General features: G+C 33.5%; 6 protein-coding genes across 8 annotated transcripts; 1 reads left to right on the forward strand and 5 right to left on the reverse strand.

Moving 5' to 3' along the window:
- Window positions 1-9,936: 9,936 nt before the first annotated feature.
- LOC107877374 (major pollen allergen Ole e 10) lies at window positions 9,937-12,094 on the reverse strand. The gene is made up of 4 exons (XM_016724028.2): window positions 11,923-12,094; window positions 11,422-11,450; window positions 11,107-11,344; window positions 9,937-10,204 (listed from the first exon to the last, which is right to left on the reverse strand). Exons 1-4 carry the CDS (start codon window positions 11,969-11,971, stop codon window positions 10,179-10,181), a joined length of 342 nt encoding a protein of 113 aa, XP_016579514.1. The 5' UTR covers window positions 11,972-12,094; the 3' UTR covers window positions 9,937-10,178.
- Window positions 12,095-13,246: 1,152 nt separating this feature from the next.
- On the reverse strand, window positions 13,247-15,078 carry LOC107877375 (glucan endo-1,3-beta-glucosidase). The gene is made up of 4 exons (XM_016724029.2): window positions 14,916-15,078; window positions 14,288-14,316; window positions 13,960-14,194; window positions 13,247-13,529 (listed from the first exon to the last, which is right to left on the reverse strand). The coding sequence occupies exons 1-4, from the start codon at window positions 14,965-14,967 to the stop codon at window positions 13,504-13,506; spliced, it is 342 nt and encodes a 113-aa protein (XP_016579515.1). The 5' UTR covers window positions 14,968-15,078; the 3' UTR covers window positions 13,247-13,503.
- Window positions 15,079-21,455: 6,377 nt separating this feature from the next.
- On the forward strand, window positions 21,456-24,644 carry LOC107878555 (fatty-acid-binding protein 3, chloroplastic). Of its 2 annotated transcripts, XM_047415526.1 has the most exons (5): window positions 21,456-21,752; window positions 23,434-23,526; window positions 23,669-23,824; window positions 23,919-24,133; window positions 24,269-24,644. In XM_047415526.1, exons 1-5 carry the CDS (start codon window positions 21,551-21,553, stop codon window positions 24,425-24,427), a joined length of 825 nt encoding a protein of 274 aa, XP_047271482.1. In that variant the 5' UTR covers window positions 21,456-21,550; the 3' UTR covers window positions 24,428-24,644. The 2 variants fall into 2 exon arrangements, with proteins under 2 accessions (XP_047271482.1, XP_047271483.1); XM_047415527.1 differs by lacking the exon at window positions 23,434-23,526 and having other exon boundaries at window positions 21,458-21,752.
- Window positions 24,645-25,872: 1,228 nt separating this feature from the next.
- LOC107878556 (receptor-like serine/threonine-protein kinase At1g78530) lies at window positions 25,873-28,668 on the reverse strand. The gene is made up of 7 exons (XM_016725578.2): window positions 28,418-28,668; window positions 27,651-27,700; window positions 27,423-27,564; window positions 26,997-27,335; window positions 26,533-26,787; window positions 26,322-26,455; window positions 25,873-26,126 (listed from the first exon to the last, which is right to left on the reverse strand). Exons 3-7 carry the CDS (start codon window positions 27,556-27,558, stop codon window positions 25,935-25,937), a joined length of 1,056 nt encoding a protein of 351 aa, XP_016581064.1. The 5' UTR covers window positions 27,559-27,564; window positions 27,651-27,700; window positions 28,418-28,668; the 3' UTR covers window positions 25,873-25,934.
- Window positions 28,669-29,732: 1,064 nt separating this feature from the next.
- Window positions 29,733-40,870, reverse strand: LOC107878557 (SH2 domain-containing protein A). 2 transcript variants are annotated; one of them, XM_016725579.2, is made up of 12 exons: window positions 40,572-40,870; window positions 37,364-37,540; window positions 36,550-36,756; window positions 36,381-36,470; window positions 35,550-35,627; window positions 35,294-35,458; window positions 34,367-34,720; window positions 33,415-33,695; window positions 32,185-32,347; window positions 30,801-31,150; window positions 30,107-30,184; window positions 29,733-30,017 (listed from the first exon to the last, which is right to left on the reverse strand). In XM_016725579.2, the coding sequence occupies exons 1-12, from the start codon at window positions 40,707-40,709 to the stop codon at window positions 29,999-30,001; spliced, it is 2,100 nt and encodes a 699-aa protein (XP_016581065.1). In that variant the 5' UTR covers window positions 40,710-40,870; the 3' UTR covers window positions 29,733-29,998. The 2 variants fall into 2 exon arrangements, with proteins under 2 accessions (XP_016581065.1, XP_016581066.1); XM_016725580.2 differs by lacking the exon at window positions 40,572-40,870 and adding an exon at window positions 39,647-39,799.
- A 922-nt stretch (window positions 40,871-41,792) lies between these two features.
- On the reverse strand, window positions 41,793-47,573 carry LOC107878558 (peptide methionine sulfoxide reductase B1, chloroplastic; the record flags this gene model as incomplete). Its single annotated transcript, XM_016725581.2, is given in 5 exon segments — window positions 41,793-42,036; window positions 42,137-42,334; window positions 42,421-42,486; window positions 43,492-43,603; window positions 47,368-47,573. Coding segments are annotated over 5 exon segments (610 nt in total), but the record flags the coding sequence as incomplete, so codon positions are not given.
- Window positions 47,574-51,640: the final 4,067 nt, after the last annotated feature.

Consider the following 51,640-nt stretch of genomic DNA (forward strand, 5'->3'; position numbering starts at 1 on the left):
CATAAAGTCATTTTTTTTTTCAGATATAGATCAAATATGTAAGAAATATATTATTTTATCGCTTTCAGTTAAAACTATAGAATTACTTACTTTTGTATATGTTTTATGTTATCTCTTCAAGGATGTTGAAGGAGTTAGTGCTGATATTGGGCCTGCCACATTAGAATCTCTCATCGCAGTTGTGGAAAACCTGAAACCTGATATTGCTAATATTGGAACATCTATTATGCAGGTGAATTCAAGAAGTCATTTTTTCTCAAATTGCATGTCTTATTTTTCACACATGACACTACTACTACTAGCGTGTTAAACCAAATCTAACAATACATACTTATCATTTCATGTTAGGTTGATTATTCGAGTACACTTCTTGAATTAGCTCAAGTCGAGTTAGATGCCATATTGGAAGGTATTGCAGCACCAGTGGATGACCTTCCTATAGAAGTCGTTCCACCGTCAAAAGCAATTATGAATAAACACGACATCTCTGATAGTCAGCTTCCTCCAGATTTTCCTGATGCGGTTGTCGCGGCTCATCAAGCTGCAAAAACCCCTGCTAAGAGAATCAGGATGAGATCCAAAGTATTCATGTCTCCATACACAACAGAATATGCTTCTGGCTCTAAAGCAATTGAGGATCAAATAGGAGAACCAAAATAGAAACTCGCTTTTGATGATTTCCTAATATCCGACAATATGCCAAGAGGTGTAATTGAAGAGTACAAGCAGTGGGTGGAGGAAGGACTATTGAAGTTTCATACTAAAAAGTAAGTTTTTATCTATATTAAAATAAAATATTTTCCTCATTGAATGTATTATCTTTTATTTTTGTATACTAACAAATGTTATTTTTTCATAGAAAAATGAATGATGAGCACTACAAAGCAAAATTATCATCTCTTGAAGTTAATAAAATCGATTTTGTTGTTGCTTATGCACGAACAAAAAATTGATTTTACTTGATGTCTCAAAAGAATGCATGTTGGAACGATGAGTTATTTAAACTTTTTAATTTTATAGTCATTCTTTTTAACTTCTTGTGATATGTTGTATACATACGTATTCGTTTTAACTAATACAGAGGTTTTGCCTTCATAAAATAAGTTATAAATGAAGTATGTTTGTGTTAAGCTACTTCTGGGATGTCTAGTTTTATGAACCATGTTTTGCACTGCATGTGTGTTCATTTTTTACATGACCAGTTTAGGCATTTGACAATACCTATGTATATTTGTTAATACACATCACTGTTGATATGTTGATAGCTATGTTATTGCATCCTCAGATCACACAATTCAGTTTGTGTCTATGTTAACATATACATCACTATTAAGTCAGATAAATCATCCATATACATAAAAGTTTTAACACATTTGCTGAACGTTTTGACAACACCTATGTATATTTTATAATATACATCACTATTGATATGTCTACCTAACTTAGCAGTGATGTATATGTTATCATATGCATAAATGCTAAATATGTTAAAGGTTTGCAACTGTGAACGGTCCAATATTTTTAAACCAGCAGATATATCTCAACATATTTTATCTATATGCCTGATTTATCAAGATGTATATCTAGAATTATTTTTATTGTCAACATCTGATGTGTATTATATAGGACATAATGCATTTTATTTGATTTTTCCTATTGTAGCATATTGATGTCATTTTCTATCATTTGCAGAAGAAATCGAAATTAAGGAATGATCAAGATTACAGGTTCACAACAACCAACTGTTTTTTTCAAGAACTACATTGTGAAGACATACTTCAATTATTATGAAGATGATACAGATACAGTCATTACTAAACAGGAAGATTATGCTCAATCTGTTGACGTGGTCCTAAATGAAGATGCAATAACAAATATAATCAAGGAATATTGTATGCCATCTGGTTTACCATGGCACCAAGTTGATGAGGTGTATGTTCCTATCAATTGTAATGACAAGTTTCACTGGGTGTTAGTTGTTATTGCCCTAAAGAATAGACGCATACCGTCTATGATTCGTTGTCCAGTCTAAGAAATATGAAATCAATTAATGAGATTAACAAGTTGGCTGCGATGCTGCCAACTTACCTCTCCGACAATAAATTTTTTGAAGAAACATCACGTACAGATTAGACTAATCTTGAAACAAACAGGGATAAGACTACTCAAAGGACACAATTTTTGAATGAACATCCCTTTGAGGTTGAGTATGTCCAAGACATTATGCAACAAGAATGTGACAGTCTGTAAATTTACTTAACTATTATTTTTGTTCGGAATATTACTGTACATGTATTAATGTATTTACTTTTTTCATTGCTAGTAAATATTAAGTAATAACGTGTAAGTTTTTTGTATGCATGACAGGGATTGTGGAGTCTTTGTTGCTGGGTATGTTGAATACCTAAGTGAAGAAATGAATGTGCCTTCAGATGATTTTGAAGCAGAATATCATCGAATGCATTATGCCACACTCCTTCGAAAATATGGTATTCAAAAGCTCAGAAAATTTATGTTAGTGAAAATGATGACCCTCCAAGACCAAGGTCAAAAAATATACGAATTCTGGGTGAAAATAAAATAGTTAGCATTGAGTAATGAAGAACATTGTTAAGATTTTCTTTGTGTGCTCTTGAAATTTGTTGGGAATGTTCAAAGTATAAGTACTTTAGTTGTTTTGTATGGCAGAATACAATGACATTTTTGTTTTACACATGATAACATATACATACATATCTAACCTTTTATATGTGTATATACATAGTAAAGTTTACAACTTCTAATGTATGTTGAAAAATATACATAATTGTACAGAAACTACAATTTTTAAAGTGTGTACATGTTTTTATAAAGATGATACATTAGAGACCTTACGAATGAATACTGGCAAATATATATAAATTTACATTCAATTGCAGGTTATAAACTGGACTGAGCCACATATTAAAACTTCATACAATGTATATTATATCATATACATAAATTTTTTTTTAAAAAATAAAAACACAATAATAAATCAAAATGTTATTTTACAATTTAGTATTATCCACTTTATTTCAACGCACAAATAATAAAATAAAATATATCAATAAAGCTAATCCTGAATAATTATTTACACATAATTAATTGTTACTATTCATGAATATAGTGAAGAAAAAAGTTATTTCAACAATATATGTAAAACTAATAACATTTATTTTTTAATTTGTTTGTTTGTAACAATATATTTATATTTACAACTCAGATTTTTATAACGGCACTATGTATGTTTAATGATATACATTAACTAACATGTAATCTACATAATACATATATCTGAGAAAAACGCTATAAATACAGGTTATGTACGTTATATAATATACATAATTATTTTATTATTTGTCTAGAATATTATTTTATTTCTCTTTATAATTATAACAAAACAATAAGTTAACTCAACAGTAAATACAAAACAAATTACATTTATTTTTAGATTTTTATTTTTTCAAATATATGTATACATGTACAAATCATAGTTTTTACAACGGCGCTATATATGTTTTATGATATACATTACTGAATATAAAATCTAGATAACAAACATCTGAGTAAAACGTCACAAAAACAGGTTATGTATGTCTGATAATATACATAATTGTATTAATATACATAAATGTGTTAGTACTCTAGCATATTTCAAAGCATTAAAGAAACTATACCAGCGTCTACATAAACATCACATATAAGAGAGAGAGAGAAAATAACACTGAAATTTAACTGGAAACAAAGTAAAATTTATTTCAAAGAAAAAATAAAATACGAAAATATATCAGTTAATACTCTTCAAAAGTATAGCAAAACAATAAATTATTTCTCCTTTGAAAAAAAACTACATGAACGCCTAGTATGTCCTTCTTGCCTGCATCGTCCATAACGGTTTGTGCTTGAAGAAAGTGTTTCACTTGATTTCTTCTTCCGAACCTTCTTCGATCTTTCTGGAGGTTTTTTGTAAATCGGTGGCAACACTTCTTCCTCACTACTTGGAGCATCCCAGTCTTTCTTGTCTGGCATTGGAACGATTGGAACTTCATATGTCTTTACCAATGTATTTGGCTTGTAGTATTCTGAACAGTATTCTCCAAACTCTTTTACATGTTTAGACTTCAACACAGCTATAGCGTGAGCACAAGGTATTTGATCTATTTGAAACCTCGCACAGTTGCATGTGCCACTTTCTAGCTCAACAATGTATCTTTTCTCAGATTCATAAACCGAATATACATATATTGAAGAAGCCTCCACCTGAACAATAAAAAACAAAAATTAAATTAATTAATTTTTTTGGGAAATATAAATTTAAATAAACTTCTTTTCAGTTAAAAAAATACTACATATAAATGCATAATTTAACAAGTTAAAGCTTATACATACTGTCATTCTCAAAGTTTTCACACTGTTGAGAGTTAGAATTTCTTCAAATCGACGACCCAAAGTGGTACTTGTATAAGAAGTTATTTCACTGTTCTTACAGTTCCAAGAATCAAATAATATTCGAACCTCTTCTAAGAATTTATATATTGACAATCCTCAAGCCTCTACCAAACACCCATTAATACACTCAGCAATATTCGAGACCATCATCCTACCTCTGTTTACCAGTGAATGACATCTACTCCACTTTTCATATCCAGCTTCTTGTAAATATTTTTTCACTCTCAGATTAACTTTTTCAATCTTTGCCATCAAATAGTCAAAATCATCTTTCCTATAAACTTTAGCCATTGAATAATATAAATCACTGATACTTTCTTTGATCTTACGAAAGTAACTACAAATATTTTTTTAAAGATGCCGTATGCAAGCAAGATGTGGGACATTTGGATATACAACACTGACATCTTTTATAATACTTTTGTTCCTATCAGATACAACACATATGTTTTCACGTTCACCAAATGCAGCTTTGAACTGATTGAAAAATCATGTCTAGGAATTATCATTCTCACTATCCACAACCCCATACGCAAGCGGTAATATGCATCCTAAGTTACGAAAACACTATATTAGTACAAGAACAATAATTTTTTTTTTAAACAACTGGACAGCATCTTTAAATATGTTAACAAATACATAGATGTGTATGTTAACATATACATAGCTTGTGATATTTCTTTAAAATATACATAACTGGTGATATGATAATAAATACAATTTGGTGTGTTTTTTTTTAAAAAAAAAAATCAAAGAAAAATGTTCAGTAATTTTTTTCTTTAACAAAAACAACTTTTTAATATGAAATACAATGTATGTTAAAAAAAAAAAGAACAGAGTATGATGATTTTTCACATACCTGCACCATCAAGGGTACTTGCTGAGACGAAAGTGCCTTGATATGGTCCACTTAAATGTGCTCCTTCAACAACAACAACGGGTCTGCAATACTCAAACCCCCTAATCATGGGATGCAACGCTATAAACAGATACATGAACCGACTATCCCATGATTTATGCATTGCAACGTGTGAATTAGGAAATACATTTTTTAACATATAAATGTATCTCGGCATTTGTCTATAACCATTTGCAGGTCCACCTCTAAGCAACGATATGACACGCTCCTTTGCACGCCATGCCTTCATATAATTTATATCCACACCATATACAACTTTCATTTCTTTGATAATATCTTCGGGTGTGTACCTTCTCTTATGGTTAACTAGTTTTGGAGCAGTGAATTCATAAACAAAAGAAGTTGTTGCCAAAATATTCTACAGTACCCTGTCCCTCAAAGCGCATGTATGTTCAGGGTTAAATTTATGAATCATAAAAAGATTTGTTTTTTTGTAAGTAGATGCTTCCAAATTCCACTGACATTCCTCATTATAATATCGGAGGACATAGCTGAAATATAAAAAAAGATTCAAATGATTATAATTTGTATCATTTCATAAGTTTTAACGATTTGATTGCTATATACAATACAATAATTCATGTAATTAACACTAAAATCAAAGTATGTACATTATGGATTTAATAACACATCTAAAGGCATGTTACCAGTTATGTATATTTTTAGATATACATAATTGTTGTCCATTACCTCATCTGCTCACATCTACATTTTAAAACATATACAAAGCATAAAAAATGTATATGTAATTGACATAACTGAATTAATCTAACAAAATACATTAATCAGTTTGTCGTAGGTATGCACTTACTTTTCAGTAATAAATCTATAAAAAAAAAAAATCACATACACTACGTTGCATAAATATACAAAACTTAAAAACAGTTCTTCCAAAGACCACACTAATAATGTGTTTCTCGATTTTGTTTAGCAAAAAAAAAAAAAACAGATATTCGTTCAACAATATATAACATTGTTATTAAAAAAAATAATTTATAACATTCAAGATTTGATATATCAATAGTGTCCAGTATAAAAATATACGAATCATCTTTTTTTGTCTGATCTTTTTGCTCTAACATTGAATTCATTAGTCACCTTATATTTCTCCATCACTGAAACGAGCGTCTGTTTATCCTTATGCATCTGTTTCACCTTAACATCAATACTCTTGCTGTCACATATCAAGTTATTTATTTCAACCTTCGGGACATACAAAGCATATTGATTTTGTGTCTCAACTACAGATAAAGCCATAGCATCAGATTCAACACCTTCCAGGCAAACAACAGCTCCTGTTTCTCTATCGAACAATATGTCTTCTTGACATTTATCTGTAGTTGAAATACACAACGAATACATCACGAACGACGATTGTGTTTTCTTCAACTCGACATACAGTCGTACGTTATTATCGTTATAGATATGAAAAGGTGAATTATTGCCGTCGACAACATAACGTACATCAATATTTTTCCAAACTTCGTTAATGTTTAGTTCATCAGCAATCGACGAAATCAACCTCACATAATTTACTGATTTAGCTACAACAATCCCTTCACTTTTATAATCCACATATTCTGTTTGGGATCTCCATTTACCCGAGTACCTCAAAAGAATAGCAATATTCATCTTCAATAATGAGAAATAATTTGCTCTCTTTAGTAAACAACAAAAAACAGAGCTGAAATTGTATTTGATTTATGGTTTTGCTTCAGATTTGCGTTTGTATGTATTTGTGATATTCAAATTTTAAAATTCCGTTTATATTATATGATTTAAGGGATGCAGTAATCCACGTATTTAATTAGTTGCGCTATTTATGTCAATTAATGCTGGATATCAGTAACTTCCTTTTTTTTAAGGACTCTAACAGATTTCAATATACATAAGTTGTTATGTATATATCGTTTCAGGAATGTATATTAATAGAGAGATATAAAACTAATTAAAAAAGATGAAATATAATGTAATTAATTTTAAAAGATTGATATTTATGAAATTTACACTATTATTATTGCTAGTATATTTTTTTCAATTCACCTGTGCATTGTGGATATATTATACCAAGCTCTTGTGGACCAATTGATATACACGTCAATATCTTAGTAATTATTTTCTTTAAGAAAAAAACTCGGTCTTATCTCTTTTTTGTCATTTGTGTTCACTAGCCAGTTAACTGTTTCTTTACATGTCTCTATCTCATTTGGCTATCATGTGATTATGACCTATTGATTATTGTAAGCAATATGGCGGCTTAAATATGCTAAATGGATGAAAATTCATATATATATATATATATATAGTGGATATTGAAGAGCCCGTGTAATATATATTATTTTTTTAATCTCAATTTATATAATATAAATATAATTTTAATTTTTAATTATTATGATTTATAATATTATTTCTTCTATTTTAATTTAAGTGACACTGATATAATTTCAAAAGTTAACTTATGTGGCCGTAATATAATTTCGATAGTCAATCAAATGTTTTATGTTGACATATCGTTTTGTGTCTATTTTATGAAATATTATTAATTTTCTAATGCGATCGTAATAATTAATTAGGGATGATATAATAAAATCATGATTGAAGCAACGAAGAACTCGTGTCTTAAATGACTTATAATAACTAATTAGAAGTGATATAATAAAATTATTATAAAAAAATACTTGTGAAAAAAGTATAAATAAGCATCATAGAAGACATCAAGTTAATTTTAAAAATTAAAAGTTAACTTATTATTTTTTGTCAATTTTATATTTTTTATTAAATATTATATCTTTTTACCTATAGTAATTAATTTGGGGTAATATAGTCAAATTACTATTGAAGCAGCTGCAGCAGATAACACAAATCGGCATGTCGATTATTTTATATTTTTATTTGATATTACTAATTTTTAAATATTTAAATAACTTATAGTAATTAACTAGGGGTGATATAGTAAAATTACCATTGAAGCTGCTGAAGCAAGCAGCACAAGCAGGCATGTCGAAGACGCTTATTGCCACTAATTGTATATATAGTAAAATCAGGGATAATATAATAAAATTACCATTGAAGCAGCTGAAGCAAGCAGCACAAGCAGACATGTCGAAGACGTGCCTTCTTATTATCACTTATTATATATTGTAACTTATGAGATTACACTGAATCATGTTATTATTATTGTGTATTATTTCTAAAATTAGCTTATAATTGTGCCCTTTATTTGCGCTAAGATATGAAACATTGGCTTGCCTCCCTCCAAACACGTTGAATACTGACTTTATTTACTTTCAATAAATATTCATAATCTTAAATAATAGCTCTATGTACTTACTCTACATTATTTTCATTAAAAAGTGTGTGATTTTTTCGAACGAAGTGAAACAAAAGATATATATGATTAGGATGATCATCGTATGAGTTTGAACAAAACAAAAAAAAAAAACATATGTTAAAACTAATATTTGAAAGTTGCTAAGGTGTGTGGCGACATGGGGGGCTAAAAAAGAAAGAGAGGGATGGTCTTTTTCTGGCTTTTGACATAGCCGACCCTCAATGGGAGGCTCGCACAACCAACTATTAGTTCAGTAATAAAGCGCGCCTATGATAATTGATTTGATTACTTCGCACTATTTGTAGTATTAAATTGAAGGAGACTTTGATATACCATTATTTTTCCCTTTGGGATTGGGAAATTTCCCCATTGCATGGATCTTGTATTGTCCGAGAATAGGAAGTTGATTTAGCAACTTAGACACTTGACAAACTTAATTATAATAGGAAACTTCCATTTTAATTTTCAATATCTTTTTATTTTTGTGATTGTGGATAGTTCATATTTGTTTTGGTAAATCTGAATAGTATCTATCTATGTGATTTATCATTTATCTCATATGGATCATATTTTATTAACTGTTGAAGATTGGACTTTGGAGGAAGAGTGACAAGGAAATTCAAAAAATGTTGAAATGTCACTGCATATATATATATATATATTAAAATTGTTCTATAATAACATTGTTTGTCTCGGTAGTTTTAGTTGCTATAGCAAAATATTGTTGTAGAGAACATATAACATAACACGAAAGATCGATTCCACTATAAAACATGATTATTATAGACTGCAGTAAAACGTTATTACATTGGATGGATGACTATTATAGAAAAGCTTCATTGTATATATACAGTAATGAAATCTTTACATGTATGATATTCACACAAGTCCTAACAGTGCTTCGGTCAATTTAGCTTTTGGTGGCTTAATTGCATACGACTAATTGGACCTCCTACCTAAACCATTTGGTCCATTTCTTCTCTACTTTTTTGGCTTTGAAGCCCAATGCATTTTATTGATTGATTGGACCTCTGTTATTCCATAACGTTGCATGTTCTCCCCTTTAAATGAATTGTTCTTTTAACAATTGAAATCTACCTAGCGGGACGTAAGTTCTTTTAGAAACTGAAGTCATGCCTATGCATAACTAGTAGTATATAATTATGATACGAATTACGTCCCATAAGAAACTTGTTTGTTATGAAGAACCACCATGGACTATAAAGGAAGTAAGTATATTAATAAGTTGTTGAACTTGATTTTGTGAAGCATAAGAAGAAACTAATAGCTAAGAGATTGCACTACATTGTGCATGTTAATATGCTCACTAAACATGAGGAACACCAGAATAAAAAAAAAAAAGAAAAAGAAGAAGAAAAAGTAAGATAATTTTCTTGATAAAAAATTATGATAGTATTTATGTATCCTCATGATTAGTTGCTTCTCCTAATCATGACTTCATGCATAGATGCAGCTGCCATAACCTGCAATTATCAAAATTAAATTATTATAATAGATTCATAATATAAGAAATTAAGATAATGAAAAATAGTATCAAAGGTGAATCGAGGAGTCGTGATATTATTAAATGTACTCTTTGAACATTTTTTTCTTCATAGATAGATAGAACACATGTATAGTTTGAGACAAAAGCAATAGTTCCAGTTGAATTAGCAAAACTAAATCCACTCCAAGAGTCCAAGTATAACAAGGACATACTTGGATCAATCAAGATAACATCATACGCGAATCGCAGAGTCATGATATTACCATATGTGTTCATTTAAACTTTTTTTGCAAGTATAATTCTTGACAAAAGCAATAGTTCCAGTTGAATTCACAAAACTAAATACACTCTAAGTATAACAAAGATTTACTTGGATCGGTCAAGATAACATCATAGGCGAATCGAGGAGTCATGATATTACTATAAGTGTTCATTTAAGCATTTTTTGCGCATTTATAGTTTGAGACGAAAGCAATAGTTCTAGTTGAATTTTACAGAATTAAATCCAGTTAGTAAGTAGAACAAGGACTTACTTGGATCGGTTAAGACAACATTATAGGCGAATCGAGGAGTCATGATATTACTATAAGTGTTCATTTAAGCATTTTTTTTTACGCATTTATAGTTCGAGACGAAAGCAATAGTTCTAGTTGAATTTTATAGAATTAAATTCACCTCGTAAGTAGAACGAGGACTTACCTGGATCGGTTAAGACAACAATATAGGCGAATTGAGGAGTCATGACACTATTATATGCATGTGTTCATTTAACCATCTTTTTTTGCATAGGTATATACATGCATAGTTCGAGACAAAAGTAATAGTTTCAGTAGGCTCTACAAAATTTAAATCCGCCTCGTAAGTAGAACAAGGACTTACTTGGATCGGTCAAGACAACGAGACCAGAATTACCAAAACTGCAATCATAAGGCTTCCTTCCATTAGCTTGGTAGTACAAATTCATGGCAATAGAAGCATGGTTCATCAAATTGTTTGGTAAAAAACAAGGACCCCTCTCCCCAAAGATAGTGCAACCAAAATTACTTTTACATGCAAATTCCAAGTTTTGGTTAAGTACTATGTCCTCTGACGAAGGTTTAGCCACACACCAGGTCTTCTGCAAAACCAAATTATTTCACTTAATTAGCTTCTAATTAATCTCCATTAACTAACTCAGCTCTTCAATTAACTTACCTGTTCATCTGCTAACGTCAGAATCCCCGCTGAAACAAAAAAGATTTGAACATTTTAGTTAGTGCCGTATGAACCAGAGAGGCAACTCAACGTAGTTGCGTTGGTCATGTGGCCTAAAGCTAAATTTTATTAAGAGACCTATAACCTTATTTCACAAAAGCGATATACTTGGTTTCAAATCTGTGAATCAATCAAATATGACGAAAGAGGGTTGTTAATTCATGAAAACTGAGTTGAAAATGTATGGGGTAAATGTCAAAGTTAAAATCACTTGTAAATAATGGAGTAATTACATTAATGATAAGCTATGTATAACAACATTTTGGTGCCAAAGACAATGACTTCATCAGCCTAGCCTTACCCTTCAGACGCCCTACATAATTCGTACCAATTAGAAGGGTACTAGAGACTACATTGAACGTGGTCCATCAAAAACATTAATCGTACGTGATTACACTACAAGAAAAATGACTATTAACGGAACAAAAGATTGTCACTAACCTGAGAGGGACAAGAGCAGGAAGAAAAGGGTGAGAATTGCTTTAGTCATAAGTGACTATATATAAAAGAGTAACACAGAACTGTATGGTTAAGTTCGTATAACATGGAAAATTATAGATGTAAAGTGATTGTTGATGGTATGATGAAAATGTTCTGTTGATATAAGGAGAGAAAAAGCAGGTAAAAGTGGAAGCTTAAACGATACACAAAAAAATCCGGTATAAAAACTTATCCGTACTTGGTGTTTATATCAAAGTCAATATATACATGATATGTGTTTTACATAGATATTTCACCTCTGAATCTTAACTATAACAAGTTTACATTATTTGGTGTAAATATCTCCATTTCATGTTTGTAACCAATTGTGGGAATGTAATATCTACAGTCACAGCATTATTTTATTCTTGTTATAGCTTGCGTGGTCCTGACTTATGTCATTTAACTAACTGAACCATGTCAACAAGCAAAGGGAAAAACAAAGAAAAGAACAACTTTCATAAGATTTCATATATGGAAATTTTGCTTTTCCACAAGCAAAGGGAACAATAAAATTATAGGAAGTTAGTTAAAAACATCAAACATAATTGTGAAAATAAATTCCAAGTGATGGAACATAATGCTACAATTATTTTCATGAAGCGTGACTTAACAGTTAACAGATCAATTATAGAAAAGAAATTTGTTAAGAGGATGTCTCTGATAGAAGCGTTACTTTCAAAGTGAGATACGCAAATCAAAATTAGTGAGAAGCAAAAGTGAATATCAGACTTAGGTTCAATTCGGACGAGACATTATAGTATTCTTTGACTCTACTGATAAATTTCTAGCTCCACCATTGATGTCCGTTACGGTGCCTCAACTACTCCATCTATCAGTCTTTTAAAGAGATCTTTACACAGATAATTTATCGAATTTACTTTTCTATATGATATTCATGAATACTATATGAATTACATTTGTTAGCTATTTTTAGTTTTGGTGATCAGGTGGGCAGCTATATTTATGTTGGATCTTCTTTTATTTTTTGTATGGTACTTGGTACTGGTTACTTTTTCTTGCGCTCGAAATGCTTTAAACTTTTTTTATTATTCCTATGAAAATGTTGTATATGCAACATAACAATAATATATTCAGTGAATTTCGTAAGTGGAATTTGAGGAAGCTAGCTAAAATGCACATAGACTTTATTCCTAGACAATATAATATATAAATTACACATATCTACTTCATTAATTTTAATTTATGTGACACTATTTGATTTAACTCAAAATTTAAAGAATAAAGAAAGAGTTTAAAAATTTGTGGTATAAAATAAATCTAAGATAATTGTGTGAGTATCATTTCATTAAGAATAAAATGGAAGGACAAACGAAAAAGGAAAGCGTGTCACATAAATTGAAATAGCGAGAGTAAGTCGTTAAACTATGTTTCACTAAATATTTCACTACATTGTGCATGTTAATATGCTCACTTAAACATGCATATTACCAAAAGAAAAAGGGAAATGTGACAGATTTTTATTTTTTTTAAATGATAATCTCCTCATGAATTGCTTCTCCTAACCATGACTTAATGACTTCACTCATAGATGCAGCTGCCATAACCTGCCATTGTTAAAAAATGAGTTATTGATTGATTTATTATGAGGATACAATGTAAATATCAATTAAGTAAAGGAGAAACAAAATCAGAGGCAAATCAAGAAATGGTAAAATTTATATTTATTCATTTAAATGTATTTTTTTCCCTATATGTGATCCACATATAATGATATAATTGAATTCATTGCTTAAATGGTCAGGAGTCAGGACTACTGAAAAGAGGTCAACATAACCATTTTTTTCTCTTTTTGTATCAAAAAACCCGCCTTCGAATAAAACAAAGGCATACTTGATCCTCGATAAATTAACAAAATGAATTCATAAAAAGTATAGTATAGTTCAAATTGAACTCACAGAACCCGTTCTAATTAATTAGATCTATTTCCGAGCCCGTTCTAGTTTAGACTCCTCTCAGAGTAGAACAAGGACTTACTTGGATCGGTCAAGACAACGAGGGCAGAATTACCAAAGTGGCAATTCCAATGGTTCCTTCCTTTAGCTTGGTAGTACAAATTCATGGCAATAGAAGCATGGTTCATCAAATTATATGGTGAAAAACAAGGACAACCTTCTCTTAATATACTGCAATCCACATTAGAACATGCATAATTCAAGTTTTGCTTAAGTGTTGTCTCATCTGATGATGGTTTAGCCACACACCAAGTCTTCTGTAAAAACAAATTAGCTAGTGTTAACTACAATCCATTTCACTTAATTAATTAACTTATAACTAATGATGAATTCTTTAATAATGAACTTACCTGTCCATACACTAACGTTAGCATCCCCACTGAAACAACAAGATTTTAACCATTCAGTTAGTGTCATTAGAAGTTCAAACCACAGGCAGCTAAATGTAATTGACGGCCTAAAGCCAAACTATATTAAGAGACCTATTATAAATCTTAATTTTCACAAAATCGATATACTTGTTTAATTTCCTAATGTATGGATCAATCAAACATGACTGAAAAGGAAATAGTTAACTCATGAAAATTGAGTTGAAATTAGAAAGTGATATCCCTAAACATATGAAAAAAAAAAAAGGTAATGGTACTAACACTAACGAGATAAGAAAAATTTGCCGTTATTTACTCACTTATATAGCTATAAATAAAACCTCAATCAAAATTAAAAAATGCAATAATTAAAACCACCTATAAATAATGAAGTCATTACATAAATGATATGCTAATTGCTACATATAACCACCTTTTGGGGCCTAAGACAACAACTCCATCAGTCTTACTCTTGAGACACCCTTGATTCAAACTAAGAAGGGTACTAGAGACTACATTCAACATGGTCCGATTCGACAAAAAAACATTAATCGTACGTAATTCACTACAAGAAAAATGGTTATTAACGACATGAAAAATTGTCACTAACCTGAGAAGTAGGACAAGAGCAGGATAAAAAGGGTTAGACTTGCTTTAGCCATAAGTGACTATATATGGAGATTAAAACTAATTTTGATTAATCGAGAGAAAAACAGAACTGTGATTGTTAATGGTTTCTTTTTTTTTCTTTGGCAAATTGTTCAGTGATGAAGTGTTGTTTGGCAATTTATATAATATAAGGTGAGAAAAAGCAGGTAAAAAAGTGGAAGCTTAATGGGGGGGCAATAAAATCAATTGATTGATGGTGAGCCGTTACAACTTACGTTGAATCTTTTGGAATTAAAAAGGACACACAAAAAGTCCCCCCATATGGACTTGTAGTGCTCTTTAATTTTTTTCTTATATACAAATTGCATTTTTTATTTTCTGTAACCCTAGGAGTAAAGTGTTTTCTAATAATATTGATTCATACTTAAAGTTTGAATTCAAAATTTTTGATTTAGAATGTAGGAGTACTCACCGCTTCACTCCATCATGTCTAATGCTATTTAGCTACACTGAGCCATGCAAAAAGTGATTATGTACGTATGCATACGTTCGAACTTAAAATGTGATATTACGGTACTATTATTTTTAATTTATGAATAGAACAATTATGTCCATCTCATCAGTCTTTTTATTTTTGCTTGTATGACCAGAGGCGGAGCCAAAATTTCAACGAAGGGGGTTTCATATTTAAAAAAACTTAAGATTTCAACTAAGAGGTTCTATATTTAAAGAAAACTTAGTCGAAAGGGGTTCAACACCTACTATAATCACATAAAAAATAATTTTAATCATGTATAAATAATATATTTTTCGTCGAACGGGGTTCGGCCGAACCCCCGAACAGAAGGCTGGCTCCGCCCCTGCTTGTATCCGAAATGCTTATGCTTTTCTTTTAAAATTTCTCTCAAGGTGCTGTATATGCACTAATGCTAAGTTGCTAACTAAAAGTACTTCTAACGCATTTTGTAACATCACATGAAAAGGCCAAGTTATTAGATCTACATTCACTTTGTTTGGTCAATAACTTTATTCTCTACTTTTAGATTAAAGTTAAGTATGAATATTTCCGAGAAAAGAGTCAGAAATATACTTAAACTTTGGCGAAATTTGTTGTAACAGGCCTCAACTTTGCGGGAGTCCTATGACCCTCCTAGAGTATTTATTACCGTATTTCTATGACATATATTTATCTAGCTGGACCACTTGAGACTCTTATGCGTCAGTGCGCATGTCTTCACGCAATGGTCCAATTGGACAAATATATGCCATAGAAATACGGTAATAGATAGTTTAGAAGGTCATAGGACCCCCGCAAAGTTAAGATGTGTTACAACAAATTTCGCGAAAATTTAATTATATTTAGAACCTTTTTCCCAATATTTCCTAACAAATATAGAACAACTCTATTTAATCCAAAAGTATTAATGGTGGATGACCATTTGCACCATGTGAGTTTTGTACCCAAACTAATACAGCTTAAAAGTAGATTTAAGGAAAACAAAGCAACCATGTGCTATATTGTGCCTTGATCTAGACTACAAAAGGTTTGGAAATTCTCCTCTTGCAAATCTCAAGAAAGTTACTGTTTTCTTTCTTTTTAAAAGTTATATATTTGTTTGGTACGACGAAATTCACTAATTATTACAAAGATAATCTTATTTTAAAATAAAGTTTTCCCAAAAAAGTTACTCGTGGTGTTAAGTTATCAAAATATATTTCGAAAAGGAAAACATTTTCTTTCAAGAGAGAAGGAAAAATGAATTACTACCTCTCTTATATATGGATGGACAAATCACTTCTCATGACTAACTTTTAGTTTAACATTATTTGTTCGTTGGACATTGTGGTTGATCTTTAATCTGTTAGAATTATTTACTTTATGTGGATTTAACATGTATTCATTCGGATGGCATATGAGTCTGTATTCATTTTATGTTACTGGTGTAGTTTGACAATAGTGTAGGTCAGTGGCGAATTCAGGATTTAAGGATTGTGAGTGCTTAAAAAATTAAAAAATTAGAAAAAAAAAATCACCTCAATAAAATTTGAACCCCGGACGTCCCCTCAATGGAGGATCAACTTAAATGCCAGTGCACCCAATCTATTTTTATTTTAGTGGGTGCTTTTATATGTTTTATACCTATTTTCGTATATTTTCTATATAATTATACCTATTCTGCGTCGAGTATATTGGGTGCCGGAGCACCCCGAAAATATACTTAGGTCCGCCCCTGGCTTAGGCCTGTAGAAGACCTGTAAGCCAATAATGGGGATGCACTAGGTTAAGGCTTTAAAACCTACTGATTTAGTGTACGTGTTTTGCACGTGTGTCTCGCATCAATCAGTAGACTATATCTTAAAAGAACAAAATCATTAAAAAATAGCAACTGACGCTAAAATAAATGTTATATCTTTTTTAAAATAATATTCTTTGACACAATTATTTACTTAAGAGTTTTTACGTCTTGCAATTACAGATTTAATAATTGTAACTTTCATTAATTTTTAAAAATAATTAAATGATAACTATTTGAGAAAAATAATAATAAAAGCTTGATTTTATATTTTTTTAACTCTTATATAATTAATTTTCTTTTCTCTTTTTTGCGTATGAAAATAGTGCCTATTTCTGAATTTTATGAAGATTCCAGATCCGTATATTTAAAGCTGTGCAGTTAAATTTGAAAAAATTCTAATTATAAGTTGAAATAGAAACTAATGCATTCATCTATCCATCTTTGGCAGGAACATAACATTGTATTCGAGGCTCAATAATAAATAAATAAAATAATTTACAAAAGAACATGACTATTACTTTACGTAATTACCTTTTACCAAATTTTGAGCACCTTTTTAGAGAGATTTGATTTTGTAACCCTCAACAATATTTCTCCTGTGCCAGATTTAATTTAGTGTAAGAATAAAAGGATAAGCAAAATATTAATAACGATTAATGTATTCTTTGTTGAGACATCTACTTCTTATTATAGTAAAACCAAAAGGATGATACCTCCTCTCTGTGACTAATAAAAGAGGTCTTTAAAAGTGGATTGTTGAAGATATATAAAATAAGAAAACAGTTCAAATAGAAAAAGAAAAGAAGAAGCACTAGTCCTAATTAAACTTAGCTAGAATTAGAAGGTTTCCATGTTTAGGTTGAAGAGGTAAAAGTAATTTAATTTGTAGAATATTTATTTGAAGAATAGAGTAAAAAGATAATTTTGTCCGAACTTTTAATGGAAGGCAAAAAGTTTTCCCACTTTAATATATTAGAGATAGATTATAAATTATACATATAAAGAGTGTTTGTTATGAAGAAAAAAATATTTTTCAATTTTTTCATATTTGATTGGCTTAAAGGTTTTGAAAAAATATTTTTCAAATCAACTTATTTTTCTCAAATCTAAGAAAAAAATGAATTTCCGAAAAATATTTTCCAAAACTCTGTTTCAAAGTCACTCTCAAGTTGATATATTCATACAACTCTCAAATCACCTATCTCTACCCCCACCCCCTACTACCCTATCCAAATAAAAAAATATTTTAAATTTTTTTCTTACCTTATCCTCTACCTCAAAATCCAAATCCCCCCTCCCTCCCCCCAAAAATTATTTTTTTTAAAAATTTTTTCTTACCCTATCCCCCGACCCCCCACCCCCACCTACCAAACCCCCTCCCTAAAAGAAATTAAATTTTTAAAATTTGTTTTTTAAAAATTTTCAATTTTTCTACCCCCACCCTCATTCCCTACCCCAACCCCATCCCCTAATACCCCTCCCCCCCTTGTTTTAATTTTTTATAAAAAAATAAAATAAAAAATTCTTATCACACCCCCACCGCCTATTTTGACAACCCCCTCGCCCACCCCACCCCATCTATCAGCCCCTTAATTTTTTTGATTTGTTTTTTAAAAAAAATTCAAATTTTTTTTCTTATTCCATCCTTGTTATTCTATTTGTTCTCATTATTTTTGTTGAACATATATAAATACTTTTAAAAAAAATATATTTAACAAGAATATAAGTAAGAAACAACTTATTTTCTTATTTCCTCCTTCGTATTGAACACATCCTAAAAAAAAGTATTTTGTGGGATCAAAAATTATTTTTCTAAAATATATTTCTACTCTTTAGATAAACAATAAAATGTATTTTCTGAAAAATATTTTTTTATTACTAGAAAATATTTTCTAAAAATATTTTCCACTCATCAATCAAACATAAGAAAATAAATAAGAAACCAACTTGTTTTCCAGAAAAAACATTTTCTAGGAAAATATTTTCCTTCGTACCAAACACACATAGATTATAGATAGATTAAAAAGGATATTTTTAAAAAAAAAAAAAAAGAGTCTTAATACCTAATATGTTATGAAATATAAAGAAACAACAAGAATAAATAGAGAGAGAAGAGATTGGACTTCTTTATTTATGAGAAATCATCTTAGGGATTGAAGACTGAACAAAACCCCTCTATTTATAGAAAAAAATAATCCTAAATATATATTCTAGTAGAAATCAACTAGATCTTATCTATATTCTAGATATTCACTACGATGTAAATACATTCATAACATAATAAATTTAGAAGGAAAATATTTTTGTGTGATTTTTACGTCAAAAAATAAGAAAAGAGTCCCAAAACTAACAAAGTCTGAAGAAAAAAAATTGTTGTTCTTTTGTTATTTACCTTATACCTTATTTTAATTTTTGAGAAATAAAATCATTATTAACAACACTAGGATTTGTACCCGCGCGACTTTTATTAAAAAAATAAATCGAAACAATGTCTTTTAAAGGAACACTTCTCCTATTTTAAGTGTAAATCGATTCAAATAATGTGTGTATTCTAGTTCTAGCCAGAAAAGAGAATCATTAGAAAGAAAAAAAAAAAAAATCTCATCAAGGATTGAATATTTTAAAATACGATTATATTTTAGAAGATATTCTATTTTTGTTCTTTTGTAAGTACTAAATTCTTGAGTAGTGAAGAAAGGAAAATATTTTACACTACCTTCATGAATGTAACAAAACATATAAATGGTCTTCTTTTCTTAAGTGAAAACAATTAGGGATCGTTTGGTAGAGTGTATTGGAATGTTAATGCACGCATTAATTTAATGTGTATTAGTATTACCTTGTTTGATATACCTTTTTACCCTATGTATAACTAATGCAAGCATTAGTTATACACTCTATTATGTATTGAGGTGTGTATTACTAATACCTCAAAATCCATGCATTAGTAATGCAATGGATCTAATGCTTGCATCAACATGCTTAAAGACCCTATTACCCCTCAAAAAAATTTCCGCATTCTTTTCAACATATATATTGAGGGTATTATATAAAAAAAGAAAAAAAATTAAAAAAAATTATGTAATTCATATTTTTTTTAATACATCGAACCAAACACTGCATAAGAAAAATACAAGTATAACTAATGCAAGCATAACTAACACAAGCATTACTAATACAAACATTACTAATACACCATATTTTGTATTATTTTTATACACTCTACCAAACGACCCCTAAATGTATTGAAGTTGTAATAAAATTTGCATATCAATAAAATTTTAAAATTAATTTGAAGGTTTCCTTTCTACATAATTATTAAAGTGTTATCATCAGAGAAAAAAAATATTGGTATAAAATTATATTTCTAACAACAGAAAAAATTGTAATAAATCATATAAGTATTTTAAAAACTGCAAATGTTAAACTAATTGTCAAAATTTGATTTTTCTAAGGAAATGTAAAAGCAAATTCAAAAAATAGATAACAATAACTAATCTAACTATTTATTGTCTTAAACTAACACATGGCGTACTTTTATACTTCCACATGGCTTATTGTGGAATCTTTGTCCTCTCAGATATAGATTTCTGAGGCAAGGCTAGGTGGTATTACCATAAGCAGTCAGGAGCAAAGGAGAGAGATTCAGTCTTCGATTACGTGTTGTAATAACGGATAAAGGTACGCACTTTTCATATTTCGTTACTCTATAGGTATTCTTGGTTTATGCGAATCTTTATTGTGTTTCTCTGTTAATTTAACAGAATCCTGATAAAAAACTATTAGATGTACAAATATCAGTGGTGTTAGTTTTTCGGTAAACAATGTGAATAGAAAACAAAAAATAAAATTTATTTCTCAATGAATCAGCTTCATTTTTATGAAAATAAAAGGTTAGCTTGATTGAATTTTCAATAAAAAAACCAGATTAACTCCATTGATTTAGGTGATTATTTTTTTTAATTTTTCACTCGATGTTCGGTATCTGTATTGAAGTCTGACTAGGGCCATTTGGGGGGAGTGCTCCCTAACAAGAATTTTTCGATACTCAAAACTCAAATTTAAGACCTCTAATTAAAAAAAGAACAGTTTCGTTGCACCATAGTTTGGTGGTAATTTATGGTGTTTTCATAAGTGACAGCTCAGATTGAACTGCTAGTACATATAAATATGCCAACATAAGTTGCTGTTCGTGGGCCATATTATCCTTTATCTGCAGCAATATCTATGACATATACTGCATAACAATTAGTAAAATAAACTATATATTAGAACTGAAATTTCTCTGTCTTAATAATTTATATATATATATATAAAAAAAAAATACATTTTCAAGAAGATGACTGCAGCTGGAGCTATATCAGTACCACTTTGGATTTCAACATCAACACCCCCAACAAAGATCATTGCTTTTAATAACAAACTCAGAATTTGTTATCCTGTTAAACTTTCAAGAAATGGTAGTTATCCCTTATCTACATTTGAGAAAAATGGCCAATATGAACAAAGTTTCACACTTAAAGTTGCTTCTTCCTCTTCAGGTAATACAATTGATTCTTGCAAAAGTGTTGTTTTTTATCTACTAGTAGTACATATTAAGCTGAATTCTTGAACTTAAGTTGTTTACTAATTTTCAGGTTATGGGTATTCTTGATTTATTGTAACTTGTTAATTTTAGCAACTACTGATAAGCACAATAGGTGAATTTTCTTTTTAATAAATGTTCATACAAGTCCCACATTTGCCACAATTGAGAGAAGCAACCCTAAATAGTGGTGATATAATTGCACATCTCTTGTCAATTGTTAAATTTGCTTCATTAAGACCCTTTAATAAGTTTAATAGTATCCAAGGATGTGGCAATCATAAAATTCAGTTTTAAATGCCGCATGGGCGACAAAAACAGTAGGTGATTTCTTCCGGTCTGCCCAAACCTTGGTGAACAATGCATAAGCTGGCCTGGAGACTGCGATTGTAAAAAAAGAATGAAACAAGAAAATGCGTGATTGTGAAGTTGGTGGAGAGAATACTATGTGGCATTACTGCATTTAAGCTAATATTGTGTATCTGAACTCAGTTATGTTTTCTAGGGAAGTGGATAAGCAGGATACACTGTATGGACTGTCAGTAAAGGTCTTTAGCTTTGTAATGACATTTTTGAAGAGTCCGAGCAATACAGTCTGCGGGACATAATTTGCAGTTACCCCTATATTCAAGTCTAAAAGAATGTTCTCTGAATCAAAGATGGTGATAAAGAAATGGACCTTGGGCCTAACTCAACCTCAAAGGCTAGCTCATGAGGGGAGGATTGCCCAAGACCATATAAGGAGACCAAGGACCCTTTAACCCACCGATGTGGGACTCTAACAGATGGCATGGACTATGGAGGGAAAGATTCGATCTTGGCACAAATGTAGTGTTGCTGGTCTGTTTAGAGTTCTTCCACCTGATTTTATCCAGCATTCTATATTTGCTGGGTTACTATTGGAAGCTACTAGTTACCAATAAAAAGAAGATGGTATGGAAGAAAAGATTCGATCTTGGCACAAATTTACTTGAATTGCTGGTTTGATCAGAGTCCTTCACGTAGGATGGAATGAAGAAAAGATTTGATCCTGGCACAAATGTAGTTGAATTGCTGGTTTGATCAGAGTCCTTCACGTAGGATGGTATGACGAAAAGATTTGATCTTGGCAAAAATTTAGTCGAATTGTTGGTTTATTTAGAACTCTTCACCTACACAATTTAGTCGATCTGTTTTGGTTTCAACTACCTCCAGCATTCTTTTTTTACTGGTTTACGAATGAAAGTTACTAGTTACAAAAATAAAGATGGTATGGATGAAAGATTTGATCTTGGCACAAATGCAGTTGAATTGCTGGTTTGTTGAGAGTTATTCATCTACTTGAATTATTTGGAGATTAGACTCGCTCTGATTATATGTTAAGAAGGAAAAACTATCAAAAAGGTTGCTTAAACAATCTTTTAATCCACAGCTAACACGTAAATACTGCTCCATCATATTTTTTGATGTTGCAGTCGAGAAAGACAGGAGTCAACCTGCAAAATACTCTTTAACTTGCACTTGCTATTTTTAATCCTTCGTTTTGAAACAGATTGAGTGGATGAATGTTTCCGTTTTATGCCTTTTTGAAATAAATGAGGTCATATCTTTATGTTTGTTTGTGAGAGCTGACGAGTTGGCAATTTTTGTCAATTCAGTTGGAAGTACAGAAGAACCAGCAACTAAGGTGAAGTTTCAAAGATCATTGAGCCTACCTGGTTCCTCTACTTCATTGTCATTGCTTGGAACTGGTCAGCTGCAATAGAATATATAATCTTTTCCAAATAATTTGAGAATCAATTTCAATTAGCAATTTATCTGCTTCGAGTTCTTCTAGATCATGATAACGGTTGTGTTCTATGCTCATGTTTTCCTGCTTTTCTACAAATTTAGGATACAGGGAAAAGGTCTTTGCAATTATTGGTATCAAGGTCTACGCTGCAGGCCTCTATGTCAATGACTCTGTCTTTAGTAGGTTAGATGCCTGGCGAGGACGTTCTGCTGCAGAAATTCAGCAGGATCCTTCTTTGTTCAACAATATCTTTGAAGGTAAATGGGTGATGTTTAATTCGTGTGACTGGTGGGATGCAGCGGAGATGCGGTGTCATTTAGGGGGTGCTGAAATTGATTTTATGAATTGCAGCCAATCTGGAGAAATCGCTACTTATTGTGCTGGTCAGAGATATTGATGGTAAAACTTTCTGGGATGCCTTAGATGAAGCCATTTCTCCAAGAATCAAATCACCCACTGCCGATGATAAATCTGCTCTTTCCACGTTCCGTGATGTCTTTCAAGGGAAACCTCTTAAGAAAGAAACTTCCATATTCTTGACTTGGATTGACCCAACCAAAATGCTCGTGAGTGTGCAGTTTATTTATGTTAAGATTCTCTTCTGCCTAGATTATATCAACTCCAGGCATCAAACGTGGCTTTTGTTTCTTCTTAGCTTTCTTAATTCTAATTTGTTGCTCTATTGTATGGAAATCTTAAAGGTTTCACTCTCTTTTGACGGGATGCCTTCCTCGGTTGATGCGACAATTGAGTCTACAAATGTTGCATCAGCTCTCTTCGACGTATTTCTTGGTGGTGATCCAGTTTCTCCTACACTGAAAGCATCAGTGGCCAAAGGATTGGAAGCTGCGCTCAAGTGAAGCCCATGACGAGTTGGTCTTCCGGTTGACTTTTATTTTGCTGATTCACTAATCAGTGATTCAGTAGCATAGCTCCGTAGAACAAATTGCTCAAAGTTTTGTTAGGCTGCATTTGTTTTTATTAAGATTCATACGTCTGAATTTGAATGCATATCTGAATGATTAAAATGTTGCTTCAGATTTCAAATCTGAATGGGTAAGACTTTGTTTTTCAATACCTGAATATGCAAAATTTATTTATTTGCATATATAATAAAAAATATAATTTCAAATAAAAAATAATTATATATTAGAAAAATATTTGATTTAATACAATAAAGTTATTATTTGATTGAAGAAAAATATTTATATTTGTTAGTGGTAATGGAGATGGTTTGTAATGGTGGTGGTGGTGGTGGTAATGATTGATGATAGTGATTAGTAATGTTGGTGGTGATAGTTGTGATGATAGAGATGTTTGGTATTGTAGTGACTGTTATGATGGTGGCGATTGGTAGTGGTGGTGGTAGTGATGTGAAGTTGGTTGATGTTAGTAGTTGGAGGTGTTGATTGTGATAAAAATGAATGCATGATGGTTGACGATGTCTTGATGGTAGTTGGAAATGATGTTAGCTGTGATGGTGGAGATGATTATTATTAGAGATATATTGTAGCGATGATAGTGGTTGAAGCGATGGTAGAGGTGGCTACACCGGTGACGATGGTGGTGGTGGCCGAAAAATGTGTGGATATTGATGAAGTGTTAATGGTAGTTAGCGGTGACGCTAGTTGTAATAGATGGGTTGGTTAGTAGTTGGGATTGACCGAGAGTGGTTGATGATAGTGGTGGTGTTGGAGGTGTTGGCATTGGCGTTGGCGTGGAGGTGGTGGTGCAGAGGTGGTTAGTGGTGGTGACTGATGATTATGAATAGAGTGGTGGTGAATATTTTTCAACACAAGAATACCTCTTAATGATTAAGACTTAGTTTCAGATTTGAATGATTAAGACCTATTTAGACCTATTAAGAGTCAAAATCTTAATGAAAAACAAATGCACTTAATGGTCTGAAGTTTGAATCATTCAGATTCAGACCTCCATTAACTATATTATTAGTTGCTTTTGGACTGCAGTATTTATTTATTTTATTTCCTGTATTTTTTTTAAAGTTATTAGGAGGTAGTTAGTATGGTTAGCACCATGACTTTAAAGTAGGGCCATTATCTATTTCAATTTTTAAAAAAGAACACCTTATGTAACTTCTCTTTGATAGAAAGTAAAACTCTCTGCACAAGTTTCTCTCTCTCAGTGATTTTCTTCATTCTCCTGCTTCTTTTCTGTAGCAATCTAGATATCGTTTGCATAGTGTTATGTGCGATTTGTCTATTTAAAACTAACAAACTGCAAACAAATGAGGCCTTAGTTTCCGTGTATTCGGACCAAGAACAGGCATTATGCAGAATGAGTCTTAAAAAAAAAAAAATTATATTATTTCAGAGAAATTAGCATTGAAACAGAAAACCAAGAATCTCATGCCAAAGCATTTATCTTTATTTGCTCAAGCATTGTAACAACTTCAGCCATGGTCGGTCTTTTACATGGATCTGACTCAAGGCACATCAATGCAATGTTGAATACATGGTTAATTTCATCTATGGGAAACTCTTCTAAGTTTTTGTCAAGTACATACTCTTCCCTTTTCTCTTGAACAACTGTCTTCACCTGTAAAACAGAACGAGATTTAAGTGACCGAATTAATGATAGCTCGAAAACAGCTAAACTTTTGTGCACATTGTTGTGCATTGTCATTCTAAGATTGTTGAGACTTGCAATGTCATTGTTGAGACTTGCAATGTCCTTATTTAAAAGGGTAAAACCAGATAGCATGAAAAAGAAAAAGTTGGAGTACAAATTTACCCAAGTTACAAGCTTGGTTCCTTCCTCCAAAAATGCTTCATCTGTTGGCTTTCTCCCAGTTAGAAGCTCCAGTAAGACAACTCCGAAGCTGTAAACATCTCCTTTTACTGTTGCTTTTCCAGTGTCAAAATATTCTGCAGAAGACCATAATATAATCGACAGTTGTTCAAACACAAAATTTAAGTCTTCGATTGGCCTAACGAAAACATACCAGGAGCCAAATATCCAAAAGTTCCAGCCACCAGAGTTGAAACGTGCGTCTTATCTGGTTCCATCAGAGTGGCTAGTCCAAAATCAGATACTCGAGCCTCCATGTTATGATCCAACAAGATATTGCTCGACTTAATATCTCTGTGGATAATGTGAGGGATGCAATCATGATGCAGATATGATAATCCTCTTGCAGCTCCTAGTGCTATTTTGTATCTTGAAGGCCAATCCAAAGTCTTCCTGGCAGCAGATTTTCCTGCACATGATTCTAGCATTAGCAGAAGCTTAAATGGTTGACCAATCCTTAGCTATGTTGCTCTGGACTCTCCAGAAATATCTCCCGAGACAGGTTAGATCCTCCAAAAGTAGTGTATTTTTGGAGGATTTGACACAGGTTCGACAAAATTCTTGGAGAGTCCGAGCAGCATAGCCTTGGAGAATAAGAAACAGACATAGACCATATACCATGAAGTACTTCATCCAAACTTCCATTAGTCATAAGCTCGTAAATGAGAAGGTTATACTGAGTTGTACTGTAGTATCCATGAAGTGTCACTATATTCCGATGCTTTATGTCCCCCATTGCCTCCAACTCTCTTTCAAAACCTCGATCTTGTTCCGCGCTTATTCTGCTTAACCTCTTAATCGCGAAAGAAATTGATTCGTTCATTGTCAGTTTATAAACAGTTCCATAGCCTCCTGATCCTATAATATCTTTGTTGGTCAGCTTCATGGTCCTCTTCAAGAACACGTTGGACTTCAACGTGTTCATTTTCGGTGACTTAAACATCACTAGCTTTCCACCTGAATATGAATATGACAAAAACATAAGATATTCTTGATCCAACATATGGAAGGTTGAATCTTGAATGTTGAAACATCATATCATACCAGATAAGCTGTCTTGAACAACCATTTGCTTTCTCTTCCATCTACGGTAACATAGAATTGTCATAATGATCTTCGAGATAACAAAAGAAACCACACTTATTGTGACATAGAATGCAATAGCTTTAGAGTTTCCCATTTAGTGCTGCAAGTACTTAGGCCAAGTTAGAAACCAAATCACATCATTGTGTTCAGTTGAGCGAAAATGCAGGATAAGAAAACAGATGGTACCTGAATTCTTGATCGCCGTTAAGTCGAGACTTCCAGCCTCCCAGCTTTAACTGTGGAATTACGTAAAACCTTGTTAGATGAGTAGTACACCAGAAGAAAGGAACAACAGATTGCAAGCGGATAGGAGCAGTTTAAACTTCCTCTAAGCTTTTACTGTTATTCCTAGAGTAATTTTTATCCGTTTAGCAACGCCTTTTCACTCGGTGTGTTGAAGGTCACTAAGGCCAACTTTCATCCCTGCACGCTGGGTGGGGGTCTTGCACTCAAGCTTCCTTCTGCCTTTTCACGTGAAGGTCAATCTTAACACATGCTTAAAGAGCCTACATTCCACTTGCAGAAATACAACCACAACCTTAACTTGCACGTGATTCTACAACCGAAGCTATTCGTAGTCCCAACGGGACAATGTCTTCTTATAATAGTTAGCAATATTGAACAAGCAAGTCATTGGTCCAAAGGAAGAAAAGAACTGCCTTTTGAAAAGAAAAACAAGGAACTCGCCAGGCCTTCAGAAGAAAGGCGATATTGTTCGTGCCTCGGACAATCTGACTAATTCTATATGCAAGTACACAATAACTATAGGCATTGATGGAGCCACCTTAGGCGAAGAGTGGTCCGTTGCATACTCTTCGCCTGAAAATTATGTAGTGTACAAAGGTTCAAATTCCTAACTCCACCAAATAGGAGCTGTTTTGGTGCGAGTATAGAAATTAGAATGAAGAAGAGTTCAAATACACAAACTACAAGAACTTAGAATAGGAATTCACCTTAAAACTTTGTTGCAGGAAGGGCTCATTTTCTTGAAGCAACCAGCAAGAAGGGCCACCAGCAAATACTCTTTTGTCCAAAGATAATCATGAAGAGCTCTCAAATCAAAATCATTCAATGAAGTTAAAAAGATTTCAAGTTTTGGAGCATCTAATAATAGTGGGGTCCTAGTTAGTTCACCTGTCAGAGAAAGAACAGTATGAACAAGTCTCATGTGAATATGATTATTTTGCTTTTTCCCTAACTGATAAGGTCGATTTTAAATTTTCAATCATTGATATATATGTTGACAAAAACACAAGTCCTAGTTTACTATTCATGGTAAGTTCTGCCAACCTTTTATGTATGTGTGTACTTTTTTGTTGACATTAGTGTGATAGTGTCCCCTCCATGCGTTAGGTTGACAGCACACTCAAAAACACATACGTAAACTTATATTTGTTGAAAAAATTGACGTTTTACATTTGAAGAATTAAGGTGACACTCTGGACCTTTTAAGCCACGATCTAAAGATATCTTTTAAGTAAACTAATAATCGTATGAGAAAGTTAGAATGCAGTCTAATGTTTTGCCTATAAGGTAGAGAAATATATGAGTAAATTTGATACGAGTTTAACGTCGTCCAAAGGGTGATTCTCCAAGGGCTGTATTAGCACATCTTTAAACGTAGGAACAAAATCTAAATGGTGATCTAAAAAGGAATATTTGCATGAACGAACCTTTTTTCACTCAAATGCCAGACTTTTGTCACAGTTTGAACTCGTGACATGCACCTGGCCCACAAATCACGTGTTGTACTCTTACTACTAGGTCAAGGCCGGCTGGAAAGTGATGTATGGACAGTAACATTGAAACACATGAAATTTGACTTCCGATTGATATGGAACCAGCTGTGATTTTTCCATTTATGTGGATGTTGGGAATGTTATAAACATTACCAGGATTGCTTTTCTTGGAAAAAGTTTGAACTATCAAACACGCCATTGTCTTTTTGAGCCATATAACTCCAAAATGCTGCATGAATCATGTGAAGAGGTAGAAGCATTTAACACAAAAAGCACATCTTTTTGACTTTTGAGAGCGTTTAACTGTAAAATTAGGTGTGTAGCCTAGAATATTTTTATTGTAGTTGGGGGTTGTTCACACGAACAAATTATAACAAGTGACAATGTTAACGTTTGAAGAAATTCAATAGGCATTTTGGGCATGGTATAGTTGACATTTGGAAAACGATAGGCTGGATTACACTGAGTATGTTGTTCTGTTATTTCATTCTGTTGGTATTTGAAACTCATTGATTCGACTAATATGAAATTGCACATGAAACGCGTTCTCTACTAGGAGATTTTCAGCCAAACAGGAGGAAGTTTGCAGCAACTGTCACAGTTTATAAGATGTATCACAGCATTTACAATAACAAATTTGCTCAGACATTCATATATACAAAGTACAAAAACCCATCCCCACCCCCTAGTTTCTCCTCCTCCTTTGAACACTTGCTCTCTTTTTTCCTAGCTAGCTAGTAACACAGGTCCATTCATCTCTTTGACATGGCTATACAAGTATAAATCTTGACTGATCTACTGGCTTCTCACAACCCTGCAATTTCAAGATTTCCAACAATCACCTAAAGAAGAATAAATGAGTTGGCTGGATAAGTGAATAATCAAGAGAGTAAGAAGTCTTGCCTTCCGAGTCGCCTCAGCTCAGGCTGCTCAAGAAGCATGTCTTGCATTGACTTTATCGCTGTTCCCTTGGCCCCAGAACTACAATGGACAATAGAAAAGGACCCTCTTAGTGATACTGATATCAAATACTTATGTCTCACGCGTGGTGGGCCCCTTCCCGGACCCTACGCATGGCGGGCTCTTTAGTGCACCGGGCTGCCTTTTTTATGGCTCACGCGTATTCAAGAGATACATAAGCAATTGAAGATTAATCATAGTTCCTCCAAATGACTAGTATACTATCGTTGCCTACATGTAAGCTGTTAAATTTCAAAAGAATTCTGGCATCTACCACACAAATTTGTTCAAGAGAGATTTACCAGCATAACATTTCATGCTACATGTAGAACAACTTGACTAGTATTTGACACTGAGGTATCGTCAGTTAAACACGATTCTTAAAGGATTCCACCTGAGAAGGTGGATAATTTTCTGGTACACACTAAAGACGGTAAACTATAGGGACGAGTGAAGTATCTGTGACCTATTCTTGGTCAAAAGTTGATCGGAATAGAAATTAACAAAAATGGAAAGGAACACATTCTCTTTTTTCTCCCCCAACACCCTCCCAAATTTTCTTTCCCATAGAAAATCTTACAAGCCAACGGAACTAGGAAAGAATAAGAAAGAAAACAAAAAGAACATAGTGCATTACCTGTAAATGAACTCGTGGGACAAAAGCCTGTGGTGAATGGTATAGTCATTTCCAACATAAGTGATGACCAAATTACCAGCGTCAGGGTGGGGCCAGCTCCTCGATGTAGGAAACCGCAGTATAAAAGTACCTGGTTCTTGAAGAGCTACCAGATTTCGTAATGAAGACTCTGCTTCTTCCTTAGTAATGAACCCTTCGATCCACATGGGTGATGTTGAACCCCACAATGAAGAAATACATTTCTGAGACACTGTAAAAGCTACTGGGTACAGCCAACACCACAACTTTTCGAAGTTGTCTTGAGATACTAGATCTTGACAACCAGAGACTCTCCTCAGGAGGTTGAAATCCTGGAAGTTGTACAAATTCATCAGCAAGAGAAACAAATAATTTTGGGACTCGTAATATTGTCAAAACGATTTTCACTTTTCAGAGTCCTATATGCACAATGCCGATGAATAATAAGATTGTTATAAACACATTTGTCAAGTAGTAATATTTTCGGGGTAGTCTGATTTTTTATTCTATTGTGAAAGAACAAGTAATGCATGCCCCATTTACTACTGAAACATGGCTGGATTTACCCTCAATAAATGGAACAGAGTTATAAATTTGAGAAAGAGGGATAGAAAGGATGTCTTATCAGTACAACCAGATTACTCTAAAAATTGTGTACATGGCTAAATTATCCTTGTAACACTGGTAAGAAATATTGACCTACTACTGATGTAAACAGCAATAATCCCCCTTCACTTTCTTTTCCTAATGGTGGTGTGTATAGGACACCTTGCACGCAACTCAACTATTCCACCGGGAACCAGCTATCTCCCACCAGTACAGGTAGGTACAGGGTAACGCTGCCCCACCTAACCTAGCGTTTTTCGTCTTTGTTGGAATTTGAACCTTGATCTCCAAGATTTGCACATCCTTAGTACGCCATTTGGACGTTCATGCTGCCCGACATTACCAACACACCAACCAAAAATGACTTTGGAATAGAAAATTCTATGTGACAATTATTCTGTCCAGCAAAAAGGGTATTTGTTTCTCTTTTCCGTTTCCTTTTTACTTGCTCTAGTCTTAAGCAAAAAAAGAAATTCACCAAATCTTCCCAACACGATGATATTGCAAGTTAAAAAAGGAATATAGTTGGTAAAAAAGCTTCTCTTGCTACGGTGTCAATCATTCCATTGTGAGGCAAAACCTGTTTCTGGAAGTGTAACATGGACTTCCGAAATTGATAAGTGAATTTGGAACCTCAGAGAACGTGTGGTAATTTTCAAAAACTGCGGGAATGACGGCATAGTTATCTCTAAATAGTACTGTTTGAGGTAGTTTTCTTTTTTTTGGGACTATCTACCAGTTTAGAGAGAAAAAAGAGAACCTGAAGAGTTAGGGATCTGGTACGGCCAAATGTCATCTTCAGAAAATGCTCTTGAAGCCCAGACACCAAATTCTCCCAAAGGACATGGTGGTGGTTGTTGGATATTAAGTTCCAACATTTGATTCCCTCTTCTATTAGCCTCTTTGAAATTGATATTTGAAACCTAAAAAGGAAATGTGAAATACAAATTGAACTGCGAAAGTTTGCACAAATTGGTAAAGACAACAACATACAAGGTAACTAAATAGTGATGACAACAATAAAATGAAAATTGAAACCAGCAATGACATCTTGTTTATATCCTATGAACTAGTCCCTCCATTCACTTTTACTTGTCCACTTTGGACTTTGCATGCCCCTTAAGAATCAATGATTATTTTTGACATATTAAGAGACAATGATTAATATGAGTATTTTACCCCAGTACTCATATTACTCTTGGGTCGTGAGAAATAATTTGTGGAATAAGTATTTAATACAGAGGGTAAAAGGGCAGCCCGCTATGCACGGGGTCCGGGGAAGAGCCAAACCACAAGGGTCTATTGTACATAGCCTTTCCTTGATATGTTAAAACAGGAAAAAGATAATTCTCTTTTCTTGATATGTTAAAAGCGACAAGTAAAAGTGAATCTATTTTTGGAATACTGGACAAGTAAAGGTGAAAGTTAATGAACTACCGAGGAACAAAAAACTTGGGGAAACAGCTATGCCTTTGTGCTAGTCACTTTTCTACGACTTAATTTTCTCAGAAGCAGATCTTTTTTTTTTTTGACGATTTCTTTTACTTATTGGATGCCGATATCATTTAGGAATCACCCTTCTAGATTTCCTTCCTTTTTCCTTTTTCTTATGTCGTTTCTTATAAAAAGTAAGTGATTTCAAATTCTCAGGGAACAAAGATAAAGGAAAACGGGGAAAAGAAATCAGTGAAAACATACAACGCACAAAAACCTTCTGATTTCCTGGGTTATTCAATAAATCAGAATTGTTTTTCTGCTTGTGAAAGCACTGCTACTCCTTATAAATAGAACTAGTACTTATGCTCTATAAATTGATTTCATTCTTTCAGAATTTTAATACCCAAGAGGCTAATTATCCGTGGTGATATGAGGAAATAACAGCTCTAACTATAAAAGAAGGGAATCAATGCAAAAGTGGCACTAAGAACTAGATGGTGTTAATATACCACTCAAAGACACCTCATTAAGCAACAATATAAAGACAATATACCTGTGGTGTGAACATCCAGAGAATAAAGAGACTCTCTCGGCAAAGGTTGCAAGTTCTTCTTTAGCAGTCATTGTCATTTCCTTGAGAAGAAGACGCCTCTCGTTCAGATCAGCGAGGCAGTATTTAAAAACAACCAGATCAGAGATTGGGCCACTGTCATTTGGCAAGTCATCAATGGCCGAGTTTGTTGCTTCACTGTCCTCTGAATCAGAAGAGAAATTTTCTGCCCCATCCTGGCTTACTGGTCTTGCCACCAAAGAATTCTGATATGCATAGTTATCCTATTTCAATGCATGTTTTGTGAGAGAGTGATGATAATAACTAAGTTGACTAAAAGAAGTTGTTAAGAAGACAAGATTAACAGGCATGATTACGATTATGATCATGATTATGATTGCACCAGCAATAAATAGTGAAGAGAATTGCAGGTAGTAAAAGCAATATTCCAGATCATACATGCATAATAGGAAACACTTGTCGGTGTTGTCGCCAAATGAGAAGCTTTAGTAAACATTCCCGAGAAGACAAGAGTGGTATTCAGGGAAAAACACAAGTACCATCATTCCAAAAGCGAAAAGAGCAAAAAAGCAACAAGGTTCACGAGTGAAGCACACGGTTTACAGAAAACTAAAAACACCAAACATATATGAATTCAACACTGTAACAACCAAATTGCAATTAGAATAACCAAGTACAATATCCAATATACAATAATGTCAAATGGCAATGTTAATCCAATTCCTCACAGTTAAGATTCAAAGAACAGAATGTTTTCAAAACCAGCAATGACTTATATTTCACCCTTATTCATCCACTTAACAAGTAAGCTAACTATAAAAGGAGCAGCACCCATAAGCATGTATTAGTTACATCATCTAAGAAATAGTGTCAATACCATATCTACCACAACCTGCTACAAAAATAATAGGACGAGGCAGATGCTTAAAAATACCTCAGAGGTCCAGGAATGAGATCTTGATCCACCATTTGGTTGCTGAACATCCTTAAAATTTGCACATAGTTTCTCTTGTCCTAATTTGACCCGCTTTGATGATGGACTTAATTTTGCTTCATGTACAATACAGGGCAGGTCAGAAGATCCATCCTCCAACACAGGAGATTGAGATCCATTCAGTAAATGGATCCCTAAAGATGATTTCCTCAACATTAGAGAGGTTGCCCGGGTGCTGCGAATGCGAGAAATACACCGAATTGGTCTGGAAAGTACCTCGAAGAAAGGATATTTACCCATTTTTGGAATTTCAAACCTAATACGAAAAAGCCTGTTATCGCACTTGGATGAAAGCTGCAATTGAGACAAAAGATCAATTTTCTAAATGGTTTTAATAGAAAGAAGCACTATCAAAGTACCAATAGCATTAGTATGTTTATTCATCTCCAAGCATAACTGTCACTTTCCGTGAAAAAGTGAACTACAACAATGCATTCAACTTAATGTTGTAATAATCTTCACACATGACCACCTACATAATATGGTGCACAAGTAGACAATTCCACAGATTATAAAATAGGATGATTTTTACAAGACATAATATATCAATTTTGATGTGCTCCTCCCATAGAATATTTATACTTTAACCTGGTGGCACAGATTGGCAGAGTTCAATGTAAAATTTGCAATAGCTATGATCACATAAAATAACTCAACGGTAGAGGAAACAAGCATTTGACAACTATTCACCAACATAATGCTTGCCTCATTAATCCCAGATCTTCTTTGCAAGTGGAGATTATGTGTTTCCTGAATAAATATACGTTCTCCAAAGCAAGTATTCTCTAATTCAAGATTGCAACCAACAAACAATTCTGACCACTTTGTCTTGCAGGTATTAAAAGAAGAGATACAACAATCTAGTACCTGAGATATCTTGAGCTTAAATGAAGCACGTCCACTGATTATTCTGTTTGGTCTATCGGAAGAAGCATATTCAATTCCATCATAACTTGTAAGAAGGGGTGCATCAGCATCAACTGGCTTCTCAACCGGTGTTTCATTATCGGAATACACAAGCGAAGCAATAACCTTTGAAAGCATAACATATACACATAAGAACAGTTGCAGCTAACTTAAGGGCTTCACTAAATCTTTTTAAATAGATAAATAAATGACAAACCTCCGCTTCTTCAGTCACGGGACGGCTAAAGTTATCCATCAGTGTTACATCTAAAGAAAAGTTTCTCCGACAGGAGGCCTGCTTTAAACATATAGTTAAAGCCTGCTTTAAACATATAGTTAAACGAGTAAAAAAACTCATATCAAATAACATAAACAAATAAATACCTCAGTAAACTCCCTCTTGCTAGTTCAGTGGGTGTTTAGAAGGGTTTATAGCTTTTGACTTATAAGCTAAAAGCCATAAGTTTTCTCCTTTTTAGCTATGGCTTTTGGCTTTTAGCTTAAAAACAAAGGGTTTAGAAGTACTTTTTCATTTTACCCAAACATTAAAAAAGTGCTTAAAACTTAAAAGCCATTTTAGCTTAAAAGCACTTCAAATAAGCCAATCCAAGCAGGCTCTTAGTCTCTATGAGAGCATCAATTTTGCAACCGACAGCGTTTCACCATGTTTAGCTCAGAATATTGTTGCTCTCTCTCCCTCTCTCTCTATGTGTTTTTTTTTGAGTGTGCGTATGCACACCTTCTCATCCCGACTCCCAATCCATGATATATGGAAACCTATGTCAAAGTTTGAAGAATTAGGAGAGCTGAGAGAATTTTCCCTTGTTTTTGGTGGGCAGAGGATTCCTTTGCGCAACACAAAAGGACATGACTCTAACACCGTTAGTTTCTATTTAGTTTAGGGGCTAAAATCACACGCTTTCTTTAATTAAAGGTTTTAGTGTGCTTGGTCTAATAACATTAAAGCTGGTACAAGACAATAATTTAAGGACTAAAACTACTATTTTCCCTTTTCCCAATGAATTTCAAAGCAGTATATATTTTTTACCTTTCCACCAACAATGCTCCAAACACCATCACTGTCTTCTTCAATTTCATAGGCGCTTGAATTATCAATAGATAGTTGTACTGGAGGGTCCTGATAGGTGCACATAGCAGAAACTAGTAAATACATGAGTAGACACAATCTCCGTAAAATTAATGACAATGCTGTTTACCTTGACATAGTGATTTTTGATAGTTGATACTACAGGAAAGAGCTCTGGATTGTGCACATAACCATCCAGCTGAGAATCCTTTCCACTAATGCAAGTTAAAGATATTCTAGAATTGACTGGTCCCGTATCGTTAGTGAGTGAGGAAGCCAAAGACTTCTCGCCAACAATTTTCCCATCAAAGTAGAGGTGCAAAAGATCTTGTGTGACCTGAAATGCTCCAATGATAAGTGTTGCTTATACAGCCATGAAACAAAACAAAGTCACCGAGAATCTGGGAGTCAGCGAAGAGAAGATAACAACCTTATGAGATCTTTGGACCTGTATTACCTCTGTTCCATACAAGGAACATCTTATCAAAGATCTTGTCTTTTGCATTATAAATTCAATTTTACCAACACATCATGTCACACCAACAATTATACCAAGTATAGTCTTGTTTGTGCTGTCAGAACAAACATAATGATGTCACACTAGTCCAGTATGTCGGAAGGGAACCAGTGACGCAGATGACTCATGGAGTTATTGGATAATGAATTCTCTAACAAATCCAGCTTTGCTAACTTTTGGGGCAGAAAAACTTCATTCGACAATTGTTTTCATTTCATTTTCAAGAAGTGAAAAGCGACTAGGCATAGCATAGGCCAGTCTTTTAGTGTCTCTATTCTAGTGACGACGTCACGACGTACAAAAAATGTAACTATAAAGTAACAATGGCCACTGCGGATAACTAGTTTAAGAGTATATAAATTGCAAAACATCCATCAAGTGCTAAGAATGTAATTTGGAGGAATTATGGCAAGTCCAAGTTGTTTACCTCACATCCAACATGAACCCATTTCTTCGTAGGAAAAGCACATTCAGAAGTTGCATGTGCAACTTCTCTCCAGGAAGTAACATTTGAACAGTTTGAAATTAGTGAAGGGAAAAGTAAAATTTTCTTCTTCTCATCAAGTAACAGGAAAGGAGCATGGGATGTGACATCTGGATGCTCCTGCATAATTGACAAACATCATCAAACATATCAAAGAAAAATGGTACAAAGGAACAACTATATCTTGCAGAACATATTCAATAGAGTGATCATAAAGATTTTTAAAAGCCTTTTCCTTGATTTCACTGGAAACAAATAGAGGATATGGCTAGGTTTATGTCTTTGACGTGGAGTAATTGCAACTCTCAAAAAATCTATTCTTTAGTAGGAAAACATGATTTGCAGACAACTATATGTGATCACAAATTCAATTACCAAATATCAAGAGCTAATGCAGGCACACAAAGTAATGATGAAATAATGTATAGGCTTCAATAAAGACAGTACTAGGGTAATCCTGAACACAACACAAAGAACACTTCTGCTAAGTTGCAAACCTACCAAATGTAAAGAAATGAATCTTCGCCCTAACTCAACCCCAAAAGCTAGCTCATGAGGAGAAGATTGCTCAAGACCATATAATAAGGTCTTTCCATCTCTAAGTGAACGATGACGGACTCAACACTTCGCGAACACTTAGAAAACTAGAAAACTTTTTATTTTTTACTTGTAATTTAAGTTTAACCCCCGGCCGCTCAAGACTGGACATCTGGATCGTGGACAATATAAGATGGGGGTCCAACATCGGTAAATGATCCTGCATTTGGTTGGAGGTATTAGTTAGTCCCGGCATTATTTATCCCACCATTTATACCATAGTGATGGGATAAGGTATCCCATATACATGATGGATAACTTATCCTGGCATAACTTGTTCCCAATCAAACGACCCCTAATTATTAGAGAAAGAGCACACTTTTATTATTTAATTATATTCTCAACATCAAAAAACTGAACTTGGGAGGGTAACATCACAATAAATAAGATAAACATATCTTAAAGGCAAATAACCAGAGAATATGAACAATTCACATTAGCCTGAAGAAAAACATTGCAACTTTGCCAATTTCTAACCTATGGAAAAGATACAAAGTATAAATCTTAACACAAGAGTGAACCTAAATCAGCATAAAGAATGTAACAGCCATAAGAAGGGGTAACCAAAGGAAAACCCTGATAGAAACTAGGGTGCAGAAGAGATAGAGAATGAGATTTTACTGGTTAAAGAAAGTGCAAGGATCTTAAACACTATATTAACCAATAACCAAGTCCGTATGGAGTGGACAAATCTCCAAATACAAGGACAATAATAATATTTTTCTTCCTGTCCAGAATTCTTCTACATACATCTATTTAAACTAAAACACAAGATAACTCCTAACACAGATAGATAGTTACAGTTATTGCTGTAGATAACTACTGGTAACTACTAAAATACTAACTGCTGCTAATATAGTTTATCTTATTTGAAACCAAGAAACTAATATGGATTATCTCCACACGCTAAACCAAGAAACTAATACGGATTATCTCCACACGCTAAAGTAGCAGTCTTATCAAACCCCCACCCCTATCCCATCTCATCCCCCATACAAAGAACACAGATGAAGACGTGTTGAAATTAAGAAACTAACTAGTAAGGCAGCAAATACCCCTTTTCACCTTTCTTGAAGCAAAAAAAAGGAAAAAGGGAAAGAACAAAAGGAAAGAAAAAGAACACCCACAGCCACAAAATTCTGAAAAAGAAAAATCTTTAATCTTTGTCACTCTCCCAAACATTCAGACACTAACTAGTAATGAGCAAAATACACAAAACTGAGACACATATATACATCAAAAAAGAACTAAAAACAGCTACGAAAGAGTTTTCAACAAGCAAAAAAGAAAACCTGCTGAAGGATTGTAGAGGGTAAAGTTGAGGCATCATTCAAGTAAAACCAAAAACACAAAGAGAACCTATTTGTAACCTCAAAATCTTTGAATTCCACATGAACATCTCTCAAAAAAGCAATAATCTTGAACACCCATAGAAACCTTTTTCACTTTTCTTGAAGAAAAAAAAAAGCAAAAGCAAGAACACCACAAGCACAAAATCCCAAAAAGAAACAATCTTTAACTCCCAAACATTCAGACACTAACTAGTAATGAGAATAAAGCAGCAAATAAACAAAAATATCTGCACAGAAAAAACTGAAAAACATCTAAGAAAGAGTAAAAATACTAAACCTGATGAAGGATTGTAGAGGGTAAAGTTAAGGCATCACTCAAGTAAAACCAGAAACACAAAGAGAACCTATTAGTAACATCAGAATCTTTGAATTTCACTTGAATATCTCTCAAAAAACTATAATCTTGAACACCCATAGAACCCCTTTTTCACTTTTCTTGTACCAAAAAAGCAAAAAACATGAACACCCACAAGCACAAAATCCCAAAAAGAAAGAATCTTAAATCTCTTAAAGCAGCAAATATACAAAACTTAGACAAATATATACACCAAAAAAGAACAGAAAAACAGCTATGAAAAAGTTGTCAGTAAGCAAAAATAGTAAACCTGATGAAGGATAATAGATGGTAAAGTTGAGGCATCATTCAAGTAAAACCAGAAACACAAAGAGAACCTATTAGTAACTTCAAAATCTTTGAATTCCACAAGAACATCTTTCAAAGAGCTATAATCTTGAACACCACTTTTCTTCAAGAAAAAAGCAAAAACAAGAACCACGCACCAGCACAAAATCCCCAAAGAACCAATCTTTAATCTTTGCCACTACCTCAAGCATTCAGACACTAACAAAACTAAGACAAAAGAACAGCTATGAAAGATTTTTCAGTGAGCAAAAAAGAAAACCTGATGAAGGATTGTAGATGGCAAAGCTGATGTATCATTCAAGTAAAACCAGAAACACAAAGAGAACCTATTAGTAACTTCAAAATCTTTGAATTCCACATGAACATCTCTCAAAGAGCTATAGTCTTGAACACCCATAGAACCGCTTTTCACTTTTCTTCAAGAAAACAAGAAAAAACAAGAACACCCCCAAGCACAAAATCCCCAAAGAACCAATCTTTAATCTTTGTCACTACCTCAAGCATTCTGACACTAACTGGAAAAAAAAAAATGAAAAACAGCTATGAAAGAGAAGCAAACCTGATGAAGGATTGTAGAGGGTAAAGCTGATGCATCATTCAAGTAAAACCAGAAACACAAAGATAACCTATTAGTAACTTCAAAATCTTTGAATTCCACATGAACATCCCTCAAAAAGCTATAATCTTGAACACCCATAGAACCCCTTTTTTCACTTTTCTTCAAGAAAACAAGCAGAAAATCCCAAAAAGAAACAATCTTTAACGTGTTTTAGCAGTTTTTAAGGCAATGGGGGTTTGTTAGTTTATGTTGACGGCTGTTAATTAACAGTTAGGTAGTAGTGTTGTCATCGGCAGTTCAGCTTCTAGTCTTTTACAGTTCCCCCCAAATTGAAGTATTTGGGTAGAATCCTCTGTGTTGCGGACTCGGGTATGTTTAAATATTGATGAATGAGAATGTGACACGTGGTGTTTGGTTTTCCCAGTCTAAGTCAACGTAAAAGTCTTCTTTTTACTTCCAAGTCTTCTTCTTTTTTTTTTTGGGTTTATGAAATTGTGTTACTATTTAGTATTTACAATATGAAAATCTAAAGACTTCAAGTTCAAGAAATAATTTACTTGCTAAAAAGTTGTAGGTACATAGTGATTATAAATTTATATTTATAAATATTACTTGACTTGTATGTGTAATATAATGAGGCAATGTACAATGTTATGGCATAGGATCTGAATCTAGGACTTTCCTCACTAAACGTAAATTTATAGGAGTATGTAAAACAAATATTTGATTGGAATTCATAAAATGAAATGGCCCGATGCTAAAAATTGAAAACCATTATGATTGAATTTGCATTCATAGAGATTAAATTTTAGATTCGCAATATATGACCTTGAGATCATTTTCTTTGTATTTTCCCTAGTTATAGGGACATGGTTTGTCACAACACTCTTTGCTATATTCTTGGCGTATGCTTTTACTCCCTTTGGTCCAAAATAAATGAATTGTTGAACTACCTAATTCATGATATCAAGCTTGCCGCGTCTAGATAGATATAGCATCTATCGGACACTTCTCACCCTGTCTTCTAAAAACAACCATTGTTAACGAACCAAACAATCCATTCATCCACCAATACATCGCGAACAACCACAAGATAACTTTTCCCCAAATGTACGAGAGCCAATAAAACCTATGAACAATTGAACATAAAATAACAACTTAACAGCATATTCAGTGTAGTCCCACAAAGTAAGGTCGAGAGAGGATAGAGTACACGCAGAATACAAACATGTAAGACATTTACATAGAGTATGCTAAAAATGTGTGAATTTGACCAACTTATACATCGTGTATGTTTGAAGGTATCAGAAGAAATGAACTTAACATATCACACAGAAGAAGCAACATTATTCCTTCATATGAATAACTCTGCAGCTTGATTGATATCTTCACTTTCTCATGAAATCAATACCTTTTCGTATTCTACGCAGCATATTTCTACTTTGGCTTCAATTTCAGGGCAGCGCTGCACGTATAAGCAAAGTTTTTAATCTCAAGTAAATGCGAATGAAAAAGTTTAGAGCAATTGAGAATGAGCATAACTAGCATTAAAGGGAGTAATGTACCTATTGATGCAGTAACGCTTTCCAGTAGGCGGAGGGCCATCATCAAATACATGCCCAAGATGAGCATCGCAACCTGCACAGAGAACTTCTTGACGAGGCATGAAAATGATAGACAAGTCCATCTTTGACTTCACATTGTTGCCTATGGGCTGGTAGTAAGAGGGCCACCCGGTTCCACTATCAAATTTGGTAGAAGATCTGCAACAAGCAATATTGAATTCCAGATTTCACATGGTAACAAAAGTAATGGTTGAGCAATAATCAAATGCAAGGAGAATGCGTACTCAAATAAAGGAGTATCGCAGCAGATGCAGTGATATGTTCCGGGGGTCTTAGTGTTCCAGTACTCCCTGAAAATCAAAACAACAAAGAGATCGGTAAAACAGACAGCGAAAAAAAATTTATAGCACCGTGTTTACTATCCCAACGAATGGGCACTAAGAAGCAATGGGATTACATCTCATACATAAGCAATGCAATCATGGTACATCCTTTAATATAATATGAACTACAATTTGATAAAGTTAGAATCTTGTTTGTACACACAATGTTTAATTTAGACCTTCCAGTTAACCACATCATTTTTGTGGCAATGATCATTGGGCATTGAGAGTTGAATTCTATGCTGAACTCGTGGTTGAGATCACTTTGGGGAAGATTCTCAAAATTAGCATAGACTACAAGGGATAATCTAGTTCCTGATTCCTGCTTTAAGGAAGACTACAAAACACATAACTCAATATGCTGACTCCAAAGTCCAAACCCTTGTCGTCTTCTCCTCAAAATGTGTAAATAACAAGCAAGAGGAAAAAGAGAGCAAAATTAAGTATGTTTAGTGGTCCAGTATTCAACACAGATTATTGCAAGACAATAGGAAATGAGAAGGTTTTAGAGTCTAGTGGGTTTGTGAAAGATCTAATAGGCATTGTGATAGTTGTCGCAGGCAGCTGAAACTGGAATACCAAGATTGTTGTAGAAATTTTAAATATCTGATCAGACCAAATATATACTTCCCTCTAAATACTTCTCCTTCTTTTTCCGTTCTGGTGTTTAGAAGTCTTAAGTCTACTGTTTCCCCTTAATAGTAGGTTTTACAAATGGAAACCTTCAACAACAAAAAGAATCTGCCGCAAAAATAAAATCTACACCCCAAATCATCAATCTTTTTCTTCTAAAATCCAATTCCTAGTATTTGATCAATCCGCAACACAATGGTAAGCATCAGAATATTAATTGCCAATATTCGAAGATTGTTTCTTGAAAGAACATCCTAGTATTATTGAACTCTACTGACAAGAAAAAGACAGAAGATCCACTCCAGCGAAAAAGAAGAGATGAATGGAAAAAGATCATACCCAGTGAATGCCCGTTCTGTACCCTTTTGCCGTGTAATGTAAAATTGTTCATTTGTTAGCTGCTTCTTCCACTCCTCATCGCTTATAGAGCTATAATCTATTTGACTGGACCCTGCACAATGATGATCATTTTTTATTTCATGGTAAGATGATTCATATCTCCGAGAGCTCCATGCTTTAACTATTTCGGCAACATCCATAAGATGAATGGACAAAACTGTTTTCCAAGGCTTATTTTATGCCAAACCATTTGGAGACTACATAAAATCCAATCAGCCTAAGGGGTCCCTTAATCTTAGTACAATCAAGTTCTATTAATCTCAGTACCACAAAGTTCTACAATTTGAATATTTTCATGTTAGTGTGGCATTCCAACTGCTAATTCTGGCACAAAATTTTCATTTTCCAATTCCAAAATTCTGTTATAACGTTTCTTGAATATTCCACCGAGTAGTTGCTACTTTCACCAGCATGAGTACAGGTTGTTTTTCAATTTCCAAAATAACTTGTTGCAAATTTTGTTTATCTTACTTTCCTTTTTAGTCCATTTAAAAAAAATGTCTCTTTCATTTTTTAGCAACTCTTAATACTAACTTTTCACACCACAGGATAAAAAAGCATTTTGGATCGGCCCAGGATTAAGTGGGGTAGCTTGACTTTGGCCGGTGCTTTGGAGATAGGGGAGAAGTTGATGACTATGGGGGCTTGGGAGAGTAGAGGGGATGCGGATAGTATGTGGAGACGACTGCTAGTGGCATCAGGAAGACAGCTAGAGAGGTGTCGAGTGTCTCGAGCACCGGGTGGAATGGTGGTGGCACGAAGAAGTTAAAAGGAAGGTGGAGACTAAGAAGGTGGTCTATGCAAAGTTGGTTGAGAGCAAGGAAGACAAAGAAAAATCGACGAATAGGGATGAGTATAAGTTAGCTGGGAAAATGGCTAAGTTAGTAGTTACGGCGGCTAAGACAACAGCTTTCGAGAGCTTATATGCGGCTTTAGAGGAGAAAGACAGGGATAAGAAGTTGTATAGGCTTGCCAAGTCTAGGGAGCAGAGAGCTCGTGACCTTAACCAAGTGAAGTCCATCAAGGGAAGGATAGCAAAGTGTAGATATGTCTTCATTAGGAAGAGGTGACGGGACTTTTAAATGATGAGGGGGACAAAGGGTTCGTGCTGGGGGACTTGAAGCACTCAGAGAGGTGTCATTATGGTTATTGTAGGCGTATCAAGTTTGAAGAGGTCAAGGGTGCTATTTGTAAGATGCGTAGGGGTAGGGCAACTAGGTCAGATGAGAACCGATGGGTTGTTGGAAGAGCATTTGTGGGGTAGGTATGGAGTGGCTGATATGGTTGTTTAACATCATTTTTAGGGCGGTAAAGATGTCCGAAGCTTGGAGATCGAGTACGATGATTTCATTATATAAGAACAAGGGGAACATTAAGAGGTGCAACAACTATAAGGATATTAAGTTGTTGAGTCAAACTATTAAGGTTTGGGAAAGGGTGGTAGAGTTGAGGTTGAGAAGGATCGTGACTATCTTCGAGAATCAGTTTGGTTTCATGCCAGGTCGCTCAACTACTGAGGTCATTCACCTCGTAAGGAGATTAGTGGAGCAGTTTAGGGAGAGGAAAAAGGACTTACTCAGAGTGTTCATCTCGAGAAGGCGTACGACAAAGTCCCCAAGGAGATTCTGTGGAGGTGCTTAGAGGATGGAGGTGTATCTGTGGCATACACTAGGTAGATTCAGGACATCTACGATAGAGCAAAGACGCGTATGAGGATGGTAGGAGAAGATTCAAAGCACTTTCCCGTTTTAAGAGGGTTGCACTAGGGATCGACTTTTAGCCCCTTTTTATTTACCTTGGTGATAGATGTTTTGACACTGCATATTCAAGGGAAGGTGTCTTGGTGTATGATATTTGCTGATGATGTTGTATTAATTGACGAGACCCAGAGAGGAGTTAATGATAAGTTAGAGGTTTGGAGATAGACCTTAGAGTCTTAAAAGGGTGTAGGCTGACTTGATAGTAAAGTTGTATTCTCAGGTCATTCGGAAAGGGATGATAGTTTCAAGTATCTTGGGTCTATGATTCAGGGGAATGGAGAGATTGACGAGAATGTCATACTAATCATATTGGTGCAAGGTGGTTGAAATAGAGACTCACCTCGGGAGTCTTGTGTAATGAGAAAGAGCCTTCTAAGCTTAAAGATAAGTTCTACAGAGTGGCAGTCCGACCAGCTATGTTCTATGGAGCAGAGTGTTGGCCAATTAAGAACTCCCACATCCAAAAGTTGAAGGTGGCAGATGTGAAGATGTTGAGATGGATGTGTGGACTTACCAGGATTAGATACGGTCAGAAATGAGATTATTCAAGAGAAGGTGGGCTTTGGTGGAAGACAAGATACGGGAAGTGAGGTTGTGATGGTTCAGGCATGTGATGAAGAGGTGCACGGATGCTCCAGTACGAAGGTGTGAGAGACTGGCTATGGATGGTTTTAAGCGGGGTAGAGGTAGGTCGAAGATGTATTGGAGAGAGGTGATTGGGCATGATATGGAGTAGTTACAGCTTACGGAGGACATGACCTTTGATAGAAAGTTGTGGAGGACGCGAATTAAAATAGAGGGTTAGTGGGTAAAAGTGAGTTCTTACTAGCAGGGAAGGGTGCTTTGTATGTGCCTTGCAATTTCTTGTTCGTGGTGCTTTGGTGATGTTTGTGATTTCGAATAGTTAGTTTATAGTATTACTCTGTGGGTGTTGTTTCTTTTAGTATCTAGTGGTGTGTTATCCCCATCTTGTTGTTTGTTTTTATGTCTTTTGTTTGTTATACTGTTATTTGTCCGTCGAAAAGAACTTCTCTACTTCATCTGTGCAGTGGTATGGACTGTGTGCACTTTATCCTCCCAAACCCCAATTTGTGGGAATACACCGGATATGTTGTTGTTGTTGTGTCAAATCATTTTTCAACCAATATCTACTCTTTTTTTTATTACCCTGGTGTCTGGTTCAACTTGTGCGCACCTCGACTAAATCCACGAGATACCTGCCACCTGCCACCTGCCACCTGCCACCTCCCACCCGTAACAAGTACCAAGTAACTTTATCCACCAAGGCTAGAACAGATGGAAAGAAATCACTTAGTGTTTGTCTCTGTTGGAAATTAAACTTGAGAACTCGTGATGTCTATACCACTTCATTCAACCACTAGGCCACACCAACCAATATTCATTCTTTCCCCATAAAAATATGAAAAATGGGATATTCTATAAGCAGTGGCATGCAAATATGAAAAATGGGATATTCTATAAGCTAATTGTTGCAAACTATGAGAGAATAAATCAGACAACAACGAAAATAGTACTAAAACCATAATATTACTATATGATTTGGTTAATTGACCTACATATAAAACCTAATATTAAAAAGCATAAAACTAAAATCATCCCTAAACAAAACTCTTTAAACGACTACATTTTTGTGACAAATCCTAACAGTGGGGTGGGGCAATGCTGGTTGAATCTTAACCCGCAAAATTTCAACCCGGCCCATCACATTGTCATTCCTACCTATCATCTATCATAAGTAGAACAACAACAACAACAACATCACAAAGAGCGTACACAAAGACCCTCGGAAACAGTCCAAAAAAGAATAACAGAAATACAGGAAATAACAGCTAGTAACACAACATTAACTACTGAAGCAATACTAGCACTACTAGTATAGAAGGATAATAACAAGACAACACACTGCTACCTCACAACCTCCTATCCTAATCTGCATCCTCCACAACCTCCTATCTAAAAATTTGCATAGGCTATATTTCAAAAGAACTTGCTATATATGATAAAAACTGAAGACTGATTGTTTAGTATTACAAACCTTGAGCACTATCTTGTTTCGAAGAAGAAGCTGAAGAGCCCATCGCACGAATTGATACTGAAATTCTGTTATTGGTTCCTCCAAAAGTTAGCGAAGACAACGGTTTGCTGTTAAATCCAAAATGGGATTTTGATGAAAACTTCAAAGCTGAGCTAAAGGAGGAGCTTGGTATGGTCCAAGAAGCCATGGACAATATACCAGAAAAATTGATTCTTGAATATGAAAAAAAATAAATTGCTGGCATTTTCTATTCATAGAGGAGATGTTCCCATGCTACGCAAGTCCAAGGAAAGATAATGGCTTCATCATCTTAAGCCGTTAAAGCTGTTGACCATTCTTTTTCTAAAGTATTTTAATTTAAGCTAATTTAACTAGTCTTTTAAGTCCATTCAAATACCCTTCATGTAATATTAAATTGTGTGATTATTTTAAATAAATTGCAAAAAAAAAATTTTAAATGTAGGTATTTATTTTATGTACATTTTAAAATTTATAACTTTTTTTATTTTTTTTAGCAATAACATGGTGAGTTAGATAATTGTCATATTTTCTAATGACTGTTTTTTCTTCGTGACCATGAAACAAATCGATGGCAATAAAGTAGTTAACAAAGCTTCACATTTGCATAATACCTATGGTTATCGTGATGTGATCACAATGACGATCTATCTAATGTTGGGATGTCAAATTATTTTTACATCATCAATCATTATCTCTATTTTTTTTTATTTTTTTGAAAAAAATGCTCTTGAATGAGAGTACATGTTCATTTATCTATTTTATATCTTCTACGGTATAGTCCTCCAAAAATAGCCATTTTATCTCTACAAAGTAAAAAATAAAATTAACCTTAATTATATCCTCCCACCAATTGTGAAATTTCAGGTAATGTTGTTATTTTTTTTTTATTTTCCCATCAGGTGTTTGGTAAGTATCTGGTGTTCGGTATCCGCATAAGAGCTTGACTAATTCGAATTCGCACCGTATAGGACCCCATTCAGAGAATAGCACGCTCCCTATCAAAAATTTTTTCATATTCAAGTCTCGAACTCGAGACCTCTGATTAATGAAGTTGTCTAGCTAAAAAATTAAATTTAGACCATGACCATCAAACTAGTAAGGGACAACTTTAGACCATGAACTTGCGCATAGGTGAATGTGCCTTCTATTGACTAGTGATGTTCTTTCAGTTAGCCGAAATAAAGGCCCATCTCTATCCACGTTAACTAATGAAGTTCCAATGGTAAGCGTTTGGTATCACAATTTTTTCGCTTTTTCCTCGAAAATTATTTTATGAAAATAGTAGTATTTAGTTATAAGAATTATTTTCACCTTAACGAAATCTTGAAATAGTGAAAATTGTTATAAGTGTATTTGCATTATAGTAAATGTTTATCAAGATCTACTTTGATACGGAAGTGTATTTGCATTATAGTAAATGTCTATCAAGATCTACTTTGATACTCCTTCCGTTTTTCAATAAGTGAATTGTTAGAGTTATTTCAGTGTTTCAAAATAAGTGAATGATTCACAATTCAAGGTAAATGTTGGAATTTTTTTTCAAATTTACTCTCCATTAAATGTGCATTGGGACTAATGTATCATGTGTCTTTGATTTTTGAAGACGGTAAAAATGGAAAAACATGATAAATTTATATCTTTATTTTTTTTCTTAATATGTGTGCCAAAATCCAACAATTAACTTATTGTGGAATGGAGGGAGTATCTATTAGGATTTGAAGCATCCGTCTTTTACTCAGACTAGGAGTAAATTTTTCCTATAAATAGAGGGGTTTTGTTCATTGCATTGACAATCTTATGATCTCTCGTCCCTTAAGAGAAAAAATAAGAATTACTCTCTCTATTCTTCTTTTTTATTCTTTCTTCTTTTATAACACGTTATCAGCACGAGACTCTGACAAACAAGGTGAGATTATAAATCTGAAGGATTTCAAGGTTAGAAATTCTTTATGTTATCTTTCTTTTGCTACTATTAATATAATTATTATTGGATTTGAGAAAAAATAATTGGTTTGGAACCATTTATATTTTAAATTTATTCCTAAAAAATAATATTATCAAAAAGGATGATAATATGTTGGGTTCAAGTCTCATCGATTCATGCCTAAGACGCATTTATACGGATAAAATGTTGAGTTTGAATCTCAATACACCATATTGATGATATTATGATGGCTAAGACAAAATAATGGGTGTTTAATGAAAAGTCATGAAATTCGTCCCATTGAATATGCTCTATTCCATGAAGTGAATGTGGTAGCAATATATGATAAGTCTGAAATATGACAACTTACTTCATTCTTGAGGTATATTTGGTAGCAGTGCATAATATGTCTGAAAGAAGACAAGTGATTAAATGCACGAATATACGCGTGGAGGGATAATATGATAATGATCATCAAAAGTGATGATATTTTCACACGCTTATATGATTATAAGATATACTAGAGAAGTTCCCTACATCATATATATGCCTCGATTTGCTTCTGAAGTAGCAAAATCTTGAAAGAGGTTATAAGCTATCATAATTTGATAGGCTTAAGGCACGATTATATTCCATTCCTGGGGAACGAGAAACTTATTAATGCAAACATGCACTTGATTGTGATTGTATCATAGCTCACCTCCCAAAGAGGTTGAATAATTTTAAAATCTACTTCTGAAATAGTAAATCTGAAATTTATTCATGTAATATTAAATCTGAAATTTACTAAAGAAAAAGTACATGTCATGATAAACTTGAAGTTTACTAGAATAAAAGTTCATAAATTGATATGAACGATTGTGACATCTCGAAGATGTTCATGTATTGAAGATCTAGAAGATTCTTCAAGAATTGTTTATATCGTTTGTTCTCATAATAAGTTGATTGGACCAACTAATATTGGGATTGTATCCCTTCAAAATCTAAAAAGAATAAAAGGTGAATAAGGGCTCGTTCACCTATCATGTGATATGTTGAAAAGATGCATCAATAAGATGATCACATGTACATTCATGGTCAACTTGCGTTTGACATTCATAAAGTTACTTGTTCAATATAAATTGAGCATAATTTTCAGATTGTGCAATCAAGAAAATTATCTTGATGATGATGGTTTGACATTGAATGCCTTTGATAAATAGCTAAACCATCGCTAATGAGAACAAAGCTTCATGTGTTGGTCTGAAATATGATATGTTGCATATAATAACACTTGTATGCATTAGACTAATATATTATGATTATTCCTTCCCTCTCAATTGGTTCAAGATCGGGAACCAATTATTCCATCTAGTAATTTTGATGTGCGGTATACGATTAATAAATATACTATAATGCACAATGATGGATTCCTCAAAGAAGTAGAGGATGTATGTTAGTTTTCCTAACATAAGGGGGAGATTATAAGCGTTATGAAATATGTTAGGAATTATCAGCATATCCTCATTCAAAAGATAATTCAAGTCAAATGCTGAAAGCATCTCATATTAAGCGCAAGTGCTCTTGTTTTGTGTTCCTAAAGGACAAAGTCTATGCATGCGTGAAGCGTGGTAGACTGATCGGTTCCAAATGAAATAGTCCTTGAAAAATAAGGAGCAAACAATCATAATAAGAAGACAATAAGCTCTTGAGAGCCTACGACATAACACTTCATGAAACCTTATGAGAGGTTCATGTACCTGAAAATAATAAAGTGATGAGATCTCAAAATGTTATGTCGCATTGTGAACCGATACGAAATGATATATCATCAATATCTTCGACACAATATTGGCACAATATTGTGAAAGATTACGAGGATCTGAATTCTACGTTTATTTAAGCATGCTGACGCAGAAACATTTATCAAGTGACATGAAAGGATGTATCTTGGTAAGTATAAAACTTATTTGATTTGCAGTCCAGATATTTGAAGATGTCACTCATGAAGTGTTGAATATTGTCACTTGACAAAACTTATGTGAAAACTTTTAAGGATTCAAACTGCTTGAAGCATATAAAAGTTTCTGGAAAACTTATTTATAATCCTTATAATGTATAAGCTTATTGCTTGAACATTATTGGAACTCTTGGAGAGTTTTCAAAGCAATAGATTATTTGCTGAAATTCAAAATATATCGAATTGGATTGGTTATGAAGTACCATATCTTAGTGTCATTGATGCACTCATGTACCTTGCAAATATTACAAGGCCTATAGCATTTTCAGTCAATTTGTTAGCAAGGTATATTTCTGCTCCTACTATGAGACATCAAAATGGGATAAAAT

Source organism: Capsicum annuum, chromosome 7 (genome assembly GCF_002878395.1).
Source record: "Capsicum annuum cultivar UCD-10X-F1 chromosome 7, UCD10Xv1.1, whole genome shotgun sequence".
NCBI lineage: Eukaryota > Viridiplantae > Streptophyta > Magnoliopsida > Solanales > Solanaceae > Capsicum > Capsicum annuum.

What these genes read in the sequence shown, in the direction of transcription:
- LOC107878557 (XM_016725579.2), bottom strand. Translation starts at nt 40,709, where the DNA reads ATGGGTGTTCAAGATTATAGCTTTTTGAGGGATGTTCATGTGGAATTC. An exon ending in GGGTTCATGTTGGATGTGAG is followed by an intron (nt 36,757 to 37,363) that starts GTAAACAACTTG and finishes GGAGCATTTCAG; the next exon opens with GTCACACAAGATCTTTTGCA. An exon ending in TCCCACGAGTTCATTTACAG is followed by an intron (nt 30,185 to 30,800) that starts GTAATGCACTAT and finishes TGTCCATTGTAG; the next exon opens with TTCTGGGGCCAAGGGAACAG.
- LOC107877374 (XM_016724028.2), bottom strand. Translation starts at nt 11,971, where the DNA reads ATGACTAAAGCAATTCTCACCCTTTTCTTCCTGCTCTTGTCCCTCTCA. An exon ending in CCTGCTCTTGTCCCTCTCAG is followed by an intron (nt 11,451 to 11,922) that starts GTTAGTGACAAT and finishes TTTTTGTTTCAG; the next exon opens with CGGGGATTCTGACGTTAGCA. An exon ending in CGTTGTCTTGACCGATCCAA is followed by an intron (nt 10,205 to 11,106) that starts GTAAGTCCTTGT and finishes TGATAATTGCAG; the next exon opens with GTTATGGCAGCTGCATCTAT.
- LOC107878556 (XM_016725578.2), bottom strand. Translation starts at nt 27,558, where the DNA reads ATGGGAAACTCTAAAGCTATTGCATTCTATGTCACAATAAGTGTGGTT. An exon ending in TTTGGATGAAGTACTTCATG is followed by an intron (nt 26,788 to 26,996) that starts GTATATGGTCTA and finishes AATCATGTGCAG; the next exon opens with GAAAATCTGCTGCCAGGAAG. An exon ending in TTTTGGATATTTGGCTCCTG is followed by an intron (nt 26,456 to 26,532) that starts GTATGTTTTCGT and finishes GGTCTTCTGCAG; the next exon opens with AATATTTTGACACTGGAAAA.
- LOC107878555 (XM_047415526.1), top strand. Translation starts at nt 21,551, where the DNA reads ATGACTGCAGCTGGAGCTATATCAGTACCACTTTGGATTTCAACATCA. An exon ending in AGTTGCTTCTTCCTCTTCAG is followed by an intron (nt 21,753 to 23,433) that starts GTAATACAATTG and finishes TTGTCAATTCAG; the next exon opens with TTGGAAGTACAGAAGAACCA. An exon ending in GTTCAACAATATCTTTGAAG is followed by an intron (nt 23,825 to 23,918) that starts GTAAATGGGTGA and finishes TATGAATTGCAG; the next exon opens with CCAATCTGGAGAAATCGCTA.
- LOC107877375 (XM_016724029.2), bottom strand. Translation starts at nt 14,967, where the DNA reads ATGGCTAAAGCAAGTCTAACCCTTTTTATCCTGCTCTTGTCCTACTTC. An exon ending in TAACGTTAGTGTATGGACAG is followed by an intron (nt 14,195 to 14,287) that starts GTAAGTTCATTA and finishes TTGTTTTTACAG; the next exon opens with AAGACTTGGTGTGTGGCTAA. An exon ending in CGTTGTCTTGACCGATCCAA is followed by an intron (nt 13,530 to 13,959) that starts GTAAGTCCTTGT and finishes TAACAATGGCAG; the next exon opens with GTTATGGCAGCTGCATCTAT.